This window comes from Apium graveolens, chromosome 2 (genome assembly GCF_009905375.1).
Source record: "Apium graveolens cultivar Ventura chromosome 2, ASM990537v1, whole genome shotgun sequence".
NCBI lineage: Eukaryota > Viridiplantae > Streptophyta > Magnoliopsida > Apiales > Apiaceae > Apium > Apium graveolens.
The window spans coordinates 34,528,157-34,598,790 of record NC_133648.1 but is presented as its reverse complement, the minus strand read 5'-3'; the positions used below and the strand labels follow the sequence as shown (position 1 = coordinate 34,598,790).

Genomic DNA, 70,634 nt, shown 5'->3' with positions numbered 1-70,634 from the left:
ATCCTTTTAAGGATCAATAAGGTAATTTCAAAGCTTGGATGCTGGGTAATGAAAGAATTGGATAACAAAGGAATCAACGTTTCAGGGTTTTAAAGATTTGGACTTTCAAAGCATAAAATACCATGGGTTGAGTATATAAGTAATTCAGTTCAGTGTTTGGTTTTTAGTTTGTATGTATTTGTGGAGTAGTATCGTAGATTTGTGGTTCGTGTTTGGGGTATATAATAATCAATGGCTTAGAAAGAATAAGGTTCATGGCTCAAGAACAATAACTGGAATCAGGGTTTGGGTTTCAGTGCTTCAAAGCACTTGCAATATCAACAAGACTATCAAGTACTACAATATCTTGAGAAAGTTTAGAACACTTGCCTGGTATTAGCTTACTACACTGCACTCACTTCCAATCACAATCGTCTTACTCCTCAACTACCTATTTCCCTTTCCTACGTCTTGCCTCTTCTGCTCACATATCATAAGTATCTATCAATAATTGACTCATAGAATTCTATTCAACACATACTTTTATCTACCCTTCGTTTTACCCGAATCCGATTAACAGATTGAAAGTTATGCAATAATCAAGTAAACATCGAATATACAGACCGATAGTCAATCAACAAGTCACGTATAACACATAATACATCACGTAATCAATGACATATCATTTATAAAGAAGTCTCGGGTCATAAATAGGTTTTCTGGTATTTAAAATGATTTTTAAAATATTTTTCGGAATTAAAACGGGTCGTTGGATCAATTTCGGGTTAATAAACAGGGTTCGGTTGGCCAATTCTGGCTTCGAAATAATTTTATAATAATTATCGAGCCTTGAAAATAATTTAGAATAATATTTTAAAGCTCGAAACTATTTTTCAGAATTTTTAAATCATTTTTAAATAATTAAATCTAATTAAATAATTAATTAAAATCAATTAATAATTAATTAAATCAATTAATCAATTAATTTTCGAATTAATTGACCAATTAATCAATTAGAAATTAACTGAAATTAATTAACTAATTAATTTAGATTTATTTTTGAATTAAAAATAATTTTAGGAATTAAAATACTAATTTTTAGAATTTTCAGAAATTAAAAATGAATTTTTATAATACAAATAAATAGGAAATATGATTTTTGAATATTTTTAAAACAGGAATCCTATTTTTGCAAATTCTGGAAACCTCAGGGACCTAACTTCATCATTTCCAAAAGTACAGGGACCAAATTGTAATTTTGCAGTCCAGTCGTCGGAAAACGTCGGGGGTGGCCGGAGAACTGTATCCGGCATCCTCCCACTACCACAAGCTCCAGATCAATACTACACAACACCAGGAATCTATATCTGCAATCATAAATTCATCAATAACCCCAGACTTGGCCGGAAATTGGCCAAGAACATCGCCGGTTTCCGGCGAACATCGTAAAACTTAAAAACACAACTCCCTTCAATTCACTAATCCTCTGTTAACGAGCTATATACCAACCGATTGCAAATTTCATAAGGAACACAACCCACTATAAATCAACAGCTAATAACCCCTGAATCAAAAAGCCCCAAATTTCAATTGAAAACATTCATACGGGTTATAAACCCTAATTTTGAATTTCGAAAATTAAACTCAAATTTGAACATATTATTGAACTCCAAATCAGACGTATAATATATCAAAATCATCAGGAAAATAAGCTCTACAACATGCAATCATCAAATCATAGAAACAATCATCCGAACAAAAATTCATATTTTTCAAAAAAAATAATTCGAAAATAAATAAATTTCCAGAACATAAACCTTTGATTTTGCAGTTCTGAAACTTGTATAATCTGATAGTACCCTTCAAAACCTCCGTTTTGGTTACTAGAGCTTCCCGAGCAGATTTCAATAACACCTCCAAATAGTAGTTTGATTCTCAGAAAAATTTATGAATATATGATTTTTCTCTGTAAAATTATATAATTATCTGTCTGCAAATGATTTTGATACGAAATAAAATACGTTAAAAGGCTATTTATAATTACGGAAAATGAGTATCCCGTTGGATCATTCCGGATATAAAACGTTACGTTTATTTATAAAAACTGATCCAAACGGTATCGGTTTTCGGGATAATTATCCAAACCAGTACAATTTGTACTGCGGTCTTGGTCTCAGTGCCTGCTTACACGTATTACGAAGTGATAATTGGGATAGTTTAATAAAAAGTTCCCGTTTATCAAAAATACGGGTTTTATTGATTTACCGAAACGAATATTGTATCGAAAATATTGCGCCGGGACCCGCGCAGAACAAACCGTACGCCGGATCGAAAAAGTCGAAACATAGAATATGCTCGAAATATTACAATTAGGTTAGGAACGAGTTCTCGGAAGAGTTTCGGGTTCCAAAAACGTAACAACGGGTGACGTCGGTTGGTTCCCGTTTTTATAAAATAGGTTTTAAATACCCGGAAAAAGATTTTATATATTTCATATGATCCTTATAAATCCATAAATCAACATAAAAATAATTTGGAAGATATGACAATTATCTATATTTTATTTTGGACATATAAAAATTAAAATACTCAATTAATATTATTTTTAAATATCCAATCACAGATAACACTTAACAATTAATTCACAGAATAGATACTGAACACAGATAATAATTATTTAATAGCAAAAATAATTACACGATATATCCCGGATATTACAGTTAGCCATAGAAAATTTTCCACCATCTACTTGCTCGTAGGTTTGTGAACCACTCTCTGCGCGAACATATATGGTAAGAAACTCCAAAAGTCAAAAATCCATGCATCAGAGTGATTCGTGTGATTAGCAGCAACTAGAACAATATCTTTTCAAAATTATGACTGGTTACAGCAGTAGTACCTGCAGTAGTACCCACCAATTTATCATGTTGCTTCTTTTTCTTGGGACGGTCAAATTTTTAATGCCCCTTCGCTTTACAATAATTGCAGACATCATTAGATTTTGAACCCTTAGGAGATGGTTTCTTAAATTTATTTTTTCCCGACTTTTTATGTCATGTACTCTTACTGGCTACCAACCCAACAAGCCGCCTTATGGCGGCCTTATTATCTGCACCTGTATAAGCCGCCTTATGGCACAGCTCTCTAGAATGAATAGAAGATCTAACCTGCTCTAGAAAAATAGTACCTTTACCAACAATAAATGATTGCACAAAATTCTTATATGATAATGGTAAAGAAACTAACAAAATTAAAGCAGTATCCTCGTCTTCAACTTCAACATCAATATTACGCAATTCTAATAGTGGGTGATTCCATCATTTATAATCGAAAAGAAAATTTATGTTTAACTGATCTAAGTGATCTCGAAGAGGCTTACCTTCCTGCATTCACAGACTATACAGACGTTATTTTATAAGCAATTTATTTGTTAAAGACTTTGTCAACCATAAATCAGATGCGGTATCCTCCTCCGCAATTTTAATAATAATATCATCCGCAAGACATAACAGAATTGTTGAGTGTGTCTTTTCTTCGAGACTGGTCATCTCAGCGCTTTCAGAAGCAGCCGATTTCGTGTTCAACGGCGCTCAGAGCCCTTGTTGTTTTAACAAGGCACGCATCTTGATGCGCCATAAACTGAAACTGTTTCTCCCAGTAAATTTTTTGACATTCACGTTAATACCACCAGATGATAGTACATATGGCTCCTAAAATGACTGGGCCCGGACTGCTGACTCCATCCAGTCCAGACTAGTGATTCCCAGCATCCCAATCCTTGGCACGTGAGGCACATGCCCAAACGCGTGACAGAGACAACTGTCACTAATAAATCATGAGAATAATTAGGGCACGTGTCAGAGGATCCTTAGAACATTCCTCAACCATTCCCAACCCGACACGTGCAAGGCATCCACCCCAGCCAGGTGTCCTCCGCTCCCAGAACCAACGACTACGATTCAAAGGTACCAACCCTTAAACCCTACCTTTGGGCTATAAATAGCCCAAGGAGGAGAGGTTTTGGGGTTGATCATTCTCTTACACTCATATACACACACAACCACCTTGCATTCCTATTTATCTTCATCTTCCCCAAAACAAGTTCTTACTCTCACACCAAAGGCGCCGCGGGACCCAAACCCCCCTTCCGGTGTTATTTTGCAAAAACCCCGCGACAGCTACACCGCAACCGCCACGAAGGATTCAGGCACGTCGGAGGAGTAGCCCTACACCCAGGAGTTATCATTTAGCGCTAAAAGAAGGGGTCTCCATCATTGGGTCTCGGTGCCCCTAGATTCACCTTCACCGGCAAACTCTTAAAAGTGTCCATTGTTTAACCTGTAAGAACCCAATCAACTTAGCTCTCATAAATATGAATGTTGTTTATTTAAGCCACGTTTGTATGTGTTCGTTATTTTAGGCCACGTTTGTGAACCCTGTTTTGTTGATTTAAGCCACGTTTGTGTGTGTTATAGATAGTTTTTGTCATTTTAAAACCCCAAATTTGCTTTAATTTGCGTATTGCCTTTGTGTTCTAAGACCCAGCTGCACTTATTCCACCATATTGTTAACTAGTCCCATAAAGTTGTTTAAACCAGTCCCAAAAATTTGTTTGTTGTTGTTCCGCATAGTTTACGTTATCTTCAAAAGCAAATTTAAATCGATATTGCTAGTTGAAAATCTTGGTCATTTGTTATTGCTACATTTGAAACAATGGCAAGAGAAGGAAAAAGTACTACTGGGAGATCCTCTGCTAGTACCCTGGTCCAGGACCCGGACCACTCCCAGGCTCAGGACCCGGGAGCCGACTGAGACACTCTCCAGGAGCAACCATTGCCACACCCCCCGTTCTGGAGAGAGTAGTAAACCCCCCGGGACGCCAAGAACCTTATTGAGCTAAAACAATACAAGTATACCAATGTCCCAGTGCCTGAAGAGCACATGGCCAACCTGACCAGCAATGAGCTAGCAAAAGTAATCCGGCTCTACAGGGAAGAGCAAGCCCATATACAGGAGGAAGCCGAACAAAAGGAGGAACCGGAAGAGTCCGGGGACTCTCAGCAATCACGGAGATCTGTCTTTGACCGAATTGGAGCCAAAGGGAAGAAGAACTAAAAGAATCACAGAAATAAGAAAGAAACTGAATTAGCCAAGAAGAAGAGGTTGGAAGAGATGAGAGAACAGATAAGAAAGGAACAAGAAGCAAATCTTGAGCTAAAAATTTAAAAAAGAATACAGCTAGAAGAAGAGAAGCTCCTGGCCAAGTCCCGAACCAAGAGGACTCTGAGGGACCCCACCCCCGAGGTCATTTCTGATGATGATGATGAGAAGTAGAAGGACCTCAAGGATATGATCTATGAACTGCAAAGGAAGATGAACGAAGACTCTGGGATGGAAGTCGGGAAACTCTGACACCTTTCAGCCACTCCTTGGAGGCTATTCCTCGATAGAGAGACTTGAAACACTATAATTTTGATTTCTTTGATGGTTTGGGAGACCCAGAAGAGTACTTGAATTATTTTGAACATATTGCACAGATATACTACTACAATGACTTAACAAAGTCCAGGTTTTTCATATCTACTTTTAAGGGAGGGGCCCAGAAATGGTTTAGCAGAATCCCCTCCCGAAGTATCCACAGCTGGAAAGAGTTCCGTGGATCCTTTCTCAAGAGGTTTCAAGCAAACAAGACACATGAGCTGCACATGTGTCACCTGGAAACCATCCGACAATATGACAACGAATCTCTCTCATCCTATATGAGACATTTCCAGGAAGTAAATAACAAGATCTCAAATTGGACGAGCGAGAGGCTCTTAGCATCTTCAGGAGGAACTTAGGCCCGGAACATAATGAAAGGTACATTGTAGAACTGATCAACAAGGAGCCCCAGAGTTTGACGACAGCTTACTCTAAGGCCACCAGATTCATCAAAGAAACTGATGTGCTCCAAGCCATGAAGATGACCTGGAGTGGGAGATTTAGGAGCAAGAACTACGATGACCGACCAAAAGGGGGTTACCATCAGGACAAAAAATTCAAGCAAAACAAGCAGAATCAGGAAAGACAGACTACTCTTATATTCCAAAGACTTGGTCCTAGGATAGAGTCCAAGAGTGACCCGGGACCAGCCAAGCAGCCCCGGGAGCCAAAGAAGGATCCAGAATGGACTCCACTAAACAGGACCCGAGAGGAAATATTGAAGGAAATAAATGATCCAAAGCCAATGCAGACTCCTCCAGAGAGCAGACCTTACAATAGGCTGTGCGACTATCACGAAACACGTGGATACAAGACAGAAAATTGCCGATCACTCAAGTACTTCATCAAGGAGCAAGTCAAGAAAGGGAACCTGAACAAGTACTTAGCCCTGGACAGCAAGCAAAGAGGGAAAGGACAAAAGAAAGGGAAGAACATGGTGAATATGGTCCTATGAGGCTTTCACTCCCCACCACGGAGCCCGGACTCAGGGGAAGAGGTACTCTCCATCCAATCATTCCCAGAGGTGTTAATATCTTTCGGCAGCAAGGAAGTGTCAAGAAGCACCGCCCTCGCTCAAGAGAAGAAACCGGTAAGGAAATGCAAGTCATTGAATTCAACATGGATCCAGAAGCAACCAAACCAAGTTCGGAAGAAATGGGAAGCAGCCAATTCATGGTAGTTACTAAAGCAAATCTGGTCCTAGACAAGGACAATCCTACCATGCAAGCAATCAAAAAAGGAGAATCATCACATGCTAATACTTACTTGAACAAGAATGTTGAAGCACGGATCCACCAAATGGTCTCGACCCAGGACCAAACAAAAATTGAGGCCGCAGTAGATACAGAAGAAATTCTGATTGATAAAAGCAGTCCTACCAAGAGGGTGAAAATCGGGTCCGGACTTGCAGCAACCATTAGAGAAGAACAGGTAACATTACTCCGGGAGTACAGAGATTTATTTTCCTGGAGCCCAAGAGACATGCGCGGGTTGCACGAGTCCATAGCAATGCACAGCTTGGATGTCAATAAACGAACTTTGCCCCGGAGAGGCAAAAAATGAGGAACTTTGCCCCGGAGAGGCAAAGGGCAATAAACGAAGAAGTAGAAAAGCTGCTCAAAATAGGGATCATACATGAAATCAAGTACCCGGAGTGATTGGCAAATGTGGTCATGGTGAAGAAGTCAAATGAAAAGTTAAGAATATGTGTCGACTACACAGACCTGAATGATGCATGCCCAAAGGCCCCTTACCCCCTGCCCAATATTGATCAGCTGATAGATGCCACATCTGGACACATCATGCTAAGTTTCATGGACGCCTTCTTCGGGTACAACCAGATCAAGATGAACCCGAAGGACATACCAAAGACAACATTCATAACTCACAGAGCTGTCTACGCTTATGTAATGTTACCATTCAGGTTGACGAACGCAGGATAACCTACCAAAGAACAATGAACAAGATATTCAAGTCCCAAATTGGAAGAAACTTGGAATCCTACATTGATGATATGATTGCAAAGTCAACGACAATCCCAGGATATATTGAATATCTGAGAGAATGCTTTGATAACCTAAGGAAACATGAACTCAAGCTGAATCCGGAAAAATGTACCTTCGGAATTGGAGCAGGAAAATTATCAAGGTTCATGATTAGCAACCGAGGGATTGAAGCCAATCCGGAGAAAATAAAGGCAACCAAGAAATGATGGTTCCCCGGACTCAGAGGGATGTGCAGAAGCTAGTGGGATCATTAGCAGCACTTAGAAAATTTATCTCAAAGTTAGCAAAAAGGTGCTTACCCTTCTTTAATCTAATCAAAGGAGACAACAACAAGAAATAAGTTAACTGGAGTCCGAAATTCTAGAAATCATTTGAAGAAATAAATAATTATCTCTCTCTGCCACCAAACCTAACTAAGGCACAACCCGGAGAACCGCTATAACTCTACTTGTCAGCCGGAGCCTCGGCAGTTGGGGCAACCTTGATATGGGAAGAAAACGGATAAAGCAACCAGTTTACTATGTAATCCAAGTACTCAAGGATGCGGAGACTAGGTACCCAAGCTTGGAAAAGTTTTCCTTCACCTTGGTCACAACATCAAGAAAACTCAGACACTACTTTCAATGAAGAAAGATCAGGGTAGTCACAAACCAGCCAATAAGGAAAATAATTCATAAACCAGATGTCTCGAGAAGACTTGTTAATTAGGCTGTGGAGTTAAGTCAGTTTAATCTAAATTTCGTTCCCATGACGGCCATCAAAGCTCAAACACTCGCTGACTTTATAATCGAATGCAACTTCCCGGAGTCATAACCACAACCTATAACCGTAGACCCGAAGAGCAATCAAGCTACAAACCCAAGATCTCGGACACTGAAAGTCGAGGGATCATCAACAAGTGAAAGGTCGGGAGCCAGACTCATCCTAAAGAGCCCTGATGGTTTCAAAATACAAACAATTATATCCTTCGGCTTCCCGGCAACAAACAACTAGGTGGAGTATGAGGCACTGATTGCATGACTGAAGCTCTCCAGGACTCTTAGGGTCCAGGACTTAAAGATCTACAACGACTCCCAGATTGTGGTCAAACAAAAAAATAGAGAATATATAGCGAAAGACCCAGTTCTGGAAAAGTATCAAACTCTGGTTCAAAGCTAAATAACATCAATCCCAACACACCAAGTCTTGCAAATATGTCGAGAAGAGAACGAAGAGGCTGATACCCTATCCAAGCTAGTCCAGAACTTGTCAGATCTGGACTGCTCAGTTTACTTAGAAGAGTTACAAAAGCCATATATTGAAACAGAAGAAGTATTGGAGATCAATAATAACCAGAACTGGATGACTCCATTTATCAATTACTTGGAAAAAGGGGAGCTCCCAGAAGAAAAAGGAAAGTCTCAAAAATTAAAAGCCAAAGCAACCAAGTTCTTTCTTGAAGAAGGACTACTATACCGCCGGACCTTATCCTCCCATATCCTGAAATGCGTCGGCCCGGCAGAAGCTAATTATTGTTTAATGGAAGTCCATGAAGGGATATGCGGAGATCATATGTCTGCAAAAGTCTTGGCTCATAAGATCATAAGACAAGGCTACTATTGGTCAACCATTCATCAGGATGCAATAGAGTTCGGGAAAAAATGTAAGGAATGTCAACTCTTCAGCAATGTGTCCCGAATAAGCCCAGTCCTACCCTCCCCAGTCCCGTCTCCAATCCCCTTTATTGTTTAGGGTATAGACATCATGGGACCATTTCCCCGGGAAAGAGGAGATCTCAAATACTTGTTGGTTTCAATTGACTGCATGATTAAGGTTCCGTTTTGGAGTGTTGTTGAAAACTGCTGTGCTGTGAGAAAAAGTGTTGCTGAAAAAAGTGATGTCAGGAAAATTAGATGATTGTTTGTTATTTTTTTAATTTATGCATATTTTGAGATATAATACATAAATATAATATTTTTGAGAAGGTTTGATGGTGAAACTGAAAACTACTTCCTGCAAAAGCTGAAAACAGTTTTTTTCAAAAGCATGGGGGGACATGCTTTTGCTAACAGTAGCTTTTAGACCAAAAGCGCTTTTCCAGAAAACAGCTTTTAGAATTTATCAAACACCTTTCTGATAGCTTTTCAGCAAAAAGCTACTGTAATTGTATGCAACAACAATACCAAACGGAGCCTAAATGGGTGGAAGCAAAAGCAATGAGGACAATCAAACAGCAAGACTGCATAAAGTTTATGGATAATATTTTGATGAGGTTTAGGATCCCAAGAGTCCTAGTATCAGATAATGGGCCACATTTCCTTGAATCAGAATTTGAATCCTACCTCCAGGAGCTCGGGATCAAGCACAAAAAGTCATCAGTAGCATATCCCCAAGGGAACGGTCAAGTAGAAGTCACAAACAGAATCCCGCTCCGAGGCATTGAGAAAAGACTTAGAAAAAGCAATAGCAAATGGCCAGAAGTATTGTGGTCCTATAGGACAAGCCCCCGAACAAGCACATGAGAAACTCCTTTCAAGCTAGCATATGGTACAGAGGCAATGTTGCCAATCGAGGTGGGATCCCCTTCTGATAGAGCAATAAACTTCGATGAAATAGCCAACGAAGAGGGACTCAGAACAAATATGAAGCTAATTGACGAAATCTGAGACCAAGATGTAACAAGGATGGAGAAATACAAGGAAAAAACAAAAGAACACTTCAACAAGAAGTCCAGGGTCAAAAACTTTCAAGTTGGAGACTTGGCTTTGAGACACAGAAGCCTCAGATCCTAAAAACACTGACAAGCTAATGCCCAAATGGGAAGGACCATACAAGGTGAAATAAGTCCTAAGACCGAGAATTTACAAGCTAATGAATATGGATGACTCCGAAGTTCCCAACATCTGGCATGGACTCAGGCTAAGAAAGTATTACCAGTAGCAAAAAAAATACAACAACAATAACCAAAAACTTGTAGCCTATGGCAAACAACCATGTTATTACTCAAAATCTTGTATGAAGCAAATTTGAAATCAATGAAAAGCATTTCTGATTATATTTAGCAATTTTTGAACAAGCAATCACGGTCTAGGGTCATACCTGAACCCGGACTAGCACATCATTTGTTACTTAGGAATATTTTCAAAGGAAACAAGCAATCACGGTTCGGGGCCATACTTGAACCTGGACTAGATTATTATTTTTACCTGGAAATAGTTTTCTAAGGAAAAAGCAACATCAGTTCGGGGACATGCTTGAACCAGGACTAGCATTTTATTTTTATGTAGAATGATTTTTCTAAGGAAAAAAGCAACCTCGGTCCGGGGACACGCTAGGACCCGGACTAGCATTTTATTTTTACTTAGAATTATTTTTCTTAAGAAAAAGAAACCTCAATCCGGGGAAACGCATGAACCCAGACTAGCATATTATTTTTACTTAGAATTATTTTTCTATGGAAAAAGCAACCTCAGTCCGAGGACATGCTTCAACCTGGACCAGCATATTATTTTTACTTAGAATTTTTTTTTAAGGATAAAAAACAATCTCAGTCCGGGGACACGCTTGAACCTGGACTACCATATTATTTTTACTTAGAAACATTTTTCTAAGGAAAAAACAATCTCAGTCCGGGGCCACGCCTAAACCCGGACTAGCGTATTATTTTTACTTAGAAATATTTTTTTAAATAAAAAGCAAACTCAGTCCGGGATCATACTTGGACCCGGACTAGCACATTATTTTAACTTAAAAATATTATTTCTAAGGCAAAAACAACCATAGTCCGGAAACATTATTAAACCCGGACTAGAAGCAAAATTTGTACTTAAATGTTTTTTCAATTTTTATAAGGCAAAAACAATAACTATTCACTCAAAACATTTTCTAAGGCATGATAATACTTGCAAATATTAATCAAAGCGAAAGCAGAAGAAAAGTAATGAAAGTAAATTAAAGCAACAACCCAGACAAAGCTCGTCTGGACTAAAGTACAACAAGAGTATTAAAGACTACATAAAGAAACCAAAGTCAATTACACACTTTTCAGAGTTACCAAAATAAAGTTAAGCATCCAGAGCGCTTTCAGGAAGAAAGCTCGGGCACGGACCATCAAACGGTTCCGGCTCACCAAGCCCTGCTTCAGTGTTCTGCTTCGACTTGATAAACTCCTCACAGAAGCTCCCAAAATCAGCCTCCTGGTCAGTTTTAATGTGCCTTTCTACAACAACCCAACAATGGGCAATCTCCGAGGCACCAGCGCCAGCTATAGCCCTATCATACTCATCATATTTCTTGTAGGCCTCTATAACCTCAGACTCCGGCTTCATGGATGCAAGCTGCCTTCAAAGCTCCACAAGATCAGACTTCAACTCCCCGGACTCTTTCTCAGCCGCTTCATCCCGGATTATCACATCACTCAGATTCTGGTTCAACCCAGATATAGTGGTATCCTTCGCAGAAGGAGCAGTCTTAAGGTCCTCGAACTCTTTATTCGTGTCAGAAAGAAGCTCCCGGAGGTGCTTCAGCTCAGAGTATGTGATAGCTACCTCCCCGTCCATAGAAGATCCAAGATACAATAAAGTCAAACAGATCTAAGAAAAAACCAAGGCAAGAAAACAACAAAAATATGATTATACCTTTCCCCAGAGCCGGGTGCAATCTTTCATTACAGAATCGAACCCGACATGGTTCATCGCACTCCACTCTATTTCGGACGAAAGCTCGGCCGCGCAAGCCTTCCTCCAACCCTGTACTACTCCTCCCGGAAACCTCCGTCTCCAGGCATTTGCCCTTATCTCGGGCGGAATCAACAGTCGGAGTAGCTTGTGGCCTACCACCCCGGGGAGGCTTGGTGCCTTGGGTCCGGAGACGCTTATTCTTCCTCCCCATCTCAACCTCTGGAACCTCATCCAACGGCTCTATTTTGTCCAGATTTTCAAACTCATCCCTAGCTTCAACATCAACAGCTTGGTTCGCACCACGATTCTCGTTAGCCGAGTCCGGTTTCGAGACATCGTTACTTTGGGGCCCCTCATCCGGGTGGGGTTGAGACCCGGAGCCACCAACAAAATCCTTTTTCTTCAGCTTAAAAGCACTTTTCAACCCGAGGAGAGCGTCGTAATATGTTGAAGCAGACATTTTTGGGCTGTAATATGGAAGACCTGAAAAAAAAAAAGGAAAAGAACAAAGAAAAAGACATTAGTTCGGGGAAGTAAAAGCACATAAATGCGGGTTGTACAATAAAGGAACACAACGTCCGGGAACAAGATGAAAAACACTTACAACCAATTCTATTCATCATTTTGTGATTCATAAAAGTATCGCGGGTAAGCTGAAACCCCAGACACTCACAGAAGTTGAAAACGAGTTCAAGGCTTCCCCCTTAACTCGGCCCGCTTAAACCGGGTCTGAACACCCTCGATGGCTATGTATGGCAAATAAAACAGGTCCAACCCCTTAAGCATGATCATCTCCCCACTCCAATACTTAAGTGAGGATTTTTGAATGACAGGTCTGAATCCGGACCCATGGCCACACTCCGAAGCCCGGAAACGTATCTCATACAGAGGCGGATGACTCGATTTGACTATGGTGAAGATACGATACCACAGCCGAAAGGTAGGCTGCACATTGAAGTTGTTGCAGCAAACTATAAACCATGAAATTCATTTGATACCATTAGGAGTAATCTGCATCGGGGATAACCTATAAACATATTTGCAAAAATGTTTCAGAAATAAATGCCAGCGGGGATTTCACCCGGGCCTCAAGTGCTCCATCCAAAGAGGAACAAACCCATCCGCCGGACGGTGATAGATCTTCTCCCCGGGTACCGACCACCACCACTCGATCTGGTCATCGAACTGGAAAGCAGCCCGGATCGAGAAATCCTGATCAGCATGATCCAAAGCTGCATACTTATCCTTAAGGAGATATGTCTCCTTAACAACAATCATCCCATCAAATTTCTGGCCAAACTCAGCTTCGTCATACCTACCAAGACCACTACTGGCTGCCTAGCATATCCGGAACTAAGACTCATATAGTACCAACTATCCTCAATCTCCTCACTCTTAGTAATGAAATAATTCGGGACATCTATCCAATATCCCTCCGGGGTGCAGGGGACTTTCCTCGGAGATATCTGTGCAACTTTCAACTTTTTAAGGACGCTGAACTCCGAAGTCGATCCTTTCTTCCCCATTTTTATCTGGTCAGAGTTAGTTTCAGAGTCAGAATCGGAAGATCCGGGGTAGCAGGAGAAGTATACCTTGGCACGGGATTTAGTCCGGACCATAATCCTAAAAGCAATGAGATTGGTTAGTCTAAATCCCTAACAATTCCTTATCTTATAACTTATAATGGTCCGGACTACCCTACATTCAATTTTATTAGCTATATACCACTTGTCCGGGGAGGTATTACCCCGGACATGAACTAATCCCCATACCCCAAAATCAAATACCAAGGGAGAACCCAACAAACATATACAACTAAACCTACACCATATGAGTCCGGACTAATACCGTCAGTCCGGACTCAAGTACAAAACCCTAACACAGAAATATCCCAACAACAGAATCAAACACCAAAAAATATCAAAAGCACGCATATATATACAGATAAACAAAACCAAAAACACATAGAAATAAACGAACTCAGCAAAACTTTAGAAATCAACTGGACAAGAAGTAAGCAGTTGCGGAGAAGGAAACAGAGGAACACGACGAAGACTTACAAATGAGAAGAACATCAATCGTAATGGAACAAGAATCCTTCTCTCTCGAATCCTCTAAAAGCACCACAAGAAATAAGCCGCAGAAAAGACAAAAGAGAGGTAAGTTATTAGAGAGTAAAAATTGGAGAAGAATAAGAAGAAGAAAGGAGAGGTTGAGGGGGTTTGTATAGATGGAGCGGGGATGTATACAGCCATACCACGTGGCACAATCTGGACCCTTTATCAATAAAAATTATATATATATGATTATATATATACAATAGTTATTAAACACACAACAATTATTACTGCACGTCTTTTGAAAAAAGTCAGCAGTAAAAATTCAAATCATTAGGGGGACCCCAAGATCGCTTCAACTTCCAATACGGACTCACTTACCTCAACACAACCCGGACTAGGGGGCAAGGAAATATCAAATTCTCCTAAAGACAATCTACTTTAGTTCGGATTGACCAAGCTCAACATAACCCAGACTTAGGGGAAAGCAAAGCTCAAATTCTCCTAAAGACAATTTACTGGTAGTCGCTAAACACGCGTTAATATTACACGCAAGTATACGAGTTCGCAAGTAGTATAAGATATAAATCAAATTCGTTCCCACAGAGACTGGCTTGGTTAATTAATTAACTTATGCACTCAAACAACAATGTATGGTTATTGTTCAATGCTAAGACGATAACAAATTGAGGTTGATTAAAACTAGAAACTAAACTAACAATTATAACTAAGGGAATAAGATTGACTGAACTAATATATATGACAAACATGGGATTCTAACTTCATTAAATACTTCATACAATAGCCTTATTATTCTTAACCTTAGCATGTAATGGTGATGACACTAATCAGATAACACGAAACTAATAAATGCCAACTTTCGTTGCACGAGTACCATACTATCAGACATCCACAAAAGAGATAGAAGCTGAATAGACACCAATTATATTGAGACCCTATATGTCTATAGAATTTGACAACATAACGGATTAAGCACAAGTTATCTATCTTGATTACATAGGGCAAGTAAGATGGTTAAAATTACCCAAAAATCATGCATAAAAAATACATGAACCTATGCTAGCATGGCAAGTTCTAAATCCTTAAATTCACTTTCGCTTCATTAAGAATTAACACACTAACTTATAAGTTCACGACGCACATAAGATGAATACGCACAACCAATACTAGGTTATCATATAATCACCACACACTAAGGCGTCGAAACAAATTAACTAAAGAAATCCATAAATAAATCCGCTAGAACCCCACGATAACGATTAGCCCATAATCAGACTCATCATCAATGTGGGTTCTGATGAAAGCATGATATAATAAACGTAGTCTTTATACTTAAATAACAAAAACAAGTACGAAACAAGAGTAAGGTTCACAAATAAGAAAACTAGCATCCAAGTTACAACTTAGAACAAAGATTCACAAGTAAAAATAAGATCTTCTTCGTCTTCGTTGAATCGTGCTAACACGGTCTTCTTACAGCTCTCCTTGATATGTCTCTGGCTTGATATATCATTAAAAATGACCTAAAGTTATTTATATATGTTGGTGAGACTACGTAACTGTATGAACAGTTACGTGATAACTCAACACGATAACAACACTAGAACAGGATAGGTTAATAATACTACGTCTACACAAGAAATCCAGGAGGAATGAAGACAAGGCAAATACAAAGAATCGGAATTGATATAAGTCTACACTTTGAAGTAGAATCAAGAAGTTCCGAGTTTTGTTCATCTTCTCTCTCACGAGAGAAGATGAAAACAAGAAACAAAAAGAATACAGAGAAGCTCTGGGCACATAGTTTATCCGTTTAACTTCTCACCGGAGTAATGTTATAATGCCCGATTTAATTCTTGTATATTCATAGGGGCTTTATAATCGTTACCCGGTAATTAAATCCTTAGACAAACAAAAGCTAGATCATTGTATAGGATTTGATTTGTAAATCTTTGTAGAAGCTAGGAACTTTGTTGTTCTTAGATTATAGCCGATTAAATTTTTTACCGGAGTATAACAACACCCTCGAGGATTTATATACGAATATATATTTTCCCGAATATCTTGTGTTCCTTGTTTTTATCGTTCCAAACAATATTCCTCTCAATAACACGAAAGCACTAACCGAGCACTAATTCTATATTCGCTAAAGATTCGAAAGAATTTGTAATTTAGTGATTATCGTATTCAACCCCCCTTCTACGATAATTCGGGACCTAACAATATAGCATCCCTGATCAGCAGAGAAGTCCAGAAATCAGTCTTCTATTCAAAACAGGATTCTTAAAACCCGACCTGGCACGGCCGCGCGCTTGATTAGTGCGGACGCGCTTACTCTCTGAAGTTCGGGCGCGGCCGCGCGCTGGGCTTCTGCCAAAACTTTTGACTTCTACTTTTTCTTGCAGATTTGAGCCGGTCTTCGCGAGCTTTATTCCTTAGACACCATCCTAACACCATATTAGCATCAAATCAATGTTAATTCACCTGATTCTCAGATTAATGGCTGTAATGCAAAAACACAAGAAAACACATTAAAACACCATTAACTTGAGTGCAATTACACCAATTCAAAGTTTTGCGGAGCGTAATAAAGTGTCATAAATGTCACTCAACATCTACCTTCGTCCGGATTGGACAAGCTCAACACAACCCGGACTGGGGGGCAAGCAAAGTTCAAATCCTCCTAAAGACAATCTACCTTAGTCCGGATTGGCCAAGCTCAACACAACCCAGACTGTGGGCAAGCAAAGCTCAAATTCTCCTAAAGACAATCTACCTGGGGGCAAGCAAAGCTCAAATTCTCCTAAAGACAATCTACCTTAATTCGGATTTTCCAAGCTCAACACAACCCTGACTGGGGCAAGCAAAGCTCAAAATCTCCTAAAGATAATCTACCTTAGTCCGGATTGGCCAAGCTCAACACAACCCGGACTGGGGGAAAAGGAAAGCTCAAAATTCTCCTAAAGACAATCTACCTTAGTCCTGATTGGCCAAGCTCAACACAACCCGGACTGGGGGCAAACAAAGCTCAAATTTTTCACTAAAGGCAATCTACTCTATGTCCAACTATCAAACACTATAACCTTACTCCCCCATCCAAAAAATCTGCATAAGAGAGTGGGGGGCACATGATAGTACATATGGCTCCTAGAAAAACTGGGTCCGGACTCCTGACTCCATCCAGTCTCGCATACTACTAGTCCAAACTAGTGATACCCAGTGTCCCAATCCTTCGAAGCCCCGGCATGTGAGTCACATGTCCAAACGCGTAACAGAGACAACTGTCACTAATCAATCATGAGAAGAATCAGGGCACGTGTCAGAGGATACTTAGAACATTTCTCAACCATTTCTATCCCGACACGTATAAGGCATTCACCTCAGGCAGGTGTTCTCCGCTCCCAGAACCAACGACTACGATTTAAAGGTACAAACCCCAAAACCCTACCTTGGGGCTATAAATAGCCCAAGGAGGAGAGGTTTTGGGGTTGATCACTCTCTTACACTCACATAAACACACAGCCACCTTACATTTCTATCTATCTTCATCTTCCCAAACCAAGTTCTTACTCTCACACCTGAGGCGCCGCGGGACCCAAATCCCCCTTGCGGTGTTGTTTTTCTGAAACTCCACGACAGCTACACCGCAACCGCCACGAAGGATTCAGGCGCGGCGTCGAAGGAGCAGTCTTGCACCCAGGTCTTATCACCAGACATCCCAGACATTTTTCTCCCCCAACCGAAATTCAAACACTAGAATTAGAATAAGGCTGTCATACCAATTTGTTGAAGCAACAAATTTTCAGGTGAAATTCCTTTTATGTATGCATGGATTTAATTCCACCACCTATCTGAATAGTCTTGCAATGGACTCGAATTTATGATATCCTTCTGTTTTATTATTAAGTGTTTACGTTCTTGTTTTTGTTACTTTTATTATTTGTTGCTCTGTTCTTCACACTAACGAAACTCAACTGTCATTTGCAGACGAAATTAGTCATAGATTGTTTCACATTCTCCGCCAGCCAACATCAGCAATGGACTCTCGCTATTTGCAGGCATACAGACTAGTTTAACTTTGCAGAATTACAGCATCTGGATAATTTAGTAATTTGAAAGCAGTGGTACACTATGAGCTAGTTTTAAGTTTTATTACTTTGTCATAGGGCATGGATCAGTAAACATTTAGGACTGCTGAAAAGCCGATATTACACCTTGGAAACTGCATTAAGCCGATCTATTCAGTATGTACCAAGTGTCTGTGCACTATAACTGCATTAGTTTTTTTAGAGGCTATGTGCAGGCTTAAGAACACATGTAACATGCACCAATCTTAGTTTCATCCTTGGCATGGATATGCATGTAACCAAATAGTTAAAAATACAAAAGCAACTTGACATTCACATGAACTGTCAAGTCAGGCAACAAGCAAGCCTTCCCTTTTATTTCTTCAAACTTACACTAAGCAAAGCTGTGCTTGAACAAAGCTAACGTGTATCCAAAAACTTACAATGTCATTGTCTAACAATAAATTATTGTCATGGCTATTTAAATTAATAGTTATTTCAGGATTATTTCTCTACATTATGATTTACATCTTCTTTAAAAATGATTCCTGCTGGACTAGGCAAAAACCGTTGTCTAGATACACTAAATTATCCCCATACCTTGATACCAACATTAGCCATTTAGTTATTGGTATCGCAAGTTCGTCAAAGTCATTGAGAAGTAGAAAACCGTACATCAAGTCATGGTGGATACCAAATGTGACTCGTGGCTTCATCTTCCTCGACAGAGCTCCTGATAAGCACCTTCCATGGCCATCTTCTATGCCACCATATCGGATTTCAGAGGACACTTCGAGGTACAATGCATTTAACATGCACAAAGTACGACATGTAATCCGTATAACACGTGTGATCGAGGAATTATATAATGCAGAGAATGGAGATGATGTGAGATGGTATGTTATTGCTGATGATGATACTATACTTTTTGTCAATAACATTGCAAAGGTTTTGAGAAAGTATGACCATAATAAGTATTTTTATGTTGGGATGCCTTCGGAGTGCATTGACTCCAATGCTTTGTTTTCGTTTAATATGGCATTTGGAGGAGCTGGTTATGCTTTGAGTTATCCTTTGGCTAGGTTAGTTGCCAAGAATTTAGATCTTTGTCTTAAAAGATATCCAACTATGTATGGAAGTGATCAAATTATGCATTCTTGTATTGCTGATCTTGGAGTTTCACTAACCTTAGAAAAAGGATTTCACCAGGTAAACAATTTCAGCCATTATTATGATCTACTTTTTGCATCAGTCTACTTTTCTAAGTGATAATCTGGTGATGGTTGCAGATTGATTTGCATCGTGACATATTTGGATTACTTTCAGCTCATCCACAATCTCTTACTCTCTCACTTCACCATCTTGATGCAGTAGACTCTATATTTCCTTCCATGAATCGTATCGAATCAGTAAACCATCTCATGAAAGCAGCAAAAGCAGATGAATCAAGGCTACTACAGCAAACCATTTGTTATGAAATGCACAAAAAATGGACTTTCTCTATATCTTGGGGCTACTCCATTCAAATTTACGAGGCAATTATACCTCCAAGCATCCTGCAGGTTCCGTTGGAGACATTTTCTCCCATCAGCCGAATGCTATGGCCAATCTATATGTTCCAAACTCGACGTGTATCAAACACTTCTTGTGAAGCTGCGCATGTTTTTTTCTTTAATTCTATAGAAGAAACTGCAGGGAATCATCTTGAAACAGTCTACATTCGAAGTTCAGCACGTGGATTACCTGCTTGTTCATCAAGAGGCAATCATTCTGCAGATCATATCTCAGAAATCCGAGTCTTAGCACCGATGAGGAGGGATAATGTGGTGAGATATTTCAAGTCAAATTCTTGTTTATACCAAGTATTCTACTTTAAAATTCTTAAAGATTACACTTTTCAGATGTGGTGAGATAATTCAAGTCAAATTCTTGTTTTTACTAAGTATTCTACTTCTAAATTCTAGAAGTTTACACTTTTCAGGACCGAAGTAGAAGAGAATGTTGTGACTGTATGGGAATGGATATATATAGTGCAACACTCAAGCTCAAGTCTTGCAGCGAAGTAGGAATATTACCCTGAATATAGAACCGAATTAACTAAGGGATGTTCAGATGAGTAGCTGAAGTACCTTGTTTAGTCTTAGCATTTGTATTCATTTGAGATGGGAGGGCAAGCAAGCAAACAACATGTAGTGCTTTTGTTTTTTTTTTTTTAATTTTGAATTGAAAAAATAGAGCAGACTAGGTAACAATAACCAAGTTCTTACATCCAAGTCTCAGCACCAGTGAGGGGTTATGAGGTGAGATTACATAAGTGCCTATTATCTCTAAAATTTACCAAGGTTTTCAGGACTGAGAATGTTGCGACTCTGAGGGGATGTTTACGAATAATAAAACATTCAAGATCTGGTCTATGGAAGATGACACTTTGACCTAGTTTTGCAAGGAATTAACTAAGACATGGGATGGCCAAAGGAGGAGCTACACATATTTATAGTGTTTAGGTTTTGGATTTATACAAAATTCTGTAGCAATTTTTAATATGGTTTATAATGTAAAATTTCTATTTTGAATTAATGGATCTAAGGATGGTATCTGCAGTAAGATTACCAAATTACACAAGAAAGTTGATATAAAGGCATGTATAGATAGATATATTGAAGAGCAAGGAAAGCAGAGAAGAAGTTGCCCAGCCACACCTTTAACTGCACTACTCTTTAAGTGCCATCAATTTTATGCAAACATAGTTAGATGACTCTAGCTACAATATATTTCCTGAGGTCTTAAATTCTTCATTTGTAAGGATGACAACAAATTCATTCACTCGTAATTTTTATGTTTTGTTATTGCCTTGGTTGAATGAATCAATGTATTTCAAGTTCTCTTTATTGAATTTCCAATCGGTATTACTGTGTCCATAACGAGCCATCCATTGCTCATGCATCTCAAGGTTTCATGCCTCATTCGAAGAACGGGCTGCAGCGAAAGAAACCAAGCATTGCATGAATTAAGTTGCTTCCTTATATATTCTTAGAGATAATTATCTCATCAATATGCCTGTTGAGATAAAACTGACTTGCACATTATTCGTACAATAATATGAACTTAGAGACGCTATATTTTTTTCACATGTATAATTCAAATTCTACCAGACATCAGTTTATAGCGCACCATCTAAAATTTACTAAACATACTCAGATTATCCACGGAAAGGCAAGAAACTTATGTGTCTATGATCAAATAGTAATTACATTCCTACAACCCTTATAGAAGCCTATTTCTCTATGATAACGTGATGCTACATACCATTTCGTTCAAATACAGAATATGTATAGTACAATTTGGATCTTTAAAATGGAAGCTGATGTTGCTAGTAAAACAGTTTCAAAGCTGGTGCAATACATGCTAGTTTTGACCATTATTCCTTAGTTCACAAGGAATCAATTAATTAATAAAGAGGATTTTTGAAAAGCCGAAACTAATTACACCTTGGGAACCCGTTCCATGTGATAGATTCACGCTAATCTGGTTAATCACCATAGAACTGCAAAGTTTTGTGGATGTCCGGTCATGTTCAACACTTCAAGCTTTAAGCACATGTGAAATGCATACGATCCTTAATTTCCTCCCTTGCATAGACATGCATGTAATTAGACTGTTAAAGATATGAAATAGACTTCAAATTCACATGAAGAGTGAGTCAGGGAAAAAACTAGTTTTTTTTTTTCACTTTATCTCTTCATACTGACACTATTCAGTGCATTGCTCAACTGGAGTTAATGTATGTATATCTAAGAAAATACAATGCTATCGTCTAACAATAAGTTCTTGTCACGGATAGTTAAGTTAATAACAATTTTAGGATTATTTCTCTATGTTATAATATATATTTTCTTCTTTAGCACTGATGTTTCCTACACTAAGCCGAAATCATTGTCTAGATACATCAGATCTTCTTCATATCTTAACACCGACATTAGCCATTTAATTATAGGCATTGCAAGTTCGTCAAAGTCATGGAGACGTAGAAAACCCTACATTGAATCATGGTGGAAACCTAATGCAACTCGTGGCTTCATCTTTCTCGATAGAGCTCCAGACGAGCACCTTCTATGGCCATCTTCTATGCCACCTTATCGGATTTCAGAGGAAACTGGGAGGTACAATGCATTTAACATGCACAAAATGCAGCATGTCATCCGTGTAGCACGTGTGGTCGAGGAAACATTTAATGCAGAAAATGGAGATGATGTGAGATGGTATCTATTTGCTGATGATGATACTATACTTTTTGTCAATAATGTTGCAGAAGTTTTGAGTAAGTATGATCACAGGGAGTATTTTTATGTTGGGATGCCTTCTGAGTCTGTTGGCCCCAACATTTGGCTTTCGTTTAACATGGCTTTTGGAGGTGCTGGTTATGCTTTGAGTTATCCTTTGGCTAAGGCTGTTGCCAAGAACTTAGATTTGTGTCTTAAAAGATATCCAACTTTGTATGGAAGTGATCAAATTATGCATTCTTGTATTGCTGATCTTGGAGTTTCACTAACTCTGGAAAAAGGATTTCACCAGGTAAACAATTTTAGCCATTATTTTAATCTACTTTTAACATCAGCATCTACGTTTCTGAGTGATAATCTGTCAATGTTTGCAGATTGATTTACATCAAGACATATCTGGTTTACTATCAGCTCATCCACAATCTCTTCTTGTTTCACTTCACCATCTTGATGCAGTAGAGCCTATATTTCCTTCCATGGATCGTATCCAATCAGTAAACCATCTCATGAAAGCAGCAAAAGCTGATGAATCAAGGCTATTACAACAAACCATTTGTTATCAAAAGCATAAAAACTGGACTTTTTCCATTGCTTGGGGATACTCTATCCATATTTATGAGACAATTATGCCTCCAAGCATCCTGCAGGTTCCCTTGGAAACTTTTTATCCTTGGAGCAGAATACCATGGCCCTATATTTTTAAAACTCGACGTGTATCACACAATTCTTGTGAAGCTCCACATGTTTTCTTCTTCCATTCTATAGAAGAAACTGTGAGGGATCATCTTGAAACGGTCTACATCAGAAGTTCAGCACGTAGATTACCTGCTTGTGTATCTAGTGGCAATCATCCTGCAGATCATATCTCTGAAATCCGAGTCTTAACACTGAGGAGAAGGGATTATGAGGTGAAGTAATTTTTTTCGAGTTCTTGACTTTTGCTAAGATATTTGAACTTTGAAATCTCTATGTAATATGTATACACTTTTCAGGACCGAAGTAGAAGAGAATGTTGTGACTGTATGGGAATCCATATTAACAGTGCAAAAATTAAGCTCAGGTATTGCAAGGAAGCTGAAATATTACCCTGAATATTTTAAGGAAATAACTAGAGGATGTCCAAAGGACTAGCTGCAGCCTGCATATCCTGTTCTAGAGTAGCAACAGCCTGCATACCCTGTCAAGGATTAGCAATTTTGTTTAAAAATGATTTTCTATTATTATTTCTTCTATACATTGAATGATTTTGCCAAGATGAGAGTCAAGTGAACAACATGTTTGCTGTTCATTTTTTTTTAAATTGTTGGCAAAAAAAGAGCAAGTGTTCTTAATCAGAAGTAAAAATAACCTAATTCTTACATTTTATGTCTTCATACTCAAAAGTAAAAACAAGTGTAAGTTCGGCTAGTGGAAGATAGTATCAGCCTATTGTAGTCACGCAAATTATGTATAAGCAGTTGAATAATGAAGCTCTTTGCAATGCCACATAGGCGATAGGTCATGAAGCTAAGCCACTTTGTATCCTTATGTAATCTTTGCTACTATGTCTTCTTGTTCTTTGCCACTTATCGTGGCTGCCTGGTCTGCGTCTTTATTGGCAATGCAAGTGCTATTGTTCCGCTGTATGAATAATTTTTTCAGTTGAAAGCCGCGATCACGTTGGATGAACTCAAATGCATTGCCCACGATACCAACAATTCTTGCTTTGATAGTGAGATGTTTCCATCTTTAAGTTAAATAACTCCTTCCATGGCAGCCAACGCAGAAGATGCCCTGCAACAAACTAGGTATATTACAAGTAGAATTGTTAGAAAAATTTCAGCATTGTTTAATAATTTTAAATGGTGAAATATAAAAGAAGCATTACTACATTGGCCTCAATCCTTAATAGGTGTAACTGCACCTTTCTTTTTCCAGTTCATGGTAGATGGCAATGCAGTAACATTTTCTTCTCAGAACAAATTTGTATCTGTTGTGCATACATGGATTTGGAATCTTCTTCTCTAGATCAGACAATGCTACGTACAGTTTCGCCCGCCATTAAATATGCAGTGTATGATTCTTCTCTCTCAATGTGAAACAGAATGGGTTAATTCACAAATTTTTGTAAGTTGCTTGGAATTTTGAACTCTAATTAGTGTCTTTTCTAGAAATTTTGACATCAGTATACAGGTTTTTAACAAGCTGCAATATATAGTTGACAAATAAATCAAGAATGTACTTGCTGTCAGAGGTAGATTTAAGAGCCTTGCCACCAAACAAGATTTCATACAAAATTATCACAAGAATACGGAGAGATCGTTGAGACAATAATTTTCCTTCGTGTTTAATAATAAATTGCCATAATTTGTCCTCGTATCCATTACAAATTGTGAAAATATTGGGAGCGACAATCGAACTTGAGACCCCCGCTCACCGCCCCCAAAGCCTTGACACCATGTTAACTAATTTGCTCATCTAAAACCTACATACAAAACACATAAGAACAAAGTACAAAAGGGAAGAAACAAAATATATAATGGATTAATGTTCGATTTTTCAAAACCAAGGATTAAAATATGGTATACAAATTTAGCTTGAAAACAACACAAGCATGCGATACAGCAATGAAAAATAATTGGCATCGTGTTAAGAGTTCTCTATCTTCCCCTTCCTTCCAACTGACCAAATACATTCCAATCCATGTGATATATTCAAGCTAATCTTTATAAAACTGCACAAGTTTTATTTGTTGAAGTATATGCATGTTCAAGACTTGAAGCTTAATCACATGTAAAATGCAGACAATCCTTAATTTCCTCCCTTGCATAATAATGCAAACCACAAAACCAACTCTACGTTCACATGAACTGTCAAGTCTGAAAAAAGAAGAAGCGAGGTTTCCATATTATTTCTTCAAATCGACACTAATCAAGGCTCGAAGGGAGTTACCCTGTATTCAAGAAACTTACAATGTTCTTGTCTAACAATAGATTATTGTCCTGCCTATCCAAATCAATAGCTATTTTAGGATTATTTCTCTACATTATGATTTTCATCTTCTTCTTCAGGAATGATCCTTGCTGCACCAAGCCAAATTCACTCTCTAGTTCCACCAAATTATCTTCTTATCTTGATACCAACATTAGTCATTTAGTCATTGGCATTGCTAGTTCTTCAAATTTATGGAGATATAGAAAACCCTACATCGAATCATGGTGGAAACCTAATGTCACACGTGGCTTCATATTCCTTGATAGAGCTCCTGATGAGCCATCTTCTTTTCCACCCTACCGGATTTCAGAGGACAGTTCGAGGTACAATGCTTTTAACAGGCGCAAATCGCCACATATCATTCGACTAGCACGTGTGGTTGAGGAAATATTTAATGCAGAAAATGAAGACGATGTAAGATGGTATGTTATTGCCGATGATGATACTATACTTTTTGTCAATAATGTTGCAGAGGTTTTGGGAAAGTATGATCATAGCAAGTACTTTTATGTTGGGATGCATTCGGAGTGTACTGACTCCAACGCTTTGTTTTCATTTAATATGGCTTTTGGAGGAGCGGGTTATGCTTTGAGTTATCCTTTGGCTAGATTAGTTGCTAAGAATTTAGATCTGTGTCTTAAAAGATATTCAACTATGTTTGGAAGTGATCAATTAATGCATTCTTGTATTGCTGATCTTGGAGTTTCACTAACCTTAGAAAAAGGATTTCATCAGGTAAACAATTTTTTCCTCTTAATTTGATCTGTTAAAGCAACCATTCTTCTGATATTCAACCCTTCTTGACTGGTTCCCCTTAGTATATCCACCCCCGATATGATCTAGTTTTTGCATGGTTCCAGATTGATTTTCATCAAGACATATCTGGTTTACTATCAGCTCATCCACAATCTCTTCTTCTTTCACTTCACCACCTTGATGCAGTAGAGCCTATATTTCCTTCCATGGATCGTATCCAATCAGTAAACCATCTCATGAAAGCAGCAAAAGTCGATGAATCAAGGATACTGCAACAAACCATTTGTCATCAAAAGCACAAAAACTGGACTTTCTCCATCTCTTGGGGCTACTCCGTTCATATTTATGAGGCGATAATTCCTCCAAGCATTCTACAAGCGCCCTTGGAGACTTTTTCTCGTTGGCGCAGAAAAGCATGGCCATTCTATATGTTTAAAACTCGACCTGTTATAAATGATTCTTGTGCAGCTCCTCATGTTTTCTTCTTCCACTCTATAGAAAGAACAATAGGAAATCATCATGTAACAATTTACATTCGAAGTTCAGCACGTAGATTACCTGCTTGTTCATCTAGTGGTAATCATTCTGCAGATCACATCTCTAAAATTCGAGTCCTAGCACTAGTGAGGCATTATGAGGTGAGATATAAGTAAAGTTTCCATTTTAACTAATTGTATGTTATAAACCTCTAAAATCTATTTGTATACACTTTGCAGGACCCAAGTCGAAAAGAATGTTGCGACTACATGGGGTTGTATACTAATAGTACAACATTCCAGCTCAGGTCTTGTATGGAAGATGAGATATTAAGCTAACTGTTGTATGGAATTTACTAGGCCAGGGGATGGCCAAAGGATGAGCTACACATGTATACCTTGTTTAGAATTAGCATTTACACAAGCAATTTTTAATATGGTCTTTTATGTAAAACTTCTTAAATCAATGGAGTCTAAGCAAGTTGATACAAAGGCAGGTGTAGATTAATAGATTAAAGAGCATGGAAAAACAGGGCAACAGTTAGAAAAACAGGTCCAGCTACAGCTTCTATTGCAGTACTGGTTAAGTGCCAGCAATTTTATGCAAAATATATTCTTTACCAGTTGAAACATTAAGTTGAACCTTATAAATTATGAATGGCTAAAACCTGCAACATCCAAATTTATGCTTGATCAAATTGTCATCTCCATTGTAGAATCTTTCTCTGTAATGTGAAGTTACTTGCAATTGAAAGGTAGCCGAAGATATAACATGATCACATAGTAGAATCTTTCTATGCAATCTAAGTTACTTGCAATCTAAAGGTAGCCGGAGATATAACAAAGAAAACTTCCAAGACATTCCAAAAACAGACCAGAGTCGTACATTATCAATGAAATTCAATCATTCAGTACAACATATAATATTAATGAGAAAGTAGTCTAGCTTCTTGTTCCAGATTGAAACTAGTTTGTCCTCGGTGCTGCCCATTCGACATGGAGTATGAGGTTGTCATAACCATACCCATTGAGTACCTTGATAGCTTTCTCAGCATCCTCCCTGTTGAGAAAATTAACAAATCCAAAACCCCTACATACACCCGTCCTCTGGTCAGTGGAAACGTAAGTGCGAGTGACAGGACCAATATTACGACACAACTCATTCAGGTCAGCCTCACGGGTGTCTTCTGATAAGTTTGTGACTCGGACAGAATTCTCTTCTGTCCTGCGCCTCATATCTGAACCACTGGTCCTCTCTGCCCCGCGCCGCAGATTGGGAGGAACATATGCTGCTTTTGTAACACCGTTTGCAGATATTACATCTGATGTACCGGGCTTCTCACTAAAAGTTTCAATCGGTTGATTGAGATCTTTGTAAGGACACCTTGCACTCCAGTGATCCCCCTTCTTCCCGCAGGTTCTGCAAACCATGAGAGCACCACCAGTTCTCAACTCAGTTGTAGAATTTGATTCCTCTACTTTGCTACCTGTTAGCAACATATCAACCAACCTTTAATATATGAATATATCAATTAAAATATTTTTAAATTCCATATTTTCCAAATAACTTCAAGCTCTGGTTTGAAGTTATGTACTTGCAAAGTAATTTCTCTATGTACTTGTAAAAATTTGGACAACCAAACTATAAAAAACTGTGCAGAGTGCAGAACAATAATTCTCACGTAAAACGCGACTTGAGGAAGAAAACAGCACGTACCATAAGGCGCAGGTCGTTCAAGAAAAATAGCCTCAGTAGAAACCATAGTCAAATTAGCACCAACACCTTCATCAAGAGCATCACCAAACTTGGTCCAAGCTCTCCTCTGCACAACATGCTTACTAACACGAGCATTAGCCACCAGTTTACGAACACGAGAAGTTGTGGTGACCCTGACAAGTTTATTCTCATGGTTCAACTTATATTCAATGACTTTCTTGATACCGTTTTCATCAGGTCCGATGACTTCACGTGGCGGAAGAAGATAGTCATCGTTGTCATCGTCGACGTCCCCCCATCGGGGTCTGGAACTGGAACTGGAACTGGAACTGGAAGGCTGGTTGCTAGGGTTTTCAACCTTAGTGATCGCCATAGTTTTGTATGAAGTATTAGATTATTATTAGAGTTGTGCGTAAATAAAATTTTGGACATGTGATGTGCATGTTTAAATAGGCGTGATGGGGGTAATGCCGTATTGGGCAGTTATTTATAAACCTACGAGGATTCGGTTTTACAAAACATGTGTTTACGGTTTACCCCCACGTATTGCACTAATTTTTCGGCTGTTAATTAACTGAAATATTTTAAATTAATTTGAGATTAAATAGAGGATAGTAACCATTATTTCTATGTATTAGATAAGAAAAATATTATTTTATTATTAATTTTGCAGGTATCAATTTTTTTCTTGTTCTGTCTGATTTTATATACTCGTAATATATTTTTTTGCTAATTTAATTCTTTTATTATTTAGTCGGTCCCAAGTCGTTAACTTTCTATGTTTTCTTCCACCAATTTTTTTAATTACTAAAAATGTAAAATGAATTTGTTAATTAAAATCGACAAGGTGTGTCAATTGATCGGGTTTGGATTGGATTAACCTAAATTTATATTCATATCTATTTATTTATTTTTTGGATTTAGTCTCGGATCGGTCCCAGATATTTTAGGGTGGTGGCCTTATTTATCACTTTGATGTAAATAATAGCTCAAATTGTCATCTTTGAAAATTAAGGCCATATGTGTCACCTCATAACGGACAATCGTGTAACGTTTTTGTTTTTTTTTTCTAAAACCTAAAACATCACTTCGTTGCATGTTTACATTAATTTTTTTATTTTTAAAAGGTGGCAAAACGTTACTTAAAGTTGTTTTAGAAATTGTTAAATTTCTGTATAATCTTAAATTTTAAAAATATTAAATAAAAAAATATCGAAAAACGTAATATTAAGTGATGTTTCCGGACCCCTAAATAATACAACAAAAACAGATCAAATAAAAAAAAGAAAAAAAACATAAAACGTTAGATGATCTAACGTTTTACCACTAAAATGTAAAAAAAAAAGTAGCGAAATGGTACTTCGTCTACCATTTTGCCCTGTTTTCAAAACGTTACATGATATCCCGTTATAAAGTGATCTTTGGGCCATAATTATGAAAAGTGATAAGTTGGGCATTTTTTACTGAAATAGTGACATTTTGGTTCATCTCTCGATATTTTATAAACCGATCCATATCCGGATCCGTATGGATCACGAATTTTGAATCGGATATCCGCTTCATTTATGTATATATATTTTTAAATAACTTATTACGAATGTTATTTAATATTCCCTCTATCTCATTTTACTTGTCCAGTTTGACGTAAATTTTTTTATTGTAGCTCACATGCATCCGCTACCCTTCGGATGCACACTAGCTAGGTAAAATCTGTGGGATCACGTAATAGCCTGCAAAACATGTGAATCAGAGTAAAACATGTGAATTAGAGTAAACCGTATTTAAGCGACATACTCTGATTCAGGAGACATAATCATAAATTCTCCTCCTGCGAGATTCGAACATATGACCAAAGAGGATAGTTATCCCCTCTTTAACCAACTGAGACAAACCTTACAAGCCTTTTGCACGTAATTAAAGGTGTGTTAGAACACGTATTTCCATTAAATATTTTTTAAATTTTCTTTTTATGAATTAAAATTTAAGTTTAAAATTTTCAATAACAAATAAAAATTGAAAAATTGGACCAATAATTTGGGAGGGAGTATTAACAATTTCGAAATACAAGTAGAATAATGATATAATAACATCAACAGCTACGAATTCTAACGTAATACAATAATTTTAAGGCCAAATTACAAATTGAAATTTCTTTTTTGAAGTAAAAAAATACAGTGATACTTTGTAGACCAACAAAAATAACTTCCTAATTTTAAAGAAATAGCAGCGAGGTCCGAGATTATTAGAGCATCTCCAATCACATAAAATCTTAACTAAAAATTATTAAAACATACTATAAATAAAAATATAAAAATTATGTTAAAAAAATCCATCTCCAATAGTACATTCCCCTTATTTATAAATATAGTCAACTTCTTAATGTTGGCTATATTTGTTTAACCACTACAAGCCTGTAAGAAATTTATAATAAAAAATAATCATTTATTACCATGTTGAAGAAATATATTTTATTTATAACATAAACTTTTAGTAAAAAACTATTTTTAAAATATAACTAACCAATATAGCCAATATCATCGACGTACAATGAGTTACATATTCAATAAATTTTACATATTGTCATCCAGATCTATTTTAGCCAACCAATTATAGGTATCATGTTTTGCCAAAACTTTGAAAGTGTTCTGTAATTTGGGATACTTGGTAAAATGTAAAACGTATCTGTTCAGTAAAATCGAATTATCTACTATCACAAGTTTCTTCCGTTTGACCTATTGAGTTTATTCAACATAATCATACTACAATTTAGGAAAACAAAAATGTCAAACGCAAGTTTCATCCTGAAATCATAGATAGCATCTCCGTTAGGTGACAGACAAATACACAACTGGGAAATTGTAAATCACCTTAAAACACTTTTTTTTGTTCAAGGAGAACTAGAGAAGTCTATTTTTTTCCTCTTGCGTAATTCTGGTTCACCTTCCACTGGACCTATTTCATCAAAAAGATCCTGTTTGACATCTTGACCATTCCCCCGACATCTATCCACGACGCTACAACCTCTGTTATAAGGATTTGCTGGAGGTGGCAGACAACCTTGAGGATCACGAAGCGGATCGCATGGACTTCCATGCCTTCCCAGGGCTCCATAACTGATATAACTATCGTCACCAACAGCTACAGCTACAGCTACAGCCAGCGCTATGCAAATCAGAACTGGTATATTGATTAGATACATTTACTCTTAATGGATGAACATATACATCTCTATCTAGTTTTCAATATAGAATCCACACCTATATACTATACATGCATTAATGCTAATGTAAGTGTAACATTAATCCATAATGTAAAAACTCTAAAGTGGCAGTAGTGTAGTGTCTACATTGTCCTTTGGGATGTTACACTCTATAAATTTATGTGGTCAAAACTACATTGAAGTAATAGCAGTAAATAAGAGCGGAGGTCTGTTCCTAGTTTTATTAAATGTAGTAGTAATCTGGAAAATACATTAGTGCATAATATGGCTCCTTCACTTGACAAATATATATACCCTTCCTTGCTAATACTTATAGCTTATGCTCGCTTGGATTCCCTGTGTTCAAACATTAACATTGTCATTATAAATTTGTTAAGAAAAAATAATATATATCAAACTAAAAAGATGATTTTTTAAACAAATTTAACATGTGTTGAGTTAAAGCACATTAACATTGTCAAAACTCAAACCTGAAGTACTTTCTACGGACAATAGAATATAGAATATCTGTTTACAGGTTGTCATGCAAATTTCATGAATGTGTACCAGGAAATTCAAACAAAGACAATACCCAAAGAGTTGACCTAGTGGTTGTGATTTGTGAAGTGTGCACATAAAAGCCTGAAGAGCTTGAAGGTAACGGTTTCATGTGATTTCCCAAGAAAAATTCGTTGGGGCAATCTATCAGTGCATAAGCACTCGACTTGCCTAATTGGAAAATCGAATAGGGTTGTTCCACCTGCATTTTACATAACAGAGGTAACACTATTCAGTTCAGGCTTGTAAAGGTTCTCTGCAAAGAACAAGCTGCGTCTTTATTAAAGAAATTTTGAATCCTTAGTGCAGTAACTCTGATGATGCAACAGGAGTACTAATAGGTAAATACTGTGGTATACCCGTTTAATCATTTATCTTCTACTGAAATTCATGTTGTTCCGTAAATATATCCAAAACAGACGACGAAGAAGTTCTATGATAAGAAAACAAGAATTAGGCTAAGTTTGCATAGTTATGAAAAACGAGAAAATAGATGATTGAGCTTCATTAGTATGATACAGTTATATATAAAGGATCTTTATAGGCAAACCGATTTTGAGAGGAAAAGCAGATGCATAAGATGCAGAGTTAAAGTACTTGTACCAAAACAAAATCAATAAATATACATAAAATTTGAGGGTCGTCACTGTTTGCCATTTTAAAATTAAAATGAATTTCACTTGTTAAAACAGAGTACTTCTTCTGGGATTCAACGATTCTTCAATGAAACACCTGCTATGTAACATCTTAACAGAAAAAAGATGCTCACATTCCAAACGACAATTATTTGTAGAGCTCATACTGGATCCCAGCTTAGAAAATCATAAATACCTAGATAGTCAGGTTGTTGTCCTGGTGGAGTGGAGGTTCCATCATCCATTCAAGTCTTTAGTCTCAAGTTTTTGAGATCCTTTACTGGTCATGTTTAACATATTCCATGCATCATATTGTTTGTTTTCTGTAAATCAACAAAGCATAAGGCAAATTAAATCATTCCAGGTGATTTGTGATATAGTTAAACTGTAGTCTGAAATGACTACAGGAATTACAAAATTTAATCAGCAGAATACAAGCAAGATTAATTTGCTTCAACACAGGTAAGGGGATTTATAAGGAATTTCGTATGAAAAGTGGTTGTTGCACTAATCCAGTGAGCGTTGGACTTTGAGCATATACATGCCTTTTTACCGGTCCACGCATTAATAGAACCCCCAAATAGAGAATTAAATATTTAATATAAACAGTGTGACTTGTGTGTGTGCGTGTCTGTGTGTAGATATATAGAGAGAGGAAGCAGGGATTTCAAACTTATTGAGGTTTGAGTAGTTAGAAGAAATATATACATCACAAGTCATTCTCTAAAGCAAAGGCAAATTATCAATTTAACAGACACCGGTACTGTAAGTTGGACAAAAGCTCAGTTGAGGCAATCAGAAGATTAAAATGGGGACAACATGTATATACAAAGACCACAAAAACAACTTGCATTACAAAAGAATAGAAACATCATTATGCTGACCTGAACTCTATGAAATCAAGGGCTCAAAGTTGCATTAGTTTCATAGGAACAAAGGTTCCTATCTGCTGCTACCATATTTGAAATGAGCATTATTAATGTTATAGCCCATTATATCTCTGACAGTACCGAAGTTCTGAAAATGGGGTAAAATGGTGTTGCTCATCAACGAAACCATACAGATCCTCCTTAATCTAAGAAAGATAACCATATTGATTGGCAGAAGCATTCAAAGGGATTCAGTATTGAAAAGGGAATTGTGAAAAAACCTGAAAGGCGAGAGAAACAAGACCTAGATCAAATTAAGCCAACATTCAATCTAATTAAGCCAACATGTATATACAAAGACCACAAAAACAACTTGCATTACAAAAGAATAGAAACATCATTATGCTGACCTGAACTCTACGAAATCAAGGGCTCAAAGTTGCATTAGTTTCATTGGAACAAAGGTTCCTATGAAATGCTACCATATTTTAAATGAGCCTTATTAAAGTAATAGCCCATTATATCTCTGACAGTACTTAAGTTCTGAAAATGGGGTAAAATGGTGCTGCTCATCAACGAAACCATACACATCCTCCATAATATAAGAAAGATAACCATATTGATTGGCAGAAGCATTCAAAGGGATTCAGGATTGACAAGGAAATTGTGGAAAAACCTGAAAGGTGAGAGAAACAAGACCTAGATCAAATTAAGCCAACATTCAATCTATTATAAGCAGGCCAAAGGTATATCAGACTTCCCCTCCCACCTATAATACGTTATCCAGCTTTTGAGTTCAGTAAAACGATCAGACTAGCAAAGACATAGCAAATAGGTACATATTTTTGTTTGATCTATGTTATGCCGATCCAGATTTAATGCCACCTTGCGCAGAAAGTATTTTGACAAATATTAGTAGCGGCCAGAAGGAAGTGAAACAATCCATAATCTTCTGTAAGTCTGACAGATGTTACCTATACATCATAGAACTCGTAATCTAATTACGCTTTTGGCAATTTTGCTTGCTATGAGCCACATACTAGTAATTGTCCTTGGTAGAAAGCCCTTCATATTTAAAAAACTTTAGAAGGTTCTATATTGCCCGTGAACGTCATCTGAAAAACAAAAAAAATAATATAAATGAACAATAAAGAACATTACAATAATAAAAGAATGTTTTTAAAGAAACAAAACACAATTATAGGAGAATGTGTATAAAAGAAACTAGGTCACACTCCAAAACCCTGAAAAGTACTATTGCTTCTCAATCTTCGGATTTTACAATTATAAGAGCATATTAATAAAGAAATACTGCCGGACGTGGGCCTAAACTCCCTATTTATTCAAGGGACACCTCAGCATGACCACTGCTAGCCTAGGCACTACGATCTTGGACTACTTCCAGATATGCGGGAAACTGTCAATCTAAGCAACCATCAGACTCCGCATTCTCAACAGATAGTGTATTCAAGTCAGAAGTAGGCACAGGCTACCATGCATATAAGCACTAATATATTACTTTAGAACAGGCAAGCAAATCATTTATACTGATAATACCAACATTTCAGAAGAAATTTTACTGAAGATATTATCAGGGTTTAGTGGAGGGTGGATAAGCAAACTACTAAGACTTATATAGAAGAATTTTACTATGGAACAAGTAATTTTTGCAATGGGATTTAAATTATCGGCAACTTATATTGGGTACTCCAACAGCCCTCAGAGAAATAATTTGCAAGATTACTATAAAATCTTGTGGCTTATTTTGTTACATAGCGTTTTATGTACAAAAACAAATGGAAGATGCTCTGTGGAAATAACTAACCTCAAATACTAGTACCAAAGCATTTCGCAATTTCCAGTGAGTTGAAAATATGGATACTCTTTAGCTCTTGTATTTCAATTTAGCGTTCAACACTAATGCTTGAAAACCTTGTAGCTCCATCGAGCATTTTAGCAAGTAGAGGCCTTGTGACCCTCGAGATAGGAAAGAATCAGCAAACCTGCACTGGTCATCACCAATAATCACCACATGAACAAACCCCATCTTTAAATAGGTGAATGCGGTTGACATCTCTAACCAAGATCTCTCTATCCAAAAATTTCGAGATGAACTTTGTTACAGAATGACAATCTTCACATAACCTTAAGTTCTTGGTAATTCTAATGGTTTCACCTCTGTTGGTATTCATCAGACCAAAAGCAAGTGCCAACTTTTCACTATGTGCTAGTAAAATACTTTCTCTCCCTTTTTCGCTTGTATCGAAGAGCACCACTTTGGTATGTGGAACATAGCCCATCTTCTTTATCTCCGTTAAAAGTTTTACTAATAAAGCTAGAACCACTTCATTCTTTGGACTAAGTTCATCAGCTGAAATGAATGAGTAAATTCTTCTTTTCACTTCAATCCAACTACATCCGGCAAGCTTTTGAATTCCTCGAGCCTCTATGAGATTTTTGATTCTTTTAACCTCATCCCACATCTCTGCTTGTGCATATATTTCAGCCATTAGTGAATAATTGCCGAAATTTTCAGGTTCAAGCTGAAAAAGCCTTCTGCTGGCACTTTCAGCAAGCTTGACATTGCAATGGATCCTACATGATCCAAGAAGGGAACCCCAAACTGTAGGTCCTGGTTCAATTTGCATATTTTCTATGACCTTTGCTGCTTCATCCAACCGATTTGCTCTACCAAGAAGATCGACCAGGCAAGCATAATGTTTAACAGTAGGATAGACCCCGTGATCCCTTTCCATTGATTCGAACAATATTTTACCCTCCTGAAGAAGCCCTCCATGGCTACAAGCTCCCAAAACACTAACAAATGATACAGGATTCGGGTGGATTCCACTGAATAGCATCTCTTCAAAAACTTCTATAGCTTTCTTCCCAAGCCCATTAATTCCATAACTTGAAATCATAGAATTCCAAGACACCACATCTCTCCTCTCCATTTGATCAAAAACACGACGTCCAATATGAAGATCACCGCATCTTGCATACATACTCAATAAGGCATTAACAACAGGCAAAATCGAATTAAGGCCTTTCCTAAGTACATAGCCATGCAAAAGTCTACCTATCTCCACAGCACATAAAGCCGTACAAGCTTGGATAACACTAACCATTGTCACCGAATTTGGCACCAACCCATGTATCTCAACTATCATTTCCCTAAAAAGCTCCACTGCTTCAAAAGGCCTCCCATTCTTCGCGCAACACGCAATCATCGCACTCCAAGAAACCACATTTTTCACCTGCATCCCATAAAAAACAAAACCAGCAAACACAACACAACCAAACTTAGCATACACATCAACCAAAGTAGTCATAACATGCACATTCCCCCAATACCCATGTCTCAAAATATGACAATGAATCTCCTTCACTTTACCCAACCCCTCAACAAAACTCTCCTCACTCTCCTCCGCAACACAACCCTTAAGCACATAAGTATACGTAAAACTATCCGAACCGCCACCATCCAAATTCATCCTCCTATACATACACAACACCTCATCACCATACCCAACCTTCACCAACCCTTTAAAAAAAGCATTCCACACAAACACATTTCTTTTACAAATTCTATCAAACACTTGACATGCACTATCAACTAAGCCCAACTCAAAGTACATACCAATAAGTTTAGTAGCAAGAAAAGGATTCTGATCAAACCCTTTATGAATAACATGATTATGAACAGTTCTTGCATCAAAAGATGAGTTTTTGATAGAGCAGGAATGGATTAAAAGCTCAAAAGTTTGAAGATTTGGGTAGGGTTCTTCAGTGAGGAGATAAAGGGCTTGTTTTAAGTTGCCTTGTTGACAGAGAGACTGAATAAGATGGTTGGTGCCAGTGGGAATGTGATGAAATTGAGAAGGGAGACGAGATGGGTGAGTGAAGAAACGAATGCAATGGCGTGTGAGGGTTTTAGGGAGATGATATACAAGCATTACATGTATGATAAAGCATTTGGTTCTGATGTTTTATTTGGTTTTTTTTGTACCAAGTTTTGGTTTTGTTTTGAAGGCTAAAACCCTGTTTTGTATTTGGCTAAAACCCTGAATGTAACTAGAATTTGGTTAAAGCAGGTTGAGTAATTAAATATTTATTTTGACAATTTTGGTATTGCCCGACCATGCATATTTCGAGAATCTAAATTATTTTTTTGAGATACCGATTTGTAATTTATCAGGAGATTTTTAAAAAGTCGGATGATTTATCGTTAATTGGTTATATTGAACAAATATTTTTGATCGATTTTTGGGCAATTTATCGATGATTTTTAAAAAATCTAACGATTTCTATAACCATTGATCGTGGATAACTTGTGAATTATTGAAAATATAAAAATAATTTGGCGCACTGTCCATTTGAACGATGATATTAACTTCTACTAACTTCTGCACAAACATACATTTTCCTGTTTAAAGTCAAAATTTAGTTTAAACTATTGGCTTAAAGCCTACCCAGACAGTCTCTATGCGTGTGAGACTGAGTACGTTAATTATTCAAAAAAATAAACTTCAAATTTGGACAATGCTCAACACAATGTTGGGAAAAAAGATGAGAGATTTCAGATGTGTGCATGCTGCAACAATAATCTTCAACAAACCTAAACCATCTTGCAAAAGAGAGATTGAAAATTGTTCAGTTATTTTCATTATAATGAATGTTGACCCTTTTTATTGTCTAGGCAACTGTAGAAGTTGTTTATGCAACTTGATGGAAACATTTCACTCTTATGTGACCATAATATTTAAATCTAGACCATTATATTTTCAAGGATCAGTAAGAATACTCTTTGCAATGTGGTAGCAACCTAATCTTGCCGCTAACTTTGTAAAGTCGGAAGCAATCCACAAAACCCATGTATGAATGCCATTACAGCGCCATTACAACTTGCATTTTGAAGAATCAAATGCTATTAAAAAAACTAGTGGTTTGTATTGCTGGCTTAGGCTCCAGGGAATAACAAGGCAACAACACAGAAAGTTGAAGGAAGAATACTACAGTAATTCATCAGTATGTTTTATACCATCCAAACCAATAGTGTATCTAATGACAACGAATAAATTTGAGCTGCATCTCACAGCTATTGAGCCTTATACGGTGCTTGTAAACCAGCGCCTGAAAACTCTTGCCGCATGATAAGCAGGAGCTCTGCACAATGAGTTAAAAAATATTAGAGTTGTGCTGCAAGAACAAGTAAATGATCAATCTGCAGAACATATATAGACTACCTCATTAATTCAAAAAGTTGAAACAAATCCACACAAAACTAAAGGATGCAATCCAAGGTTCTGTTTCAAAAATACAGTTTCTGGTGCCAAAATAAAAAGGCCACTGGGCTTTTCATAAATATTCCACCTGTAAAAAATTGCCTCTACCCCTTAGAAATGCGGAAAATATCAGCCTTATTAAAAAATCTTTAAGACAATTAGTCCAAAATACAAAAGACACATTATAATTTTTATTTATTCTAATCAAGTACAGAAATTGCATTATTATAAATCTCCTGCGTATTTGGAAACTACAATGAAAGAATATATTTACACGTTATTTAGAGAGGAAACTAACATTCAGTGTAAAATAAACATAGAGAATCGATATTGATTAGAACATATTTTTTAAAATTCTTTTTCCTTTGGACATGTAACTTTTTAATGAAAATATGTAATCATTATCACTTTAGTTTCTCAAGACTTCCTTCAAGAAAAAAAAAAGTTTCTCAAGACTGGTCCGCTTAGGAATGAAGTCTATTTGTATAATAGCACGACCTTTTTTTAAAGATACAAATAATGTGAATTTTTATGGAAACATCAAATTTAATTATATTTATGCATCATAACTTTTAGGGTGACAAGATGTAAAATTAACGAGTTACAAAAGAAATCAATACGCGGTTAAAAACACCTTTTTATGATGAATATACAACATTTCCCTTTTCCACAAGTAAACAAGTATTTAGATAATTAAATATTTCTAGCAACTCATAATCAAGCAATAGCTAGCTGTAACGTAAAGAATATGTTGTCTTGACTAATAAGTAACAAGAAACTATAACAGCATATGAAACGTACTAGCTTTATTTAATTACTAAAGTGTGCCTTTGCCGATTATTATTTTCTTATAAGCGTCAAAGTTCATTATCTCTGGAAAATTTTACAAAATATAAAAACACAATACTAATTTAGTAATATTCATAATAGACCAGGGCTAACTGACCCCTATTCATACATATGAAATGTCCTGCTTACACTACTTGCCAGGAAACTAGAGGTGTCATAATGATATAACAGAAGACCTGGGACTTGCAATCCTAAATAACTATCCGACTGATCCTTGAACGCAAGTTAACTCGACTCGTTTGAAATGCCAGTTGAAATCGAACAAAATTTCAAGGCTCGATATTTTAAGCTCAACTCTACTCCATAAGAAAAAGTTCGGACTTAATAATCAAAAAACTCCATACATATCAACCCGAAGTACAGAACCAGCTGATTATAGCAAAATAAGTCAACTATAGAATGGGAAGGGGTAAAATGCTTAAAGAAACAGAAAATTTCTAGAGCTGAAAAGTCGTGGAATTGCAAGAAAATTACGCTGACCTGATAATATGAGGCAATCAAGGCTGCACCTTTCGTATGTCTTCATTAGAACCTAGGCTTTCTATCTGCTGGCTTTAAAATTTGGAAAGAACACATTAAGCTTTCATCAACGCTCATCATTGCACCAGCATTGTCAAATTCCCCACAGTAGTTAGGGGCTGAAAAAATTGTAACTAGCTGCCTCTCAGCGAAGAACTCATATCCGTCCTCCACAACCTGAACAGTAAAAAACAAAAACAATTATATACAACATAAGCAGTGAAAAAAGAGATCAGAGCAAAGATGAACAAAAATATAGAAAACCTGATGTGCACGACAAACAAGGTCCATATTATGTTGCATTAAAAACTCTGCCACCTTATCCTGACCAAAGGTGTATGAGACTCCCCTATCATTCATTCCCCAGCCTCCAACTTCTCTGGTAGGATCAGACCAAAGTAAATCACAGAGCAAACCAGAGTCGGGAACATCAGTAGGACGAGTTAAATTTCTTATTTGATCTAAGTTTGTCAAATCGGGAGAAAGGCCCCCGTGCATGCAAAGTATCTTGTCGTCTACAAGAGCAGCCACTGGAAGGCAATTAAAACAATCAGTAAATGTTTTCCATAGCTTCACATTGAAACGTCGCTTACATTCATCATAAAATCCATATATTCTGTTAATCGAAGCACATTCATGATTTCCTCTCAAAAGAAAAAAATTCTCAGGGTATTTAATTTTGTATGCAAGGAGAAGGCATATTGTTTCAAGACTTTGCTTCCCACGGTCCACATAGTCTCCTAAGAACAAATAATTAGCCTCAGGAGGGAAACCTCCATATTCAAAAAGACGTAGAAGGTCACCATATTGCCCGTGAATGTCACCTGAAATAAAAAAATCAGAATTTATTATAGAAAGGCAAAATGAATCTAGAACTTTTTAAGATATTCCAGTTTGTTTCTCTATCAACTTCTTTTCTTAGTTTTTACATCCTCAAATTGTTCTATTGGTTCTCGTCCTTATTTCTTCTTCTACTTCTCATCAATTTCTTTTAAGTCCATCATGTAACCATTGGTTGCAGATCTTTAGCTGAGAGTCTGCTATAATCAGTGGGTTAATTCACAATCACGTATACTGATATATTGGATTTCGGATACCATAGTATAGTGCATAATAAAATGCACAATTTTTTTGAGAATGCTGCATACTATTACATAGACGAACTACTTTGATATGTTTTCCATCCTTTTATAACAGAAGTGGGCATCCAACATTAAATCATAAAAATTACCAACGTCTAATACAGCTCTAACATTTGTAGGTATTTACCAATAGATAGGCCTCTCTTCTGAACAAACCTGAGTCTGTGAAGTCGCCTTTTACTAGGCGGTCTTTTATCATATCATACCATCTCAGACATTCACATAGACTGTTACTAAAAGCTGGCCATTCGGGATTAAGGAAAATATAATTATCAGCCCAGAGGTGCCATACAACCAACATAGAACTAGACATCTAGAGTCTCTAGACCCATGACTCCAGGAGTAGAGATACCTACACAACTGTTCATACTTGCTAACAAAATAAGATTGCAAATTACAGATATGATATCATTCTCAATAAGATCTATAAAGATTTAATTACTAGCAGCACTATCATAGACACTAGAAAGTATCATGTCAAGGTAAACAACAGCAAACCACGCCAAACTTACAATTCAACCTTTTTTTATAATAACAAATTTACAATACAGGGAAGCAACTAATACCAATTCAACTACGAAGCCTAATATACCCGAATCATTCATATTGAGTGAAGGGAACAAATCAAGTACCTGCTGCAACTGCACAAGTCCGCATTGCAATATAAAAAAAAATTCAGAACACAATGTGGTACCGGTAATGTGTGATAATACCTTGATTTATCAGAGTTAATGAACATATGACACAACCCTAAACAAAAGATAATTTAGCACATCAAATACCACTGAAATACTAAGCCAGGTATGGTAATAAAACATAAAAAGATAAAGGTTACACCATACCGGCTCAGGCTGCAAAATACGTTTGTCAGGACCCGAATTCAAGTTAAATACACCATACATTAAAAGAAGTAAAGAGAGAGTTGTGATTTATATATACCGCAGATTTTGATAGGGGCTTCAAGCTCCAACAAAGTAGGCTGTTGAAGAAAAATGAGTTTGGAAGCACAACAAAGCTGTCGAATCTCGGACTCGGACAAGTTAACTTGGCGGGGAGTTCTGGCCTGTCGAAACTCCAACAGCCGATTGATAATGTCTTCAAGAAGCACTGGGTTCATTTCTTCCTCATTTTGAGCCATCAGTTTTGTTCAATCTTCACATAAACAAGAAAGAACCCCCTGTAAACAAATAAATAGATGAATATTTTGGAATCTTGTTGTCGATATTATCTAAAAATAAAAGAGTTAGGGTTATACGATGGATTGGACAATACAACAACATAAACAGTTTAGTTTTGGTGTTTTATGTTTGTCTGGTGCGGAGACAACGGTTCACTTTGGTTTGAATTGGAATTTTAATTTTTAAAATTTGGGGAAAAGGGCAACCTGACCTACTGTAAACAAAGTGATGGAAAAAAGAAAAGATTCGACGCCTGAGAGATTCGAACTCTCGCGGGGAAACCCCATGTACTTAGCAGGCACACGCCTTAACCACTCGGCCAAAGCGTCAGTTGTATATTGAAACGATTTTTAAGTTATTATTCTTGGACCTTATCCAAGTAACTGAGAGAATCCTCCAAAAGTTTAATATTTTATTGAGTTTATTATGCATTGATGTATAATAAAAAAATATTTTAGGTGAAGCAATATTTTTTATTTTAAAATAACGTATGATTGATTTTTAAAGTTAGTATAGATTTTTGAAGGAAATTATACCCATACATTTCTTTCATTCATTGTATTAACAGTAATACACTTATAAAATCACTTAAAATATAAATTTTGGAGAGGGTAGTGTTCTTTGGGGCAAAGAAATTATTGTTGTTTTACAGGTTGATAATGCACATTTGTGGGTAATCACTGATAGGCATAATTGTGGGGTTTAATCTACCATAAAAATGTGATGGAATAACAGTTTTTTTGTTGTGACCGAGACATTATATTTTATATTAAAATTTAATAGTATAATTTAAAAGTTGAGTCTTTCAAAAACGTTTGATCAAAAAATTGTTATTGGGTGTATTGGTTATGCAAAATACTTTTTCATAGTAGCTAAATATGTAGTATTTTGCATTAAAAAAAATCCTTAATTTTGTAATTTTATGTATCAAAATAAAAAAAGTTGAATTAAATATAGTATTTAAACAAAATACCATATTCACTTGGAGAACATAAAAAAATTTATAATTTGATGTAATATTTTACATGTGGAACTAGTTTTTTACATTTTGTGAATTGTATATGGAAAAAAGCAGTATTTATATATCATATTTAGAAAAATTTAGATCATGCAATGAAAGCATGTAGTGTCTATATATGTGTATATATATATATATGAGTCAATTAAAAATAGTATTTTGTCGCAAAATGATATTATAGTAGTTATAATTCTACTACAAAATTAAGTTTTGTCAAGGAATCTGTTCCTAGGTACATCTTATTACCCTTTTTAGCAAAGAATATAGTGTGATAGAGAGTGTATCCATTTAGACTCTGTTCATGATCACAAAATACTCAAACCACCAACCTCCTAGGTCATGTCAGTAATGCTCAAGTTATCTTAAACACTTGAAATAATTAGGTGGCAAAGTTTGATATTCCCTTTAAGACAGAAGTGTCAAAATCGGCATTTCCATATCCAACCCAAAAAGGATTCCATGATCAGAAGCAAAACAACATAAACTTGCAAGCAACTCTGCTGTTATAGTTGTTGAACTTTTAAATTATCTGCCAGTTAAAGGCAACAATCATATAAAAAATATCTGGTCTTCAGTTTGAACAAGTCTTTCCTTTTAGGTGACTCGCTCAATCAAGAATTTATATAAAAAAAACATGTTGTTATGGAGAGAAGAATGAAAACATGTATCTGCTCCTAATGATTCTCTACATTTCTGCCTGTATTCCTAATTTAAGTAGAACAACAACCCTTCTTCATGTTCCTGGATGGATCATTAATATTGATTGTAGTCCCTTGACCAGGAAGTGTAGCTGCTGCTTCTTCAGCTGCCAGTGCTTTCTTGTTCATGATATGATATATTTCAGTTAAAACAGTCTGAAAGGCCTGTTCAATATTTTGTGCTTCTAGCGCTGATGTCTCTAGGAATGAGAGTCCTTCCTTCTCCGCCAAAGCTTGACCATCTTGCTCTGCTACAGCTCTGAGATGCTTTAGGTCAGACTTGTTCCCGGCCATCATGAGAACAATGTTCGAGTCAGCATGATCTCTCAACTCACGGAGCCATCTCTGAACATTGTCAAATGTTTGCCTCTTAGTTATGTCGTACACAATAAAAGCACCGACAGCTCCTCTGTAGTAAGCACTTGTTATAGCACGGTACCTTTCCTGTCCTGCAGTGTCCCATATTTGGGCCTTGACGGTCTTTCCATCTATCTGTATTTTAAATTCAACCACAGTACCAAACCATGAGTATTAAAACCAGAATCAGCAGTAATTTTCAAAATGCTCACCCACAAAACATTACAGAGAAGATATCTAATACATCAAAAATCAGTATAAAAATTTTAAGTACATGCTCTCAACTAAGTCAACAGACCACTAGTTATAGAACACAAAACAAAAGCCCTTGCTAAATAACCTATTTGACAGAGTTGTGTATATATACTTTGTTTCGACTTTCATAGGGAATTGACTTGATTTTGAAAAATATAGACCTTCCTTTGCTTAGCTATTATATAAGAAATATAATTTCCCTCTCACTTTATCGTCTTCCTCTTTGAAGTCTGTAGAATCAAGCTTCACTGGTAGAGAAATATTCATCACAAAAACACGTCAATAAAATTATTACAACCTGGAAATCGACTTCATGAATTTCATTCCAAAATCTACTAAACCTCGAATGACGAATCCTTTACTCTTGTTCAATTATTTTTTCTCCCTCTCCTCCTTCCATTTCAAGGACATCCCGTTGTTTCCCATGAAACCCACTTGACGGCAAAATTTTGCAGAAAATGATAGCAGGGTTACTCAAAGCTGCTTTTTCTGTGATTTGTGTTGCTTAGGCCTTAGGAGTTACAGTTATAATTGGGTGATTTAGGGGTACGATTAGCAGGGTTTTAAAGGTTCAAAGCAACACACAAATCTTTTCCCTAAAATCACTACAGCTTTCAAAAGATTTTCCTCCTCAGTAATTAACAACAAAAAAATACGGCAAAAAGCTATTAGCGGCAAATATTACCAAGTAAGTTACTACATTCTAGAACCAAATCAAGCGAGATTGAGAACCAGCATTACCAGAAATGACAAACCAACCACCCCATGTATCCAAACCAAACACACCCGATGTCTGGACTACAGAAATAACCCCGTAAAATCGAAAACAACCGATCCATGTAAAACCAAAGACCATGAACAATTTTCAAAGCCTCCCAAAACTAAACCCCTCTTCTCTGCTAAATTACATAACTACTTACTCCAATAAAGGTAAAACCACATTCAAATCCAAAATAAACAAAAGAGTTCTCACAGACAAAAACACAAACAGGTAAAGAGAATAAAAAGGACAAGTAGAAACACAATAAAATGGATTAAAAAGAGTTGTTGTATATGAAAGGTGATAAGACCTGAAGAGTTCTGGTAGCGAACTCAACGCCAATAGTGGATTTGGATTCAAGACAGAACTCATTTCTGGTAAAACGAGAGAGAATGTTAGATTTGCCTACACCAGAGTCACCGATCAACACTATCTTGAACAAGTAATCGTACTCGTGATGATCCACTCTATTTGCCATTGCTGGTTTATGTATGTATGTACACACAATCTATAAGTATAGTTTCTCTTTTGCAGCGGTGGAAAGGGAAAGGGAAAGGGAAAGGGGTGAAATGGGAATGTACGAGAGAGAGTTGTGTTGTATCAGGTTTCTGATCTCTCTCTTTTATGACTCTTAACTCTCTCTCTCCCTCCCCCTCTTCCTCTCTCTCTTCGATTTTCAAAAAAAAAAAAAGAATTTTCAGATAAGATCACAAGAATTCGAAAATACTACATTATCAATTTTGTGCGGACATTGGATAAAAATAACGTCTGTTTAAATTTGTCAGTTTTTTTTTTAAAAAAAAATGTTAATCCATTTGTCTTTTTCATTTGTTATTATTGTTGAAAAAATGTCCAGACACATATTTTAAAACGAATGGTTCTGTAACTTTATTTAAAAACTTTATTTTTCTATATAAAAGCTTATATATTTTATTTTTTTCAGAATTTTTTTTAAAAGAATTATATAAATATATTTTATATTTATCTTAAAATGCATGTCAAATAAAAATGATAAGAAATGGAAAGAACCGATAAAGTCCAAATTTGTGATAAGAAAAATGTTACAATGATACATATTAAAATTATGATGGAATAAATTAACGAATAATACGATTACCTAAATGCTAATGTGTGTCTTATCTTAGTGGTAAAATAAATGGAATACTGAAAATTAAATATATATTTTTCTTATTTTGTTTCTAAGTAAATTCAGGCAGGGGTCGAAATCTTTCAAAGAAGGTAAAAGCTCAACTTGTTGGCTTTTCTTACTTTATCTATTGAGAAAAATGGATGTTTAATCTATTTATTTATAATTGAAATTATAGCAGTACTAAACTATACAATGAATGCATGAAGAGTTGTTTGTTTATGGGTTGGAAGGGTTCAAATCAAGTATCCAAAGTAATGCAGAATCTTCCAAGAGTATAATTCATTTTGTTAATTGGTACAACAACTGATTGATTATTGCAATAAACAAGTGAGAGGGGGTTGGCAATAGACGGTGATGAGATGCCCAGCCAGAACCAGTGGCTAAATTATTTATTCGGATTTGAGCATTTTGTTGCAACAGAACATGGGGAGGGGGAGGTTATGGCCTGCATTTTTGCATTTGTTTTACGCCCTCATTTCTTTATCATATACTCCCAAGTCTTTGACGGCGGCCAAGTGGTCACCAACCCCTTTTTTTTGTCGAATTATAAAAAGAGAATAAGCTCGCTTGCGTGATTCCAGAGACTTAGAGAATATGAAATACTACGACATGGAGGGTATATCGGCGCATACTCTATGCAAAATAAGACCACACATCTTCTTAGGCCTCAACGATACTATAGAAGGGGGTTAAATATAGTATCTACAATCAATTCGATTATAAACACAAATATGTAATAGAAAACAAGTTTATTCAATATATCAAACTCTGTTACAGTAGATTTAATCTACTCTCTCAGTGATGTATGATATCACTAAAAGCTGCTAGGGTTACAATGAATAATATACTCGTGAATGATAACATATATAGTGTAAACCCTACTATGTGTTTATATACTACACAGTTACAAGATATCTCCTGATTTATATGATATGCTCTGTTTCCTAAAATACATCAATCAGAGATTATCTACTGTAGTCATTTGGCTGTACAACTCTCCAAGCATATCTTCTTTTGTTTAATCCAGATCCTCTCCTGTAAATCAGCCGCTTTTCATCCCTGAAGTGTATTCGCACTTAAGTTCTGATGTAAGTCCTGATGGCTTAAGTTCTGATAACTTCTTGTCTTCAGTAAGTTCTGATTTCCAGTTAAGTTCTAATAGTAAGTTCTGAAACTAAACAAATCAGATTAGACATGACATCACAAATATATCTAAAAATCTCCCCCAACTTGTAAATTATAAAAATATACAAGTTTATAGATTTGATGATGTCAAAAACATTTAAGTACAAATGCAATGAGAGTTTATATGTACAAATAAATACAACTTACAGTCCATGCAGCTTTTACCAAATTCACTGAATCAGCCTGAATCCATAATGATTCCTTACATAGTCTGATACCAGCTTGGTCTCTGCATTTCTTTTAACTTCAAGTAACTGAGCTTTGACTTGCTGCAGTTCTTCATCTTCAGTATCACCAATCTGATATATGGCAGCTCTGAGTGCATAAATTGGATTACTTTCAAGTCCATCTCTCAGTCTGATTACCCTTGGATGTGTAAAATTGTTAGATATATTTGATAATGTCATGGCTAATATGTTTTATGTTTAGATTTCAGATCTTATTTGAACAGGACAAATCAGTACTTAACTGTTGATCAGTACTTATACTGGAAGTCAGGACTTAAGGGATATCAGTACTTATGTTATCAGGAGATAAGCATCAGGAGATAGATATCAGAACTTAAGTGCTGAAGGACGATCAGATAAGGATAGTAGCTGATTAAAGTTAAGAAGATCAAGATAAACATAAGAAGAGATATGCATGAAGAAGGAATTCCGTAAAGAATGAAATACTTGGAAGAAAAGATATCTGATTGATATATATTAGGAAGCAGAATTATATTCCATATCAATTAGCGATTATCTTGTAACTGTGTAATATATAAACACAAACATAGGGTTTACACTAGAAGTGTTATAATTATCGAGAATATTATTTACTGTAACCCTAGCAGCTCTCGTGATTTTTTGTTCATCATTGAGAGATAACAGTTCCAGATTGTAACAGAGTTTATTATTTCAATAAAGTTTGTTTTCTGTTACATAAGTTCTTGAAGTTTGATTTGATTGTAATAAATACTGTATTCACCCCCTCTACAGTGAAAGTGTGACCTAACAAGTGGTATCAGAGCCTTCTGTTAACACACATACAGTTAAAGATCCAAACACAATCATGTCTGACACAGAAACTCCAACTAAGCCTACCAAAACTGAGGAATCATCAAAGACATCAATTCAGAGTCGATATGAGACTATCAGAGTTCCCATATTGAGACCATCTGAATATCCCATATGGAAGGTAAGGATGACCATGTTTCTGGAAGCAACAGATCCAGAATACCTTGATAGAATCAGGGAAGGGCCTCACAAACCTACCAAGCTCGCTGTTGTAGTTGCAGGTGAAGCAGCAAAGACTGTACCAAAGGAAAAGAGTGATTACACTGCTGAAGATATAGCATCTATTGCTAAGGATGCCAAGGTACGACACTTACTGCATAGTGTCATTGATAATGTAATGTCAAACAGGGTAATCAACTGCAAGACTGTCAAGGAGATATGGGATGCACTATAGACAAGGTGTCAAGGAACTGAAACAGTTAAGAAGAACAGGAAGACAATACTCACTCAAGAGTATGAACATTTTGACTCAAAATCTAATGAGTCATTGAATGATTTATATGATAGATTTGTCAAACTTTTGAATAATTTGTCATTGGTTGATAAAGAGTATGATCTTGAAGATACCAACCTAAAATTCCTGTTAGCTCTTCCTGAATGCTGGGATTTGAAGGCAACAACAATAAGAGACAACTACAATCTTGATGAAACAACTCTTGATGAAATCTATGGAATGCTCAAGACTCATGAACTTGAGATGGAACAAAGAAGCAAGAGGAAAGGAGGAAAGTCAAGGACAGTTGCTCTCAAGGCTGAAGAGGAATCCCCCAAAGCACCTTCCTCAAAGAAAGACAAGGGTAAAGCTCTTTTCATAAAGTCTGATACTGAGTCATCAAGTTCTGAGAGTGATGATGACTCAGATTCTGAAAGCTTGCCTGAAACTGATGCTGATGAGGAGATGATGAAGCTGTGTGCTCTTATGGTGAAAGGAATCACAAAGATTGCATACAGGAAGTTCAGGAAGGGAAAGAAGTTTTCCAGGAAAGGCATAAGTTCTGATAAGAAAAATTTCAGAAGATCTGAAGGAAGAGGAGGAAAGTCTGACAGAGGAGATTACGCCAATGTTAAATGTTATAATTGTGGTGAGAAAGGCCACATATCTCCTGATTGCAAGAAGACCAAGAGTGACAAAGGCAAAGCTTTTGTCACAAAGCAGAAAAGCTGGACAGACACCTCAGACTCTGAAAGTGAGGAGAACTATGCATTGATGGCAAATGCTGATAAATCAAGTTCTGAGAGCAGTTCTGAAGCTGCTGAAACAAAGGTACCTCAGACTACTTATGCTTTTCATACTGATGATATTAATGAGTTGAGAAGATATCTTAAAACCATGTTTGTTAGTTATAGAGATCAAACTTTAACATGTGAAAGATTAAATTCTGAAAATCTTGCTTTTAGGAAAAGAAATGATTTCTTAGAAAAAGAGTTAGTCATGTTCCATCAAACTCAGAAGGATAGAGATGATGCTTTTTATGTTAGGGATGAAGTGCTAAAAATGAATGAATCTCTAAAAACTGAGTTAGAAAAGGAGAGAGAGATTATTAGGACTTGGACTAACTCTGGCAAAACAACTCAAAATTTGCTAAGCAGTGGAAACTGGAAAGAGGGCTTAGGTTATGGAGAAAATAAAAATGAAAAAGGAACTGTAGAAATTAAGCCTGTTGATAAGCATAAGCCGAAGTTAAAACCTGTTAAGTTTGTAACTGAAAAATCTGAAAATGAGAAATCAGAAGTTAAAAAGGAATTAGCTTCTGACAAACTAAAACAGGAAAAGACAGCTGAAGTTAACATAGGCTTAATGACAAAGAAGCAGCTTAAGCATAAGCTGAAAGATGTTAAGAATGCAAACAAGGTAAAATCACCTAGGAAAAATAGGAATGGAAAGGAAGGTGTGAATAAAAGCAATAACTATAAATCTGTTCCTGATGCTCCTAGGAAAGCATGTCATAACTGTGGAAGTTCTAACCATCTGGCTTCTTTTTGCAGGAAGAATAAGAATATTAACTCCTTATCTTCAAAATCAGGAGTTAAGAGTTAGTCTGTTAGATACAAACCACAAAATCCTTGTTTTCATTGTGGTAGTTTATGGCATTCCATTTATACTTGTAAGGAATATCATAGTTTGTACTATGATTATTATCAAATAAAACCTTCTTTAAAGAAAGTTTCTGTTGTTCCTTCTAGTGTAAGTTCTGATTCAAAGTCTGGTAGTATAAGTTCTGATAAGAAAACTGTTAACATAAAATCTGATGCTAAATCCGCTGCAAATGTTAACAAACCTAAAAAGGCCAAAGGATCCAAGCAAGTCTGGGTCCTTAAAACTAATAATTAGTGGTCTTTTTGATTGCAGGGCAACATGAAAAATATTTTAGTTCTGGACAGTGGATGTTCAGGACATATGACTGGAAATAAGGCCCTGCTATCAGACTTTGTGGAGAAAGCTGGCCCAAGTGTTTCTTATGGAGATGGCAACATTGGAAAAACTTTGGGATATGGCAATATCAATCTTGGGAATGTCATCATTAAAGATGTAACTCTGGTCTCAGGACTTAAACACAACTTACTGAGTATAAGTCAAATCTGTGACAGAGGTTATCATGTTGATTTCTTTGCAGAACATTGTGAAATAGTTAGTAAATCTAAAGGAAAAGTTGTTCTGAAGGGATTCAGGCGTGGTAACATTTATGAAGCTAAGCTTTCAACAAGTTCTGATGGTTCTGCAATCTGTTTAGTGAGTAGAGCCTCAATTGAAGAAAGCTGGAATTGGCACAAGAAACTCTCTCATTTAAATTTCAATAAGATAAATGAGCTAATCAAGAAGGATCTTGTGAGAGGACTGCCAAAATCAGTGTTTGCTCCTGATGGTCTTTGTGATTCATGTCAGAAGGCCAAACAAAGAAAATCTTCATTCAAGAGCAAGACTGAATCATCGATTCTTGAGCCTTATTATCTACTTCATGTTGATCTATTTGGTCCAGTGAATGTCATGTCTATTGCAAAGAAGAAATATGCGTTGGTCATAGTAGATGAGTTCACCAGATACACATGGGTGTATTTCTTGCACACAAAAAGTGAAACTGCATCTATCTTGATTGATCATGTCAAACGTCTGGATAAATTGATCAAAGATTCTGTGAAAATTTTGAGGAGTGATAATGGCACTGAATTCAAGAATCTGATAATGGAAGAGTTCCGCAAAAATCATGGAATAAAGCAGGAATTTTCTGCTCCTGGAACTCCACAGCAAAATGGAGTTGTTGAAAGGAAGAATAGAACTCTCATTGAAGCTGCACGAACAATGCTTGAAGAAGCAAAGCTTCCAACCTATTTCTGGGCTGAAGCTGTGCAGACTGCTTGTTTTACTCAAAATGCAACACTCATTAACAAGCATGGAAAAACACCATATGAGATGGTGAAGAACAAGAAGCCAAATCTGAAATACTTTCATGTATTTGGATGTAAGTGTTTTGTTCTCAAGACTCATCCTGAACAGCTATCCAAGTTTGATCTAAAAGTTGATGAGGGAATCTTTGTTGGATATCCACTTTCCACAAAAGCCTTCAGAGTCTATAATTTGAGAACAAAAGTGGTCATGGAATCTATCAATGTCTCTTTTGATGACAAAAAGATCACTGGACTTGAAGATTGCATTGATCATGATCAGCTGAGATTTGAAAATGAAGATTCATATTCTGATACCTTAAATCCTGACAGTCTAAGTTCTAATACTGTAAACTCTGATGGATTAAACTCTGATGTTATTGAAACTGTGGTGACTACATCAAAGGAAGATGCACCAATGCAGGGGGAGCATACTCAAGATATTATCACATCTCAAGAAGCATCAGAACACACATCTGGCTCTTCAAGTTCTGATTCGTCAAGTTCTGATAAGCCAAGTACTGATAGTGCTGAAAATCTAAATGCTAAAGAATCCAACTCAGAGAGCATAGTTTCAGGGGGAGCATCAGAAAATGAAAACGAAGACAGCATGAATCATGGGGGAGCATCCAGTTCTAGAGAAAACCTTCCATCTGCAAGGAAGTGGACAAAATCACATACACCTGATTTGATAATTGGAAATCCTGATGCAGGTGTCAGAACTAGAACAGGTACTTCTAATGAATGTCTTTACAATTCTTTTCTCTCTCAGTCTGAGCCAAAGAAAGTGGAAGAAGCTCTTCAAGATGCTGATTGGGTGCAAGCAATGCAGGAAGAGTTGAATGAATTTGAAAGAAACAAAGTCTGGACCTTTATGCCAAGACCTAAGAATAGATCTGTTGTTGGTACAAAATGGGTATTCAGAAATAAAACTGATAGTGATGGCATAATTACAAGGAACAAGGCAAGGCTGGTTACAAAAGGATATTCTCAACAGGAAGGAATTGACTATGATGAAACATTTGCGCCAGTTGCTAGGTTAGAAGCCATAAGGATATTCATGGCTTATGCTGCTCACAAAAAGTTTACTGTCTTTCAAATGGATGTGAAAAGTGCTTTTCTCAATGGAGAATTGGAGGAGGAAGTATATGTTGAACAACCTCCAGGCTTTGTAGATTCCAAACATCCAGATTATGTCTACAGGCTTGATAAAGCACTTTATGGACTTAAGCAAGCTCCTAGAGCATGGTATGAGACTTTAGCTCAGTTTCTTCTGGAAAGTGGATTCAACAGAGGAACTATTGACAAAACACTGTTCTATCTCAACCATGGCAAGGACTTACTTTTGGTCCAGATTTATGTTGATGATATCATTTTTGGGTCTCCAAATGACAAACTTTGCAAAAAGTTTGCCAAACTAATGCAGTCAAGATATCAGATGAGTATGATGGGAGAACTTAGTTATTTTCTGGGCCTTCAAGTCAAGCAGAGTGAAGAAGGCACTTTTATTTTTCAATCTAAGTACACCAGAAACTTGCTGAAGAAATTTGGAATGCAAGACTGTTCAAGTGCATCCACTCCCATGGCCACTGCAACAAAACTGGATAAGGATACTGGTAATTCAGTAGATATTACTGATTACAGAGGTATGATTGGCTCACTTCTCTATCTAACTGCTAGTAGACCAGATATCATGTTTGCTACCTGTCTTTGTGCAAGATTTCAAGCAGATCCAAGAGAACCTCACTTAACAGCTGTAAAAAGAATCTTTAAGTATCTTAAAGGAACAGCTGATCTAGGATTATGGTATCCTAGAGAATCAGATTTTAAATTAATAGGTTACTCAGATGCAGATTTTGCAGGTTGCAAAATTGACAGGAAAAGCACAAGTGGAAGCTGCCAATTTCTTGGAGGCAGATTGGTTTCTTGGTATAGCAAGAAACAAAAGTCAATTTCCACATCAACTGCAGAAGCAGAGTATATTGCTGCAGGAAGCTGCTGTGCACAGATTCTTTGGATGAAGAATCAGTTACTGGATTATGGGTTAACATATTTCAAAATCCCTATTTACTGTGATAATCAAAGTGCTATTGCTATGACAGGTAATCCAGTTCAACACTCTATGACAAAGCACATCAGCATCAGGTACCATTTCATCAGGGAACATGTGGATGAAGGTACAGTGGAATTGCATTTTGTTCCCACAGATCAACAAGTAGCAGATATCTTCACAAAACCACTGTGTGAAGCTACCTTTACAAGATTGGTAAATGAACTTGGAATGATTTCAGGTTCTTTCTCTAAATCTGCTTAAACTTGTTCTATGTTATCAGACTTTATGATCAGTATTTACAGAATTAATCTCTTTGTGTATTCTGTGCTTAATTGATAAATGTTTTTAAGTACTGACTGTTGTCTGATATATATCTCTTAACTCTAATAAGTGATATATATGTTTAAGTAATCATTCAATCCTATGAGGACAATTGTGCTAGATACTGACCTACTAGTCTTCAATAAACAAATGATCCCATGAAAGAAGTAATTATTTCTGTGGAAATCTTATGACACAAGCAAATTCTGATACTTGAGCTTAGTTTAGTTTACTTTATTCATCTTATTACTAAGTCCCAAATTAGAATAATGTTACTCATCTGTTTAAGTTCTGATTCTAGTAAAACTGCTGAATGTACTAAGTGCTGCTAAACCTCACTTATCAAAATAAGAAGAAAAAGAATCAAAGAATAATATCAGGTACTCCTTTGAGATCTAGAGTAAAAATGTGAATGGGACGACCCAAGTGCATAGCTGGTATTAAGTAAATATGCATTAGAAAAGCACAATATTTTCTTGGTGACTTTTCACACTCTATGATTACTGGAGAAATACTCTGATAATAGCATAAATTCTGATAAGCAGTCGTAACTCACTTACACTGAGAAGCCACTGTAAAATAGAATTTAAAAAGATGCATAAAATTAGCACAAAAATAGTTGAGGTGGACTCATGCATGAACTCATTTATCAGTAGGTTTCAGGATAATGACAGCTCTTTAGCAAAATTTTAATTATCACTTATTTCTAAGATGTACTGAAGTAAATCAGACTTTACTCTTTATTAGTTATTTAGCTTAATGCACACACAAATCACTCCATATGAATGATGAAATTTTTGTGGTGGTCTATGTTCTTTTAGACAAACAGTCACTGTGTCACCTTGCACAAATTCTGAGGACACGTTCTAGTTATATGTTCTGATGATTAAGTTCTGAAGACTATAACTCAGAACTTGTATGAAAACTTACTAAGATAGATATTCCTTGTTCGAATTAAGACATTATGTTCTGATGACTGTTAAGTTCTGGTATAGGTCTAAGTTCTGATTTTTTAGTCTAACCCTTTACTTGACTTATCTGTGAGTAAAATTTGGTAACAGTCTCAGATCAATTTAGAATATGTTGAAGTGGAAGATTAATAGTCTATGGGTAGGACTAATGGCACTCGTCCTTGAACAGTTCACTCTTGTTACATGTGCACATTCCTTTTCAAATGACTGTTATTCTTTTTCAAGTCTAGGGAGACGAGGTAGACTTAACTCTATCTGTCAGCATTAAATATCTTCGCGTCTCCTGGCATTCTCTTGCCTATATAAACAGCCACTTCACATTAGCCTTTCCATCAATTTTTCTCACAATCTTAACTTCATATTCTTTTTCAAAAACATCATGGTCCGATTCAACATGTTTTTGAATTACCAAAATTTTCATATGGAGCTAAGCTGCGTCGACTGGCAGTAGGAGTGGCATGTAACTGCCATTCCTGAAGAGATATGGGGCTCTGTCCCACAGGCGGTGCTGAACCGACTTCTGTTCTTCGAGATGGACTACCAGCTTCATCTTGATCGATTGGAGGAGGAAAGGCGGGAAGCTATCCGTCAGCAAGAGCGAATCATTCGACTCGCTATCTTGTTTGTCGAAGATAGGAAGAGGAAGATGACTTAATCTCGTCTTCTTCCTGTTCTTCTTCATCCTCAGCTTTGTCAGGCTTCTTAGCTAGGACTAAGGCTGTTGATGTTAGATTTAGAAGCTTAGGACAAGATTGTAAAAGTTCTGATGTAATTTCAATTTCATCAATGTATTATTTTGATATGTTAATGGAATTTGTTTTTGTCTTATGATCTTGTCTCTGAGAAATTTTGATACGCATTGATAAATCCTGATAAATATTCTGATGATCGTATAAATTATGTCTGACTTTAAGTTCTGATAATGTTTTATCAGTACTTACTTAACTGATTGATTTTACTCATTCTCACTCACAGTTTTTTTTCAGAATATTGATATTGCAGAGTAAAATATTTGAATTAGTGGGAACAGTTTCAATTTTAAATTAAAACTGATTCACCTTGATTAATGGAATCTAGGTAAGTGGAACGGTTTTTCCTTGAAAAACTGCAAGTGGGTGGTAATTATTCCTTATTTACCGTGCCCATTACTTTTTGCCTTCTCTATGTATAACAGGTGTCAAGGTATTTACCACTACTTTTAAATGCATGTCTGCCATGTGTCCTCAACGGTTACTTTTTGTGTATAAGTAAAAGAGAGCAAAGATTGTCAAATCTTTTATTTACCTTTATATTTTATCTCTCTCTTTACTTTTCAACTCTCTCATCTACTGACGATTTTCTTTTAAGAGGCATTTTCTCAAACACATTACAGGTTACCGATTTCTTTCCAAACATAATGGCACCCAAGGACATTCTCTTTGATGGAGCAAAGTTTGTTCCTAATAACTTCTCTGCGATACTAAACACTACAGAGGCACCCTCTGAACTTCATTTCATTCAGGACTTTCTCACTAGTTCTGATATTGGGTTTGCTCTAACTGAGCCTACATCCATTTCTGGAGTTCAAGTACTGGAGTTTTGGAGGAGTAGAGTATATGACAATGGTGGTGCTCAAGGGTCCCCAAGTATAATATTTTCATCAGGGGACGATGAGTATGTTGTGACTTTGTCTACAATTAGACAGGCATTACAGCTACCTGAGGACTGTGTTTATTCTACTGTTGATGACTCAGTTCTTCAAAACATGATGGTTAGTCTGGGATATGAAGGAACATTGACCAAGCTTGGACAGTTGAAGAGATCTTTCATAAGGAGGGAATGGAGTTTCTTCTTTGATTGCATTACCAAAGCTTTCACCAACAAATGTTCAAATTTTGATGCAATTCCCATATTCAGCCAACAAATCGGGTATGCACTTCTAAATCACACTAATTTTGATTATGCACGAGCAGTCTTAGGTTTTATTGGGGATAGGATGACAGAAGATCGCAATACTGTATATTTTGCAAGATTTTGTCAGCTTATTTATAGTTTTTGTTGTAATCCGCCCCAAAATTTTGGTGATCTAATTCCATCTTTCAGAATAGCTAAGAGAGCTTTTACTGATTTATTATCTTCTGATACTAAAAAGGCTGTGTTAAGACCCCTCTTAATACCTTTATCTGTCAAACAAGCCTTAATCACCTATGATCCTGTTAAGTACACTGCACTTTATCCTGATGTTCAAACATCAGAACCTGGTTCATCAGCACCTACCACCTCTACTCAGCCACCTCAAACCTCTCAACCATCTCTCAGAACATATCTCAAGTCCTATGTGAAGCCTACATCTTCTAAGTCAAAGAGAACAAAGACTGTTTCTCAAACACCTCAGAAGAAGAGGAGGATTACTTTAAGAGATGAATCAGATTCTGAGGAACAGATTCTTTCTTCAGAACCTGTGGTAACTGCAGCTGAGAAAAAGATTTCTCAGAAGGATTCTAAACTTGGAGGATCTAAGCTTCTCAAGAGGCTTAGAAAAATGACAATTCCTGAAACTTCCAAGGACTCTAAATTACCAAGGAAATACAAGAAACAGAGGGCAAAAAGGCCAGTTTCAGATGATGAGGAGGAAGCAGCTAAGGAAGGGGATCAGGAATCTCTGATCTCACAAGAAAAAGAATTTGATCCAGTTACTTCTTCTCCATCTACTCCATCTCAGGAAACTGTATCTGACAAGGCTAATTTCCCATCTGTGCCTCTTGGTAATCAAGGCACAAGTGCTGATAATGCTGATCAACACTTAGTTGTGCCTGGAGTAATTTTCTTAGAAGCTCCAACAGCAACAAATCTTTTGCCAACACCTGTTACTGATGCTATTCAAACTCCAGAATTATCTACGTCACCTTCTCTGCATCTAGACACTGATGATCAGACTTTAGGTGATCATCAGGATATGGCTGTTGATCAGAACTTAGCATCAGATCAGTAATTAGAGGATGCTGACGCCTCCATTGCTACTCACACTGCTATTATATCCGATGATACTGATTCTATAAGTTCTGATGCTGCACATGCTGGAGATACTGGTGATGCTGCTCCAACTGCAGATACTGATGCAGCAGGTCCTTCAGGACATATTCCTCTTTCTAAGTCTGAACTAGTAAAGAAGTTTGTTACAGAGGAACCACCAGTGCCTTGGAGTGAAACTCCTGCAGGACAGGAGTGGACTAAGGAATGGAACTCAGTCTCATGTATTCCATCTGCGTTACATCTTACTGAGCACTTGACTAAAGCTGATGAAATGTTAAATTCTGATGATTTCAAAACTCAGCTTCGTGTCACTGCATTGAGTACTAAACATCTACAAGGTCTTCATTCAACCACTCATGCAGAAATACACAAGATTCAGGAGAACTTTATCAAACAATAACAAGTTTGGAAACTTGATAAGAAAAAGTTCTTTCAATCATCTATGGACAGGATTGCTTATATTGAGAAGACTCAAGATCGTCAACAAGCACATATTGATAAAATTCTGCAAAATCAAGCTTCTCAGCAATCACAACTGACTGAAATCCAATCTTCAGTGGAATTGCTTATCTCTCTTCTACTTCCTGCTGATGCCAAAAAGGGGGAGAAAGTGATTAAGTCCAAATGCAAGGATGACAAGACACTGCAAGGAAAGGATGATGAAAAAGATGACCAAGGAAACTCTGGAATGGGTGGAGGTCATAGTCAAGGTAAAAGATTCTCATCAAGAAATGCTGAAATTGCAAGTCACAGGATAAGTTCTGATACTGAGAAGAAAATAAGTTCTGATACTGGTAAAAGAATAAATTCTGATGAACTTCTAGATCTTGATGAAGAAATGTCAAGACAGTTATTTCTTCAAGAAAATCCAGGAATGGACTTGGAAAGTTTAAAGGAAGAAGAAGCTAGACTTAAATCAAAGAAAGCCACATCTAAATCTGAAGCTTCTGGTAAAAAGTCACTTCCAAAACTTAAAGGCATTGTGATTAAAGAAAAGGCACAAACTGAAGCAACATTTGCTAAATCACAACCAAAGATAGATCCAAGATCCAAGGGTAAAGAAAAGGTTGGTGAACCTGTTAAAGTTTATGTACCTCCTGAAGATGAAGAAATTACTGATGACAAAGATAATCTTGCTCTGACTTCAAGAAAAGTTCTTAAAACAACCTCTGACATGGCTCAAGTTGTTCAGAGTCAAGAAATTAAAAGTTCTGATATTCAAAAGAAGCAAGTAACCTCTGACACAGCTCAAGTTAACTTGATATCAGAAGGAAGATCAAAAACACTCCTACCAGGATTCACTAAGGCAAAACAAACTCAATCTTTGAAGACTACTGCAAGTCGTTTTGAAGCTAGAGTAGTTACTGGAAAGGAAGCAAGAGATAAAACTGGATTGGGAAGTGCTGATGAAAGAAGAGTACACAACACTACCAATGATCCAACTTCCTTGAGTGAACCAGGTATTGGAGCAACTCCTGAAAGATTGAATCAATTGGAATCTGTACAAATGGTTTACCATACCTACTTGAAGGAACACATCTTGTTGTATTTCATGACAGATGGTAGGGTTTATCATATAAGACAAAATGCCATTCCATTGAAGTATTTTGAAGAATTGGAGCATGTATTATTCTTACTTCAAGTGGATGACAGATTGACAGGGACTGCTGCAAACTATTTGAAAGAACAGATTCAGAGACAGAAAAGACTTTATTCTGTTAAGTCTGACAGCATATATGTTCCAAAGTACATAAATCACAATGGTGATATTGTTGATATGAAGCCTAATACTGCACAGATCAGAACATATCTTGGTATTAAGGGGCTTGAATTCAATCTAGAGTCTGACAAAGCTTATGTCATAAGACTAGATCAGGAGTTGAGAAAAGCAAAGATTAATGATCTCAGAGCTGCAATATTTCAAACTGGTGAAGATACTGCAGAGCTTAAAGATGTCAAACGGAGAATGATTGATGAACTCAGATATGCTGAGAAATGTTTGTTGAAGAATTATCTTAGAACAACTCCTGACATCAGAGAGATCAGAAAATGATGAAGCCAAGTCGAAGATCTACAACTGCTTAAATTCTGATGTGTATACAGACTAAAGTTGTTATCAGAAGTTGAATTGGTAAAAGCTTTAAGGACTGTAAGTTGTAGTTATCTTGTCTAATTCTCATGCATTTGTACTTAATATTTTTGACATCATCAAATATCTGTTAAACTTGTATATTTTGCTAATTTACAAGTTGGGGGAGATTGTTAGATATATTTGATAATGTCATGGCTAATATGTTTTATGTTTAGATTTCAGATCTTATTTGAACAGGACAAATCAGTACTTAACTGTTGATCAGTACTTATACTGGAAGTCAGGACTTAAGGGATATCAGTACTTATGTTATCAGGAGATAAGCATCAGGAGATAGATATCAGAACTTAAGTGCTGAAGGACGATCAGATAAGGACAGTAGCTGATTAAAGTTAAGAAGATCAAGATAAACATAAGAAGAGATATGCATGAAGAAGGAATTCCGTAAAGAATGAAATACTTGGAAGAAAAGATATCTGATTGATATATATTAGGAAGCAGAATTATATTCCATATCAATTAGCGATTATCTTGTAACTGTGTAATATATAAACACAGACATAGGGTTTACACTAGAAGTGTTATAATTATCGAGAATATTATTTACTGTAACCCTAGCAGCTCTCGTGATTTTTTGTTCATCATTGAGAGATAACAGTTCCAGATTGTAACAGAGTTTATTGTTTCAATAAAGTTTGTTTTCTGTTACATAAGTTCTTGAAGTTTGATTTGATTGTAATAAACACTGTATTCACCCCCTCTACAGTGAAAGTGTGACCTAACAAAAATCTTCATTATAGCATAAGCATCTTCCTTTCAGAATTACTTCTACCTTAGCAGAATTCTTCCTCATAGGAATTTATCTTCCATCATCCTCAGTCATCATTGGAGTATACTCTGTCATTCTTGCACCAGAAATTCTGAGTAAATCTCTTATTGTCTTCAGAATATATTCTGACCATTTCCTGGTAACATCAGAATTTACCTCCAGTAGATAATGAATATATTGGAGCTCTTTGACAAATTTCTTCAGCATATCAGAGTCAGATAATCTATAAGTTCTGCCATTAATCAGAAATAAGATCAATTTCTCTTTTTCTTCATAACCATCATGAATATCCATCACTACTTGAGCAGAAAGCACTTTGTCAAGGTGCTTCTGTGTGATCTCTTCATATGGCTTGTCAGTCAATGTGAATAGATCTCTAATATCAACTTTATCCCAGTCTGGAATTTCTCTCTTTCCGAACCTAATCCAGAAGTGTCTCTAGCTTGCTTGGCTTTTACCCTAAATGCTGCAAGTTGATTCAACATCTGATTTGTCTTAGGCTTAATTAGAATAGAGTTATTCCATAGCAGCTTCTTCTTGTCTTCTAATGTTAAGTTGTCTATGTCAACTTGAGCAGTGTCTGAGGTTGATGTCTTGATGAATTGGTCAGGATTTACAGTTTCATTTGTTGCTTGTTGTTCTGAAATATCTTCAGGATTTATTAAGTTCTGAACTTCTTCACTCTGAACAACTTGAGCTATGTCAGAGGTTGTCTTAGATTCTTCTGTCATCCTCTTTCTCTTTAGAGTTTCAACTGTTTCATCTTCGTCAATATCATCATCAAAGACTTAAACCATCTTGCACATAGGATCCATCAGAATTTGAGGAATCTTCATCTTCTATTTCTTAACTGTATCCCCAACTTTTCCTTTTCCCTTGTCTTTGGGATCAGTAGGAGTTTGAGATCTAGTCCTTGATCTAGAAATCTCTGTAGCAGATCTTTCGCTTATCACAATCCACTTTTCTTTTGGCCTTGGTGGCTTTTTAGCATCAGAAGCTTTTGACTTGGGTTTGCTCTTCTCCGCAGCAAATTTAGCTTCTTCTTCTCTTAATTCCTCTAAATCCACTACTGGATTATTCTTAAGGAATAGTCTCTTGGCCAATTCTTCATCAACAGATTGAATTTTGGGATCTTTGTAGAAGAATGTTTCTTTTGTTCCTTTGAATTTCAAAGTCTGTAAAAACTTCTGTGACTCTTGGCTTCCAGCCTGGACTATCACATCAGAAGTAGTTGTCAGAACTTGATCATTAGTATTTGAAGTATCAGCATTTATGATCAACAAAGGAACATCCTGATCTGTTGGCTTCTTTCCTTCCTTATTCCTCCCTTGCATAGCAGATCTATCAGAGTTCTTGCTACCAGACATTCTCTGATGAGAACTTATCTGTTGAGTGGAAATTCTGCTCAGCTGCTTCCCTTGACTTTGACCTCTACTCTTTTCAGAGTTTCCCTAGTCATCTTCATGATCATCTTTTTTCTTCAGTGTTTGGCTTGGTAAGCATTTGGACTTAACTACCTTCTCCCCCTTTTTGGCATCATCTTTCAGGAGTAGAGAAAGAAGGAGTTCCACTGAAGATTAGATCTCATTTAACTGAGTCTGTTGAGCAGCTTGATTTTGTAATACCTCATCCAGTTGGGCCTGCTGCTTGGATTGAACAAGCTCAATATCATCCACTTTTTCTTGAATTGGTCTGATAAACCTCTTCTTGTCTAGATCTTGCATCATGGCTAGCTTATCAGCTGTTTTCTGAAGTTTATCAACCTTTGCATGAGTCTTGGAGTGTTGACCTTGTAGAGTTCTTCTTGTATTGAGAGCAGTGACCTTTAGTTGATGCTTGAAGTCAGAACTTGTCAGCAACTCATCAGTGTTTGAAACATGTTCTGTCAAAACATGTGGTCTGGGAATAAAATCAGTATCATTCCTTTTATGCATCCACTCAGCCCCTCTAAAGGTTTCCTCCTATGGAATTGGAGCAGCCTCTTCCTCAAACTGGAATAATGCCTCCTTTCCTGTAGACACTGGAGAAAATAGAGTAAAAGAGTGGGTAAAAGATTGTATAATATTTTATCTCTGATATTTATACTCTGCACATTGAAACGTCTCTTTTTGTGAATTAGAACCGGCAGCTTTACACTTGGCAGCATGTAATCAGTTAAAACATAAATAGTGGGCACGGTAAACATGCAGTAATTATTGCACACATGCACATACCAAAACCAACACGCAACCCACTAATAAATGATTATAACTGTTTTTATCTCACCTAATTATTTTTCTATGAAATATAACAGTTACAGTAAATACTAAAAATAAGTCAAGTAAATAAATAATGTCACGTAAGTATCTGGATTTGCATCAGAACTTGACTATTATCAGAATTTAACGGTCATCAGAACATGGCTTCTGTACTCAAAAGGTGAATGACTGTGTATGTGTTTCTTCACACAAATACTGACTGGTTTCTTCAGAGTGTAGTCATCAGAACATAATCAGAACTTGTCCTCAGAAATTATGCAAATGATACTTAACTGTTTATCAGAAACAACTTAATCACCACAGTAATTTTCATCATTCATATGGAGTGAGAGTGTATGTATTTGCAAATGATCAGATAAAGATTAAAGTCTGATAAACTTCAGTATATCTTAGAAATAAGGCATAACTAAGAAAAATGCTTAAAATCAGTCTTTAATTGTGAAGTCTACTGTAGAATAAAGTTATGCAATAATCCACCTCAACTGTTTGTGCTTATTTTATGCATCTTTTGAAATTCTTTTGACGAGGGCTTCTCAATGTAAATGAGTTACAACTGCCATCAGAATTAATGCTGTTATCAGAATATTTCTCTAGTAATCAGAGAATGTGAAAAGTCACCAAGAAAAATTAATTTGCTTTTCTAATGCATATTACTTAACACCAGCAATGCACTTGGATCTTCCCTTTCACATATTTACTCTAGATCTCAAAGGAGTACCTGATTTTAATTTTTCTTTTCTTTTATTTTCTTCAGATAAGTGAGGCTTATCAAGCATGTAGTTCATCCTTAAGATTTACTGACATCAGAATTTCACAGATAAGAAGCAATAATATAGTTTGTGACTTAGTAATAAGATACATGAAGTAATTTTGACTAAGATCAAAATCAGAATTTGCTTGTGTTAGTGATTTCCACATAAACACATAAATAACTAATTCAAGCATGGGATACATAGTTTGAATAGTCCTCATTGGATTGAATAGTCACAGAATATTCAAAACACTTTCAGAGTTTATAGAATCACATCAGATAATAAGCAGTGTTTAATATGTTACAATTTAAGCACAGATTACTTTGAGATAAGAAAATCTGTAAACACTGATCATAAAGTCTGATGTATGAGAACAAAAACTAAACAGATTTTGAGAAAGAACCTGAAATCATTCCAAGTTCATTTACCAGTCTTGTAAAAGTAGCTTCACATAGTGGTTTTGTGAAGATATCTGCTAGTTGTTGATCTGTTGGAACAAAATGCAATTCCATTATACCTTCCATCACATGTTCCCTTATGAAATGGTACCTAATGCTGATGTGCTTTGTCATTGAGTGTTGAACTGGATTTCCTGTCGTAGCAATAGCACTTTGATTGTCACAGTAAGTAGGTATTTTAGAAAATTCCAACCCATAGTCCAGTAACTGATTCTTCATCCAAAGAATCTGTGCACAACAGCTTCCTGCAGCAATATATTCTGCTTTTGTAGTTGATGTGGAAATTGATTTCTGTTTCTTGCTAAACCAAGAAACCAATCTACGTCCAAGAAATTGGCAGCTTCCACTAGTGATTTTGCTGTCTATTTTGCATCCTGCAAAATCTGCATCTGAGTAACCTATTAGCTTAAAATCTGATTCCCTAAGACCACAATCCTAGATCAGCTGTACCCTTGAGGTACTTGAAAATTCTTTTCACGGCTATTAGATGAGGTTCTCTTGGATCGGCCTGAAATCTTGCACAAAGAAAGGTATCATACATGATATATGGTCTACTTGCAGTTAAATAGAGTAAAGAGCCAATCATACCTCTGTAGTTAGTAATATCTACTGATGCTCCAGTATCTTTATCTAACTTGGTGGCAGTGGCCATGGGAGTTGATGCAGTAGAACTGTCTTGCATTCCAAATTTCTTGAGTAGATTTCTGGTGTACTTGGATTGACTGATAAAAGTACCTTCTTCAGCTTGTTTGACTTGAAGTCCCAGAAAATAACTCAACTCTCCCATCATACTCATTTGATATCTTGACTGCATTAACTTGGAAAATCTTTCACAAAATTTTGTATTTGTAGAGCCAAAGATGATATCGTCAACATATATCTGTACCAAAAGTAAGTCATTTACATGGTTGAGGTAGAATAAAGTCTTGTCAATTGTGTCTATGTGAAATCCACTTTTCAGAAGGATTTGAGGCAGAGTCTCATACCATGCTCTAGGAGCTTGCTTAAGGCCATAAAGTGCTTTGTCAAGCCTGTAGACATGATTTAGAAATTTTGGATCTACAAAGCCTGGAGGTTGTTCAACATATACATCTTCTTCCAATTCTCCATTGAGAAAAGCACTTTTCACATCCATTTGAAAGACTTTAAACTTCTTGTGAGCAACATAAGCCAAAAAGATTCTTATGGCTTCCAATCTAGCAACTGGAGCAAATGTTTCATTATAGTCAATACCCTCATGTTGAGAGTAACCTTTAGCAACCAGCCTTGCTTTGTTTCTTGTAATTATGCCATCACTGTCAGTTTTATTTCTGAACACCCATTTTGTACCAACAATTGGTCTATCATTTGGTCTTGGTACTAGGGTCCAGAATTTATTTCTTTCAAATTCATTTAACTCTTCATGCATTGCTTGCACCCAATCAGCATCTTGAAGAGCTTATTCCACTTTCTTTGCTTCAGTCTGAGATAGAAAGGAACGATAGATACATTCATTTGATGTTGTTGTTCTAGTTCTGACATTTGCTTCAGGATCTTTAATTATTAAGTCAGGTGTGTGTGATTTAGTCCACTTCCTTGCAGATGGAAGTTGATCTATAGAGCTGGATCCTCCCCCATGATCCATGATGTCTCCATCAGTATTTTCTGATTCTCCCCCTGAAGTTATGCTCTCTGAGATTCCAGAATTTGAGTTGGATCCTTCAGGAATTGAAGAATTAGAGTTTCCAGAATTGTCAGAATTTGGCTCATCAGAACTTGATGAATCAGAACTTGAATAGCCAGTGACTGGTTCTGATGCTTCTTGAGAGTCTTGAGATGTGCTATGATCATCAGCTTGCTCCCCCTAAACTGGTGCATTTTCCTTTGAAGCAGTTACCACAGTTTCAATGACATCAGAATTTAACCCGACAGAACTTACATGATCGGGATTTAGGTCATCAGAATTTACATCTTCATTTTCAAATCTCAGCTGATCATGATCATTGAAATCTTCAAGTCCAGTAATCTTTTTATCATCAAAAGATACATTGATAGATTCCATGACAACCCTTGTTCTTAAATTGTAGACTCTGAAGGCTTTTGTGGAAAGTGGATATCTAACAAAAATTCATTCATCAGCTTTTAGATCAAATTTTGACAGCTGTTCAGGATGAGTCTTAAGAACAAAACACTTACATCCAAATACATGAAAGTATTTCAGATTTGGCTTCTTTTTCTTCACCATCTCATATGGTGTTTTCCATGCTTGTTTATGAGTGTAGCATTCTGTGTAAAACAAGCAGTCTGCACAGCTTCAGCCCAAAAATAGGTTGGTAGCTTTGCTTCATCAAGCATAGTTCGTGCAGCTTCAATAAGGGTCCTGTTCTTTCTTTCTACAACTCCATTCTGCTGTGGAGTTCCAGATGCAGAAAAATCCTGCTTTATTCCTTGCTCTTTGCAGAACTCTTCCATGATTGAATTCTTGAACTCAGTGCCATTATCACTTCTTATTATTTTAACAGAATCATTGACTAACTTATCCAGCTGTCTGACATGATCAGTTAGAGTAGATGCAGTTTATTCTTCTTGTGCAAGAAATACACCCAAGTGTATCTTGTGAACTCATCCACTATAACCATAGCATATTTCTTCTTTGAAATAGACATGACATTGACTGGACCAAATAGATCAACATGCAGTAAGTGATAAGGCTCAAGAATTGAGAATTCAGTTTTGCTCTTGAATGATTTTTTTTGTTTTGCCTTTTGACATGAGTCGCAAAGACCATCAGGAGCAAATATTGATTTTGGCAGTCCTCTCACAAGTTCTTTCTTTACTAGCTCATTTATGTTGTTGAAATTTAAATGAGAGAGTCTTTTGTGCCGATTCCAGCTTTCTTCAATTGATGCTCTGCTTAACAGACAGATTACAGAACCATCAGAATTTGTTGAAAGTATGGCTTCATATATGTTACCATGTCTGTAACCTTTCAGAACCACTTTGCCTGTAGAATTACTTACAACTTCATAGTGTTCTTCAAAGAAATCCATATTATAACCTCTGTCACAGATTTGACTCACACTTAGCAGATTGTGTTTAAGTCCTGAGATAAAAACTATTGTTTCAATTATGACATTCCCAAGATTGATATTACCATATCCCAGAGTCTTTCCCATGTTGCCATCTCCATAAGAAACTCCCGGGTGCTCTTTCTCCACAGAGTCTGATAGCAGCGCTTTATTTCCAGTCATATGTCCTGAACATCCACTGTCCAGAACCAAGATGCTTTTCTTGTTGCCCTTGAATCACAAAGACCACTATTGATTAGTTTTAAGGACCCAGACTTGCTTGGATCCTTTGGCCTTGTTAAGTTTGTTAGCATTTGTAGCGGATTTAGTTTCAGAGTTTATGCTAACATGCTTTTTATCAAACTTTATATCAGACTTTACATCAGAATTTACACTAGAAGGAATTACACTAATTTTCTTTAAAGAAGGTTTTATTTCATAATAATCATAGTACAAACTATGATATTCCTTACAAGTTAGAATGTCATAAACTACCACAATGAAAACAAGGATTTTGTGGTTTAAACCTAACAGACTGACTCTTAACTCCTGATCTAGGAGGTAAAGAGTTTATATCTTTATTTTTCCTGCAAAAAGAAGCAAGATGGTTAGAGTTTCCACAATTATATCATTTCTTTCTAGGAGCATTAGGAACATGCATATAATTATTACTTTTATTCACACCTTCCTTTCCATTCCTATTTTTCCTAGCTTCCTTTACCTTGTTCACATTTTTAATATCTTTCAGCTTATACTTAAGCTGCTTCTTTGTCATTAAGCCAATGTTTACCAAAGCTAGTTTATCCTGTTTTAATTTGTCAGAAGTTAACTTTTTTTTGACTTCTGTTTTAGAGTCTTTCATCTCTTCAGAATCAGACACAACAGTTTTTGCAACAAATTTAACAGGATTTACCTTTGGCTTTTCAGTCTGTTTGATAGCAATTGGCTTAATTGGCAAAGTCCCTTTCTCACTTTTACCATCTTTATAACTTAACCCCTCTTTCCAGTTTCCACTACTTAGAATATTCTGAGTTGTTCCGCCTGAGTTAGTCCAAGTCCTGATGATTTCTCTTTCTTTTTCTAATTCAGTTTTTAGATAATCATTCTGTTTAAGCAATTCATTCTTAACATACACAACATTATCTCTCTCTGTCTGAATAGTGTTCATCTTGACTAACTCTTCTTCAAGATAGTTATTTCTGTTTTTGTACTTTAGATTTTCAGATTTTAATCTTTTATTCTCTAAAGTCTGATCTCTATAGCTAATATAAATGTTTTTCAGAAATAATCTCAACTCAGTAATATCTTCTGTATCAAAAGCAAGAGTTGATAGAGGTACATTTAGTTCAGCATTTGCCATTAAGGCATAGTTCACCTCTTCTTCAGATTCTGAAGTATCTACCCAGTTTTTCTTCTTTGTGATAAGTGTCTGGCCTTTATCACCTTTTCCTTTCTTACAATCAAGAGAGATGTGGCCTCTTTCACCATAATTGTAGCATTTGACATTTGAGTTGTCTCCTCTGTCAGACTTTTCTCCTTTGCCTTCAGTCTTTCTGAACCCTTTCTTGTCAGAACTTCCACCTATCCTGGAAAACTTCTTACCCTTTCTGAATTTCTTGTAGGCTATCTTTGTGATACCCTTCACCATAAGAGCATACAGTTGCATCATCTTTGCATCAACATCCACTTTTGATAAATTTTCAAGTTCTAAATCATCATCATGAGAACCTGATGACTCTGGATCAGACTGTATGATGAGAGCCTTTCCTTTTGCCTTCCTAGAGACAATTGGCTTTTCTTCGGTCTTTAAAGCAACTGTCTTAGACTTCCCTCCATGCCTCTTCTTTCTTTGCTCCATATCAAGTTCATGAGTCTTGAGCATCCCATAGATTTCATCAAGAGACATATCAGCAAGTTCATAGTTGTCTCTTATTGTAGTAGCTTTTAAATCCCACTTTTCAGGAGGAGCTAGTAGGAATTTCAGATTTGAATCTTCTAGATCATATTCCTTATCCATTAGTGACAGATCATTCAACAACTTTGTGAATCTGTCATATGTATCAGTTAATGACTCATCAGATTTTGAGTCAAAGTGCTCACACTCCTATGTGAGTATTGCCTTCCTGTTCTTTTTGATGGCATTGGTTCCTTGACATCTCACTTCCAATGCATCCCAGATTTCTTTGCAGTCTTGCATCCAATCACCCTGTTTGACATGACATTGTCAAGTGCACTATGAAGCAAGTGTCTTACTTTTGCATCCTTGCCTAGTGA

The 70,634-nt window shown here is 36.5% G+C and overlaps 7 protein-coding genes and 1 non-coding gene across 15 annotated transcripts; 3 read left to right on the top strand and 5 right to left on the bottom strand.

Moving 5' to 3' along the window:
* The first annotated feature begins 14,207 nt into the window (after positions 1-14,207).
* Positions 14,208-20,763, top strand: LOC141688054 (uncharacterized). Its single transcript, XM_074492870.1, has 6 exons — positions 14,208-14,283; positions 18,190-18,260; positions 18,369-18,379; positions 18,830-19,478; positions 19,559-20,095; positions 20,251-20,763. Exons 1-6 carry the CDS (start codon positions 14,208-14,210, stop codon positions 20,347-20,349), a joined length of 1,443 nt encoding a protein of 480 aa, XP_074348971.1. The 3' UTR covers positions 20,350-20,763.
* An 860-nt stretch (positions 20,764-21,623) lies between these two features.
* Positions 21,624-23,803, top strand: LOC141688038 (uncharacterized). The gene is made up of 5 exons (XM_074492869.1): positions 21,624-21,662; positions 22,028-22,050; positions 22,172-22,841; positions 22,924-23,457; positions 23,542-23,803. The coding sequence occupies exons 1-5, from the start codon at positions 21,624-21,626 to the stop codon at positions 23,638-23,640; spliced, it is 1,365 nt and encodes a 454-aa protein (XP_074348970.1). The 3' UTR covers positions 23,641-23,803.
* A 1,656-nt stretch (positions 23,804-25,459) lies between these two features.
* Positions 25,460-27,283, top strand: LOC141705896 (uncharacterized). The gene is made up of 3 exons (XM_074508764.1): positions 25,460-26,257; positions 26,383-26,916; positions 26,995-27,283. Exons 1-3 carry the CDS (start codon positions 25,502-25,504, stop codon positions 27,091-27,093), a joined length of 1,389 nt encoding a protein of 462 aa, XP_074364865.1. The 5' UTR covers positions 25,460-25,501; the 3' UTR covers positions 27,094-27,283.
* A 307-nt stretch (positions 27,284-27,590) lies between these two features.
* On the bottom strand, positions 27,591-28,852 carry LOC141705895 (uncharacterized). 2 transcript variants are annotated; one of them, XM_074508763.1, is made up of 3 exons: positions 28,437-28,852; positions 28,350-28,363; positions 27,591-28,264 (listed from the first exon to the last, which is right to left on the bottom strand). In XM_074508763.1, exons 1-3 carry the CDS (start codon positions 28,842-28,844, stop codon positions 27,721-27,723), a joined length of 966 nt encoding a protein of 321 aa, XP_074364864.1. In that variant the 5' UTR covers positions 28,845-28,852; the 3' UTR covers positions 27,591-27,720. The 2 variants fall into 2 exon arrangements, with proteins under 2 accessions (XP_074364864.1, XP_074364863.1); XM_074508762.1 differs by lacking the exon at positions 28,350-28,363 and having other exon boundaries at positions 27,591-28,241; positions 28,472-28,852.
* Positions 28,853-31,675: 2,823 nt separating this feature from the next.
* LOC141707279 (pentatricopeptide repeat-containing protein CRR2, chloroplastic-like) lies at positions 31,676-37,759 on the bottom strand. Of its 5 annotated transcripts, XM_074510341.1 has the most exons (5): positions 35,558-37,759; positions 34,707-34,847; positions 34,502-34,617; positions 34,143-34,408; positions 33,748-34,013 (listed from the first exon to the last, which is right to left on the bottom strand). In XM_074510341.1, the coding sequence occupies exon 1, from the start codon at positions 37,686-37,688 to the stop codon at positions 35,748-35,750; it is 1,941 nt and encodes a 646-aa protein (XP_074366442.1). In that variant the 5' UTR covers positions 37,689-37,759; the 3' UTR covers positions 33,748-34,013; positions 34,143-34,408; positions 34,502-34,617; positions 34,707-34,847; positions 35,558-35,747. The 5 variants fall into 5 exon arrangements, 4 of the variants coding, with proteins under 4 accessions (XP_074366442.1, XP_074366441.1, XP_074366443.1 ...); XR_012569019.1 differs by lacking the exons at positions 34,502-34,617; positions 34,707-34,847; positions 35,558-37,759 and adding exons at positions 31,676-32,430; positions 33,060-33,186 and having other exon boundaries at positions 34,143-34,493; XM_074510340.1 differs by having other exon boundaries at positions 34,502-34,847.
* Positions 37,760-38,372: 613 nt separating this feature from the next.
* Positions 38,373-42,902, bottom strand: LOC141707276 (serine/threonine-protein phosphatase PP1 isozyme 2-like). Of its 3 annotated transcripts, none has more exons than XR_012569018.1 (5): positions 42,467-42,776; positions 40,650-41,209; positions 40,347-40,562; positions 38,979-39,105; positions 38,373-38,898 (listed from the first exon to the last, which is right to left on the bottom strand). XR_012569018.1 is itself a non-coding variant. In XM_074510338.1 (5 exons), exons 2-4 carry the CDS (start codon positions 42,663-42,665, stop codon positions 40,392-40,394), a joined length of 930 nt encoding a protein of 309 aa, XP_074366439.1. In that variant the 5' UTR covers positions 42,666-42,704; positions 42,783-42,902; the 3' UTR covers positions 38,373-38,898; positions 40,347-40,391. The 3 variants fall into 3 exon arrangements, 2 of the variants coding, with proteins under 2 accessions (XP_074366439.1, XP_074366438.1); XM_074510338.1 differs by lacking the exon at positions 38,979-39,105 and adding an exon at positions 42,783-42,902 and having other exon boundaries at positions 42,467-42,704; XM_074510337.1 differs by lacking the exon at positions 38,979-39,105.
* A 50-nt stretch (positions 42,903-42,952) lies between these two features.
* On the bottom strand, positions 42,953-43,034 carry TRNAS-GCU (transfer RNA serine (anticodon GCU)). Its single transcript has one exon. It is a non-coding gene; the product is annotated as a tRNA-Ser (tRNA).
* A 1,167-nt stretch (positions 43,035-44,201) lies between these two features.
* Positions 44,202-46,478, bottom strand: LOC141707277 (ras-related protein Rab2BV-like). The gene is made up of 2 exons (XM_074510339.1): positions 46,104-46,478; positions 44,202-44,913 (listed from the first exon to the last, which is right to left on the bottom strand). The coding sequence occupies exons 1-2, from the start codon at positions 46,269-46,271 to the stop codon at positions 44,434-44,436; spliced, it is 648 nt and encodes a 215-aa protein (XP_074366440.1). The 5' UTR covers positions 46,272-46,478; the 3' UTR covers positions 44,202-44,433.
* Between the last annotated feature and the right edge of the window lie 24,156 nt (positions 46,479-70,634).

What these genes read in the sequence shown, in the direction of transcription:
- LOC141688054 (XM_074492870.1), top strand. Translation starts at nt 14,208, where the DNA reads ATGGAACAAGAATCCTTCTCTCTCGAATCCTCTAAAAGCACCACAAGA. An exon ending in GCAGAAAAGACAAAAGAGAG is followed by an intron (nt 14,284 to 18,189) that starts GTAAGTTATTAG and finishes TGTCATTTGCAG; the next exon opens with ACGAAATTAGTCATAGATTG. An exon ending in CGATGAGGAGGGATAATGTG is followed by an intron (nt 20,096 to 20,250) that starts GTGAGATATTTC and finishes TACACTTTTCAG; the next exon opens with GACCGAAGTAGAAGAGAATG.
- LOC141688038 (XM_074492869.1), top strand. Translation starts at nt 21,624, where the DNA reads ATGGAAGCTGATGTTGCTAGTAAAACAGTTTCAAAGCTG. An exon ending in GTAAAACAGTTTCAAAGCTG is followed by an intron (nt 21,663 to 22,027) that starts GTGCAATACATG and finishes GACACTATTCAG; the next exon opens with TGCATTGCTCAACTGGAGTT. An exon ending in TGAGGAGAAGGGATTATGAG is followed by an intron (nt 23,458 to 23,541) that starts GTGAAGTAATTT and finishes TACACTTTTCAG; the next exon opens with GACCGAAGTAGAAGAGAATG.
- LOC141705896 (XM_074508764.1), top strand. Translation starts at nt 25,502, where the DNA reads ATGTTCTTGTCTAACAATAGATTATTGTCCTGCCTATCCAAATCAATA. An exon ending in TAGAAAAAGGATTTCATCAG is followed by an intron (nt 26,258 to 26,382) that starts GTAAACAATTTT and finishes GCATGGTTCCAG; the next exon opens with ATTGATTTTCATCAAGACAT. An exon ending in CACTAGTGAGGCATTATGAG is followed by an intron (nt 26,917 to 26,994) that starts GTGAGATATAAG and finishes TACACTTTGCAG; the next exon opens with GACCCAAGTCGAAAAGAATG.
- LOC141705895 (XM_074508763.1), bottom strand. Translation starts at nt 28,844, where the DNA reads ATGGCGATCACTAAGGTTGAAAACCCTAGCAACCAGCCTTCCAGTTCC.
- LOC141707279 (XM_074510340.1), bottom strand. Translation starts at nt 37,688, where the DNA reads ATGCTTGTATATCATCTCCCTAAAACCCTCACACGCCATTGCATTCGT.
- LOC141707276 (XM_074510338.1), bottom strand. Translation starts at nt 42,665, where the DNA reads ATGGCTCAAAATGAGGAAGAAATGAACCCAGTGCTTCTTGAAGACATT. An exon ending in AGCCCCTATCAAAATCTGCG is followed by an intron (nt 41,210 to 42,466) that starts GTATATATAAAT and finishes TTTTTATTTCAG; the next exon opens with GTGACATTCACGGGCAATAT. An exon ending in TTGTTTGTCGTGCACATCAG is followed by an intron (nt 40,563 to 40,649) that starts GTTTTCTATATT and finishes TTTACTGTTCAG; the next exon opens with GTTGTGGAGGACGGATATGA.
- LOC141707277 (XM_074510339.1), bottom strand. Translation starts at nt 46,271, where the DNA reads ATGGCAAATAGAGTGGATCATCACGAGTACGATTACTTGTTCAAGATA. An exon ending in TCGCTACCAGAACTCTTCAG is followed by an intron (nt 44,914 to 46,103) that starts GTCTTATCACCT and finishes TTTAAAATACAG; the next exon opens with ATAGATGGAAAGACCGTCAA.